Source organism: Peromyscus maniculatus, chromosome 17, assembly GCF_049852395.1.
Source record: "Peromyscus maniculatus bairdii isolate BWxNUB_F1_BW_parent chromosome 17, HU_Pman_BW_mat_3.1, whole genome shotgun sequence".
Taxonomy (NCBI): Eukaryota; Metazoa; Chordata; class Mammalia; order Rodentia; family Cricetidae; genus Peromyscus; species Peromyscus maniculatus.
Genome location: NC_134868.1, coordinates 4,256,481 through 4,326,520, shown reverse-complemented (window position 1 = coordinate 4,326,520; position 70,040 = coordinate 4,256,481). Strand labels below are relative to the sequence as shown.

At 50.9% G+C, this 70,040-nt stretch overlaps 3 protein-coding genes across 4 annotated transcripts in view; all 3 read left to right on the top strand.

Moving 5' to 3' along the window:
* The first annotated feature begins 4,623 nt into the window (after positions 1–4,623).
* Positions 4,624–10,395, top strand: LOC102924166 (olfactory receptor 1f45-like). Its single transcript, XM_076553811.1, has 2 exons — positions 4,624–4,739; positions 7,385–10,395. The coding sequence occupies exon 2, from the start codon at positions 7,392–7,394 to the stop codon at positions 8,331–8,333; it is 942 nt and encodes a 313-aa protein (XP_076409926.1). The 5' UTR covers positions 4,624–4,739; positions 7,385–7,391; the 3' UTR covers positions 8,334–10,395.
* A 16,678-nt stretch (positions 10,396–27,073) lies between these two features.
* On the top strand, positions 27,074–52,482 carry Tpm4 (tropomyosin 4). Of its 2 annotated transcripts, XM_016008193.3 has the most exons (9): positions 27,074–27,224; positions 33,428–33,553; positions 38,009–38,142; positions 42,460–42,577; positions 43,566–43,636; positions 45,368–45,443; positions 45,939–46,001; positions 46,082–46,151; positions 50,948–52,482. In XM_016008193.3, the coding sequence occupies exons 1-9, from the start codon at positions 27,111–27,113 to the stop codon at positions 51,028–51,030; spliced, it is 855 nt and encodes a 284-aa protein (XP_015863679.1). In that variant the 5' UTR covers positions 27,074–27,110; the 3' UTR covers positions 51,031–52,482. The 2 variants fall into 2 exon arrangements, with proteins under 2 accessions (XP_015863679.1, XP_076409350.1); XM_076553235.1 differs by lacking the exons at positions 27,074–27,224; positions 33,428–33,553 and adding an exon at positions 33,753–33,975.
* Positions 52,483–59,191: 6,709 nt separating this feature from the next.
* Rab8a (RAB8A, member RAS oncogene family) overlaps positions 59,192–70,040 on the top strand; it is a 20,481-nt gene continuing 9,632 nt past the window's right edge. Inside the window, exons 1-2 of the mRNA XM_006989881.4 lie at positions 59,192–60,014; positions 68,032–68,092. Of these exons, the coding sequence (XP_006989943.1) occupies positions 59,891–60,014; positions 68,032–68,092 (185 nt within the window). The 5' untranslated portion in view covers positions 59,192–59,890. The remainder of the gene's footprint in view (positions 60,015–68,031; positions 68,093–70,040) is intronic.

The following is a 70,040-nucleotide window of genomic DNA, read 5'->3' as shown; positions in this document are numbered from 1 at the left end:
ACGCACTGGTTCCCTGAGCTGGAGTGGGTAGAGTACTTTCTTTGGTCTGTGGTCAGTGCCTGTCCAGAGTCAACAAGCCTTTATTCACTTCTCTCCAGGATTAGTCACAGGGCACGAAGGGCATGGTGGCTCATGACTTTGATCCAGCCATCTAGAGATTGAGGCAATTGTGTCTTTGTAAGTTCGAGGCCAGTCTGGTCTACATTGTGAGTTCCAGGCCAGCCAGGGCTACACAGTGAGACCCTGTCTCAAAAGAAGAAGAGGGGGGGATCACAGGCCAGGACTCTAGGATCCAACCTCTGAAATCCACAGAGAAAGAACCGCCAACAAGGCTCTGAAACTTCCAGCTCCTGCTGACCTTGGCAGTGACTTTGCTTGGGTCACATCCTCAAGTTTTACCTAAGTAGAAGAACAGCGACTCAGGGTGACCCTCTCTGGCCAGTCAACACATGAGTTATTGTGCTGTTTTGATAGTTACAGAGCTGAGTGGTGGAATGGGAACCCACCAATGACTACCAACTCTGTCACTGATTGATGCTGCAATTTTTTTTTTTTTGTTTTGTTTTTCAAGACAGGGATTCTGTGTAGCCCTAGGTGTCCTAGAACATACTCTGTAGACCAGGCTGGCCTTGAACTGCCTGCCTCTGCATCCTGAGTGCTGGGATTAAAAGTGTGTGCCACCACTACCTGGTGATACTGCCATGTTTAAGCCTCTGTTGTCACTGACAGTGGACCCAAGGCTTAATGAAGATTGCTCACTCAGAGTTTAAAGTGGACAGTGTCTGCACTGCGGTTAGTGGTTTAGACAGGGGCTTGATTTATGATCCACGCCCCCAGCCCCTCATTGGGAGATTCTAGGCAGGGGCTCCACCCCTGAGCCATGCCCTCAGCCCCTCACTGGAGGAATTTAGACAGGGCTCCACCCCTGAGCTACATTCCCCCCTCCCAGTTCTTTTTCTCTTTATTGTGGGACAGGACCTATCCTTGAATTCACTGTTTGTAATTCTTTCGCCTCAGCCTCCAGCCAAAGTAACTGGAATGGTAATGTCTGCATCACCATGCCTAGAAAATGTCAAAGTGAGCTGGGCGGTGGTGGCGCGTGCCTTTAATCCCAGCACTTGGGAGGCAGAGCCAGGCGGATCTCTGTGAGTTCTAGGCCAGCCTGGGCTACAGAGTGAGTTCCAGGAAAGGTGCCAAAGCTACACAGAGAAACCCTGTCTCGAAAAACCAAAAAGAAAAAAAAAGAAAGAAAGAAAAAAAGAAGAAAGTGTCAAAGTGTTTTGATCTTCAGTGATGGAGTGCTTGTATCCATTAGCAAATCTTTTTTTTTTTTTTTTTTTTTTTTTTGGTTTTTTTGAGACAGGGTTTCTCTGCGTAGCTTTGCGCCTTTCCTGGAGCTCACTTGGTAGCCCAGGCTGGCCTCGAACTCACAGAGATCCGCCTGGCTCTGCCTCCCGAGTGCTGGGATTAAAGGCGTGCGCCACCACCGCCCGGCCATTAGCAAATCTTAACAATCAAAATCTAAATAGGTTTGTTTTTAAATGACTTATTTATTACTTGTTTTTTATTTATTTGGTGTGTGGTCGGAGAACAACTTGTGGCAGTCAGTTGTTCCACCATATTGAACCCAGGGATCAAAATCAAGTCAGCCTTGATGGCAAGCACCTTTGCCCAGTGAGCCCTTGAGCCAGCCCTAAATATGTTCTTAAATAGTCAGTGTCATGAAAGATCAAAGAAAGCTGAGGAGTTCCTCAGATGAGCATACACAAGACACACGGTGTCCTGGTTAGAGCTGAGGAGTTCCTCAGATGAGCGTACACAAGACACACGGTGTCCTGCTTAGTTTTGTCAACTTGACCCGAGTGTCAGTCATCTGAGAAGAGGGAACCACAACTGAGAAAACACCTCTGTAAGACAAGCCTATGGGCAAGCGTGTAGGGGATTTCCTTGACTAATGATTGATGTGGAAGGACCATGACAATCCTGGCCTGGTGGTCCTGGGTTCTATGAGAAAGCAGGCTGAGCAAGCCAGGGGAAGCAAGCCAGCAAGCAGTACCCCCGCATGGCCTCTGCATCAGCTCCTGCCTCCAGGTTCCTCTTACCCAGTTTGGTTTCCCTCAATGACTGTGATTCAGGACATGTAAATCAAATGAACTCTTTCCTCCCCAAGTTCCTTTTGGTCATGGTGTTCTAATGACCACAGCAGTAGAAAGCAAACTAAGACACACAGCAACTGAATGGACCCAACCAGACAGAAAAAGAAAACACTAACTATGGACACTGAAGCCAGAAGTGATGGTCCACACCAGCCATCCAAGCACCGAAGAGGCAGGAGGCAGGGATATGGAGAGTTCTAAGCCAGCCTGATCTACATAGCTAGACTCTATCTACAACAAGATAAAACCCCAAAGTATAATCAAGCAACTCCTGTCATGATGGTACACCTGTCATCCCACAATAAAGGAGGTTGAGGCAGGAGAATAGTCAGGCCAGGCCAGCCAGGGCTACATGGTGAGATCCTGTGGTGGGGGTGTGGGGTAGTCTACAGTATGACATTTACACACTAAACATCCGCCTTGAACCACGACTCCATAAAAATCTCAACTAATTTGGAAACACTGTAGCTGTGTGTGGTTCAATGGAAGAGCGCTTGCCTGGCATGGGTTCATCTGCTACACAGGAAAAGGGGAGGGGAGGGGAGAGAAGAGAGAGAGGAGAGAAGATGGAGGATGGAGAAATAAGGAGAAGACTGAGAAGGGAAGAAGGAAAGACAGAGGGAGGAAGAGAAGGGAGGAGGAAGAGGGACCCGGGAGGAGGCACCTCTGGGGTTAAAGCTGCTAAGCTCTGTGCTGTGATTCTCACTGTGGCCACTAGGGGACGAGGTGCCTCCTCCAATCCGCACAGCCTCGCTGCTGCTCACTCCCAGAGTTAGGGTGATGCCTGAAGGTGCTGCAGAGTCCCCCAAAACGCGGGAGAACCACAGGAAAAGGTTTAAAATCATGCAATCCAGTGTTTCACAACATCAAAGCATGCAGCAAAATAAAAATTCATGAAGATACTGGAAGGCCAGGTCCGGTCTCCACGCGATGAGGACCGGCCTCCGGATCCCACCCAGTGCTGGTGGACTGGTGTGCATCTTCATCCTGAATGCTCTAATCCTTTTCTTTGTTTTGCCTTTTAAGAAGAGTTGTTTTGTTGGGCAGTGGTGGTGCACACCTTTAATCTCAGCACTTGGGAGGCAGAGGCAGGCAGATCTCTGATTCAAGGCCAGCCTGGTCCAGGGCTACACAGAGAAACCCTGCTTCGAAAAAGCAAACAAACAAAAGAACAAAAAGAAGTTGTTTTATTTTTTACGTATGTGTGTTTGTCTGGGGAGGGGGCGTTGAGCTTGTACATGTGTGTGCAGTGCCCTCAGAACCAGAGCAGAAGCTATAATTACAGGCAGTTGTGAACTGGGAGCTAGGAACTGAACTAGTGTCCTTGGCAAGAGCAGAAAATGCTCTTGCCTACTGAGCTGTCTCCAATCTCTCCGCCTCCCATGATCAGGACGCACGGTGTTCAAGCCGCAGCACATCCAGCTGGAAGCTCCTGTGGTCCCCTGGGAAGACGTGAGTGCGCCCTCACAGCACCTCTCCCAAAGACTAGCTTGTTCATCCCAGCAATGGCTTCTCTCCTGCCAGCCCCTGACACCCAGTCCCAGCTGAGCAGCTCCCGGACAGCAGAGAAAAGCTCGGCCCCAAGCCCTGTGCCTGAGAAACTCCACGGTGGGAGAGCAAGCAGCAACAACAAAAACCGCAGGTCAAGGGTAAGGGGAGCCCAGAGCCAGGTCTCGGGCCGGAAGCGGTGCCGGGAAGTGTGTCCTGCAGAACGGGCTTGGGATAAACAGAGTTCAGCTTGAGGAACAAACCCGCAGGAGATGTGGGGAAATTCCTGTCAGAGGACCCAAATATGCAATTTGGCGCCCCAGAAAGCCTAGTTTAGAAGGGAATGGGAGATGGGGAGTGATAATAGAAAAAACTAGTGAGGTCAGTGGGAAGCTGACCCCTCGTGAGGTTGGGGAGCCACCCCTCAGCAAGGGGACAGAGCCAGTTGCTGCTGCTGTCAAAGTGAGGCAGGGGAGCCATTCCTGGAAGAACAGGACCAGGCTGAGAGGAATGGTAGGGCATTAATTCCGGGGACTCCATTCCCACTGGAGGATATGAGAGTGTTACATGCCTGAACACATATGGACAAAACAGGAATTGCGCCTGCCGTAGACAATTGTGTCCCTCGTCCCCCAAAGAGATAACAAAATAATAGGCATGATTGGGGGCTACTGCTCCCAGCAGCAGGAAGCCACAAACCTACCCCGGGGTTTGGGCAGGACTAACAGTGCCAGGGGAATTCTACTGAACCATGCTCTTCAGGGAGTCCCCCAAAGAATCCCAGAGACACGGGCGCCACAGGTGTGGAGGGAAAACCTGGGAAGGAGCTCCTGTGCCCTCGGCCCCTGAGAAGCTGGCCCGATAGGAACCGATCACAGAACAGACAATTAGCCAGTGTCCTAACAAGACCCTAGGGACCACGCCCAGGCTATGAGGATGGAGGGTAAATAGTGCTCTACCAAGGCCTTGCCTTGTCCTTGGTAGGGACAAAGAGCTTCGTCCACGGGTCACACACCTGTCCAAAAGACCCTTTCCCAAGAAAAGCTGGCTCACCTCCCACCAGGAATCCCAGAGTCGGAGGGATACTTCCCATAGGTGAGTGGAGATAGATGAGCTGGGCAGAAGGAGAAAGGGGCCACACCAGGCAGTGAGCTGTGGAGGGTTCAGAGGAGCCCACTCTGTGACCCTTTCTAGACCTCATTAAGTCATGGGTATAAAAAAAGACACAACAAAATGGCAGTTCTGCTGAGTGGTCACCGTGCCTGGGTCCTGCGTGGCAATGTTTTGAGACAAGATCTTATGTGGCCCAGGCTACCTGGAGCTTGTAATCCTCCTTCAACCTCTTGAGTGTTGGGGTGACAGATGAGCCTACCATGCTCAGGCTGCATAGTATGGTATTAAGAGCTTTGGAGAAAGACAGACTGACATGGGACAATTGCTAATTTCCTGAGTCCCCTCAGTGCATGAATGGTGATAAGGGACCTTAGCTGGAGTGGTCTTCTGTATACAGCAAGTGTCTCATGAGTGGAAGCTGCCAGCTATCAGCAGCAGGTCAGCAGGAAGCCAGTGCAAGATTTTACAGAGGAGAGGCAGGTCCCCTCACCCTGATCAGGTGCCATTGTAGAGAGTGGTCCAGATCAAGCCTGGTGCCAAAGAAACCAGCGAATGGGTAAAGTTGAGAGTCAACAGGATGAGCTGAGAATCAGCAGGGGCAGGGAGGCTGGGTGTGGTGACCCTCACCTGTCATCCCAGCATGCAGGAGGCTGAGGCAGGAGGATGATGAATTCCAGATCAGATTGGGCTAGAGTGAGACCCTGTGTCAACAGACCAAAGGTGGGGCATGTGGCACAGTGGAAGAGTGCCAGCGAGCAGAGTCCCCGGATCCATCTCCAGCACCACAAATAATAATGAAAACTGAAAAAGAGGGCAGAAGGGAAGAAAGAGGAGAGGGGGGGGGAGGAAGAGGAGGAAGAAAGGATGAGAAGGGAGAGGAGGAAGTAGAGGGTGAAGAGGATGTGATATATAAGACGGTCAGCACCCTTGGACAATCAACGGCCACCATTGTCCACCCCGAGCCCTGCCTGGGCAGCTCTGACTTTAATGGAAGTGAAGCTAAGCCAGGGGGTCCAGAATCAGGCCAGACACTGAGAGAGGGTGGACACAGCCTCTGGGGTCTGAGCAAGCCCAGCAAGGATGAGGTCACCCGAGAGGAGTGAAGGGTCCTTGGGTGACGGCTCACAGGAGCGGTGGCCTTTGAGCATAGAACGGTGTTGGGGTCTGAAATTAACTAACCAACTCAGGCAGGGCTGAAAAGTGGGAATAGTGTGTGTGCGCGCGCGCGCGCGCGTGTGTGTATGTGTGTGTGTGTGTGTGTGTGTGTGTAGGTATGGAGGTCAGAGGAAAATTTGTAAGATTCTTTTTTCTCCCTCCATCATGTGAGAACTGGGGATCGAACTCAGGTTGTCAGACTTGGCAGCAAGCTCCCTTACCCACTGAGCCATCTTGCCAGCCTGAATTTCCTCCTTTTTTAAGCAGACCTACTTCTGGTCACACATCCAGGAAATGATCAGCAGAGCATAGAAGCACTCAGCTGTCATCCACGCACTGGGAGGTGGAGACAGGAGAATCAGGAGTCCAAAGTCAGCCTTGGTCCATCAAACCTTGGGTCTGGAACTCCCTGTACAGGCCCATAAGATAAGAAGCTCAGTGGATAAGAATCTGTGCTGCTCTTACAGAAAGCCCTAAGTTCCCAGTGCCCATGTTGGGCGACTCAAAACCACCTGTAACTCCAGCTGCAGGGGACCCCATGCCCTCTTCTGACCTCCTAAGGCTCTATACTCATACATGCATAGTTATAAAAACACTAGAGCCATGCATGGTGGTCAGTGCCTATAATCCCAACACTGTGAGCTCAAGGCCATCCTGAACTACATAGTGAGATAATTTCTCAAAAAAAAATAAAAATAAACCAGGTGGTGGTGACACGCAACTTTAATCCCAGCACTCAGGAGGCAGAGGCAATTGGATCTCCAAGTTCGAGGCCAGCCTGGTCTACAGAGTGAGTTCCAGGATAGCCAGGACTACACAGAAAAGCCCTGTCTTGAAAAACCAAAATAATAATAATGGTGATAATAATAATAAGAGCAGTAGTAGTAATGGTAAAAAGACTGGGTCATCAGCCTGTGTCACTATTGGGAAATAGTGACACATTTAGGAGGCAGAGCCTGGTGGGAAGAGGCACTGGGGTACTGGCCCCCTCCTTCTCTCTCTTCTGCCACACCCACCGCAGCGTACTGTCTCCCACTGACCCAGGCTCAGGGCAGGGACTGAAGCCTCTGAAGCTGTGAGCCAAGACAAGCCTGTCCTGCTGTGCACTGACTGTCTCAAGCATTTCGTGACAGTGTTGGAAATCTGATAAACGTTCTATCTCAGACAGATACACCCACTCCCACACAGCATTGTTTTTACCTCTTCCCCTTTCAGGAGCCTTGTGCATGCTAGGTGAGCACTCTGAGACTGAGTCATCCCCACCCTATCACTGTGGGATTCTAGTCAGAGACTCTGCTGCAGAGGTGGATCCCCTGCCTAGAGTCTCCCAGTGAGGGCCTCAGGGGGTTCTGAGCAAGGAAAGGGGATACAATCCAGGTGCAGGGCTGAGGGGTTGGGAGGGGCACTGATGGACAGACGGACAGACCTCAGTCAGCACCGTGGACAGATCCAGTTTCTTCCTCTCATTCTAGGCCTGCCATGGAAGGTGCCAACCTCAGCGGGGTCTCTGAGTTCCTGCTGCTGGGCCTGTCACAGGACTCCAGCCAGCAGGAGCTGCTCTTTTCTCTCTTCCTAAGCATGTACCTTCTCACAGGCCTGGGGAACCTGCTCATCATCCTGGCTATTGCCACCGATCCCAGGCTCCACACGCCCATGTACTTCTTCCTGGCCAACCTGGCCTTTGTAGACATCTGCTTCACCTCCACCACCATCCCCAAGATGCTGGCCAACCACATGTCAGGACACAAAAGCATCTCTTACTCTGGTTGTCTCACACAGATGTTCTTCTTCATCTGGTTTGCCGGCATCGACAGCTTCCTGCTGACCGCCATGGCCTATGACCGATACGTGGCCATCTGTCACCCTCTGCATTACACTACATCCATCACACCCTGCCTCTGTGGCCTCCTGGTCGCTGCCTCCTGGACCTCGGCCTTTGCAAATGCCCTGACCCACACAGTCTTGCTGCCTCGCCTCTCATTCTGTGCCCGCAACCAGATCCCCCACTTCTTCTGTGACCTCAGCTCACTGCTGAAGCTGGCCTGTTCAGACACGTCTCTCAACGACACCATGGTGTACACTGTGGGTGCACTGCCCATCATCCCCACCTTCGTGGGCATCCTCATCTCCTACATGCGCATCTTCGCAGCAGTGCTGAAGATCCCATCTGCGGGAGGGAAGCGGAAGGCATTCTCCACCTGTGGCTCCCATCTGTCTGTGGTGTCACTGTTCTATGGGACACTCATCGGGGTGTACTTCAACCCCACATCCTCCCACACAGCCCAGAAGGATACGGCAGCTGCGGTGATGTACACTGTGGTCACCCCCATGCTGAACCCCTTCATCTATACCCTGAGGAACAAGGACATGAAAGGTGCCCTGGGGACCCTTATCGGAAGGAAGACAGTCTTTGTTGGGTAACCACAAGGTTGGGAGTTCTTCAGAAGGGTGGAAGTTAAGCCCCTTTGGCTTGAATTGCCCAGACATTCATCTCATGGCTTTAATTCACCAATTATTTTATTCTCCCAAAGTTGTTTACAAAACAGTCATTTGCTTTTCTCTCTCTCTCTCTCTCTCTCTCTCTCTCTCTCTCTCTCTCTCTCTCTCTCTCTCTCTCTCTCTCTCTCTGTGTGTGTGTGAGTGTGTGCAGTGCCCATGGAGGCCAGAACTAGGCACTGGATCCTTATAGCTGGAGTTACAGGCGACTGTGAGCCACCTGACATGGTGCTGGAACGCAATTTTGAACCCTCTGGAAGAGCAGTGAGCGCTCTTAACTACTGAGCCATCATTCCAGAATGGCCCGAATCCTGTGGCAGACAGGAAAGAGCAGAGGGGGGACAGAGGAAGGAAGGAGGGAGGGACAGACAGCTTTACAGCCCACCCCACCCCCATTATAACAACCACACTTTCACAGAGATTGGATCACTCCGATAATTCTAATTCTGGAATTAATCATTTCTTCCCCGGCTCTGCATCCTATCCTGGACCCACCAGATCTTGTCCAGTCTTGGAGCCCAGTCCTGTGACCTGGTCACCTCTCGTTGGCCACAGCTCTGGTGCTGACGTACTGGGGGGGTTCTTCCTTCTTGTTCCCCTACCAGTCCTAAGTCCTGCCCTGGCTGGGCCCTGGCTCTGCCTGTACTGTACACTGGGTAGGTGCCACCCTCTGGTCCACCATCACAACCCTGCACCCTGTAGCTTCAGTCAGTCACAAGCGACCATGGCCCAAAACAGTGTCCAGTGGAACGTTCCAGACTCTAGGGTGTCCACCAAGCTTGGTCACCCGACTTTGATCCCCGGGACTCACATGGTGACAGGAGCAAACGGACTCTCACGTGGCGTGCTCTGACCCCACACGCCTGTCACAGCGAGCACGCCCATGTATGTACACCAAATAAATTCATTAAAACGTAAAAGAAAAACAAATAGTTCAAAAAACAAAGAAATCCAAAGTTTTGAATTTTTTATTTTATCTTATTTTTTATGTGTATGAGTGCTTGCCCACATGTGTGCCTGTGCACCGTGCGTGTGCAGTGCCCGGAAGAGGGCGTTGGATCCCCTGGAGCTGGAGTCACAGATGCTTGTGAACCTCCGTGTGGGTGCTGGGAACGGAACCTGGGTCCTCTGCGAGAGCAGCCAGTGCTCTTCTTAACCATGGAGCCGTCTCTCTAACACCCAAATTCCCAATCATTTGGCATTCTTCCCACGTGATGATAGCTTATGCTGCTCCACTCCATCCCTCCCAGAGTGGGAGTACTCCTCTATTCAGCGTGTCCATGCTGTACCTACCTGCCCATGACTCGAGCTAAACGTCTCGGCACTGGGTGCCCATTTTCCAATGGCATCCCCACACCCCATCTCAGCGCCCGCGTCATTGGCTCCTGCGGCCGCACAAGCATCCTATCGTCTCCTGGTACCCCAAGATGCACAAGAACGATACGGTAACACAGTCGGAAGCTAAGCATGGTGGTGCATCTGGGGGGCTGGGGTGGGAGAGTGTGGAGTTTAAGGCCAGCCTGGGATACAGACTGAGACCTCGGAGAGACAGGGGAGCAGAAGAGAGGTAGAGAGAGAAGGGGAAAGGAAGGGAGGGAGAGAGAAGGAGATGATGAGGGGGAAGAGAGAGAGGAGACCATGTTCACATAATTTTATCACCGTTTGTTACTAGTTGTTTATTGTTAGGGTGCTGTTGTGCCTAACTTATAAATTCATCTATAACATTTCTTACATGTGTGTATGTATGGAAGTGCACCTTTGTCATGACATCTGTGTGGAGGTCAGAGGACAACTTGTGGGTGTTGATTCTCTCCTTCCAAGTCAGGTCATCAGGCTTGGCCGCAAGCACCTCTACCCACTGATCCATCTCGAGTATAGTCCCTGGCTGTCCTGGAACTCGCTCTGTAGTCCGGGCTGGCTTCAAACTCACAGAGATCTGCCTGCCTCTGCCTCCCAAGTGCTGGGATTAAAGGCGTGCGCCACCACCAAGCTTAGATTAATTTTTTTGAAAATATTTGTTTATTCTCTCTCTCTCTCTCTCTCTCTCTCTCTCTCTCTCTCTCTCTCTCTCTCTCTGTGTGTGTGTGTGTGTGTGTGTGTGTGTGTGTGTGTCCACAGAGGTCACAGAAGGCATCGGGAGGGCATTGGGACCTTTGGAGCTGGGGTCATAGGTGATTGTGAGCTGCCAGATATGAATGCCGGGATCTGAACTCTGGCCCATGGTGAAACAGCAATCACTCTGGCCACTGAGCCATATCTCTGGTCTCACTAATGAATTATTGGTGAAATTATTACGGCCACTCCACGTAGTTAAAAGGAGATTTATTTAATAGCGTAACTTACAAATGAAGGAATAGGTAGGTTGAGGGTTCTGGGAAAGACGCAGCAGTAGTCCGGCGATGTTCTCTGGAGAACTCTCCTCCGTCCACCTTTAGCATCCAGGCTCCCAGCAGCAAGAGAGCGCACCATGTCCCGATCTCGGGTCTTCAGGGCCTCCCTTGGCTCCACCTTGTGGGCGTGATAGTTACCAAAGCCTCAGTGGCGGTTGGAACTTCCAGACCAAAGCTGGAATGGCTACCCACTACAATGAATCTTTACCACAGATGTTTAACCGTGGTTAACCTGGTTAATTGTGACTGCCAGATTGGTTATATTAGGAAATGGCTAAGGGGTCATTGCAAGCTCTTGATAAATGCAGCTCCCACCTGTTATCACAGGGGCTTCTTTTTGCAGCAGATGGAGGCTGTTACAGAGACCCACAACTGATCAAATGCAGAGAACAAGTGGCCATGGGCGTGCAGTCCCAAAAGGGACATCTATACCACGACCCATCCCAAAGCTCAGCGGACATCATGGGAAGGGGCGGAAAGGATTACTGCAAGATAGTTGTAGACATGACAGGAAAGCTGTAGCCGCAATCCCAACACCACGTCACCCACACAAGACACGCACTGTGATGCTCTGCCCACAGAGGTGGAGCCCAGCAAGCATGGACAGAGCCCTCTGCAACCTTGAGTCAAAGTTGATCCTTCCTCACCCTCCTCACCACAAAAGCCAACACGGCTGGATACATGGCTCCGCAGACAAAGGCATTTGCCACCAAGTTGGATCCCCAGAACTCACGTGGTAGAAGAGAACCTATTCACACAAGTGGTCCTTTGGGCGCCATATGTATGCCACGGCAATACACCCCCAGATATATGTACACTCAGGAGAAATAATGCAATTTTAAACCAGGCGGCGGTGATATATGTCTTTAATCCTGGCACACAGGAGGCAGAGGCAGGCAGATCTCTGTGAGTTTCAGGCCAGCCTGGTCTACAGAGCTGTTTCAAGGACAGCCAGAGCTACACAGAGAAACCCTGTCGCAAAACAAAAACAAAAACAAAAAAAGGAAAGAAAATAAATTTAAATTTTTTTAAGATTGTGTGTGTGTGTGTGTGTGTGTGTGTGTGTGTGTGTGTGTGTGTGTGTGTTCCCCCTAGAGCTACAGGCAGTTGTGAGCTGCCTGATGTGGGTGCCGGGAATCTTCTGGAAGAACAGCAAGTGTTCTTTTTTTTTTTTTTTTTTTTTTTTTAAGATTTATGTATTTATTATGTGTAGTGTTCTGCCTGCATTTGTCCATGTGGGCCAGAAGAGGGCACCAGATCTCACTATAGATGGCTGTGAGCCACCATGTGGTTGCTGGGAATTAAACTCAGGTCCTCTGGAAGAGGAGCCAACGCCCTTAGCCTCTGAGCCATCTCTCCACAGCAAGTGTTCTTAACCACTGAGCCATCTTTCTAGCCTTCCCACCATTATTTTGTTTTGTTCTTGAGGGAAAAAAATCATTATATAGCCTTGGCTAATCTGGAACTCTCTATCTAGCCCAGGCTAATCTCAGACTGCAGCTGTCAGGTTCCAAAGAACCTGAGACAAGTCTCCCTCGGTACCTGTGGCTCCTCCCAGCACTTCTCACCCTGCCCCCTACCCTAAGCCTCCCCGGTTCCCCCAGCCTCCCTTCCCCTTCTCACTCAGCCACTTTGGTTCTCTCTGCCTTTCTTTGTCTCCCTCTGTCTTCTCTTCTCTCGCTCTCCCCCACCCCTCCTCTCCTGGACCCTTCCAGACGTCTCTGGCTGTGTTCTCCCCGACCCCTCATCTAAAATAAACCTCTCCTCAAGCATACCTGAGAGCCATCGTGCCCTCCCCTGAAAGGACCAAGCAGATGCCATAACAGGCTGCTCAGTCTTAGAGGCAGGCAGGAAATTCAAAGAGAGAGACAGGAAGAAGGCTGGGGGAGACACCAGCGAGCCGCCCAAGAAGCAACATGTAATGGGATGCAGGTAAAGCCATGGAACATGAGGTAATACGTAGATTAATAGCTATGGGCTAATTAAACCTCTGTGTGTTTACTTGGGGGATGCTAGTGGGAGAGATTTGTCCCAACCACCAGCAGGCCGGGACACAGGAAATCTTCCGGTTACAAATGGCACCCAATGTGGGGCGTAAAACCTAAAAAAGCTTTTTTTAAAAAATTTCTAAAATGAAACTAAAAACAGCTTCCTGGTTATATCTCTCAGGCCAGCCATGAGCTACAGTATGGTGGGTTCACAGTGGTGTGTGGGCTTGAGTGCAACATGCCAGGTTTCTGCCATGGTACACAGTGGCATCTCCAAGCCACACAGTGCACTGCGTCATGACAGATTTAGCTTTTGCTGATACAAAAAAAAATTAATAATAATAATAAAAATAAAAAGCTTCTGGGGTTCACGCTGCTAGATGGAAACATAGACCCACTGCTTCCCATAGTCAGTGGTGCGCCAGGTTCCCAGAGCTAGCGGTAAACATAGTTCTGCCATGTTGGGAAGCTGAGGTGGGTGGAGCCAGCAGCCAAAGCTGCCATTTCAATCCTAGTCATACTACAGTTTAAAGCAATAGATTCACAATACGACAGATTCAGATGGAAGAAGACTTTAAATGGTTTACAGTGTGTGTAAAAATGTATGTAGGCTTGAAAGAGAGAAGAAAATGAATAAAGACAGTTATATAAAGAAATAGTTTTAAAAAATAAAGTCTTTAAAGAGATAGTAAAAGTAATATAAAAATAAGCCATGTAAAGATGGATATTACACATACAATCTGGATTGTGTTGTCTTTGATTTTGTTTTTTGTTTTTTGTTTTTTCGAGACAGGGTTTCTCTGTGTAGCTTTGCGCCTTTCCTGGGACTCACTTGGTAGCCCAGGCTAGCCTGGAACTCACAGAGATCCGCCTGGCTCTGCCTCCCGAGTGCTGGGATTAAAGGCATGCGCCACCACCGCCCAGCTTGTCTTTGATATTTTTAACTGCAGAAAGACATTTGATTGTAAAGGCTGCTCAGTTAAACCAATATGTATATTTTAAAGGTATCTTGACTTCAAAATTTGGATCTAAGGATATGTTGCTTTGAAAAGGAGGCTCTGCTTTTTTTCCCACAGGAAGCAAGAGGCTATGGATTTGTTCCAGATTAAGATGGATCAGATTTGATCAAGCCAGACCTCCTGAACCTTAACAAATGGTACCTATCAACAATGATTATAGCCGGTCTTCCCAGGACTTGACCATTATCTCAAATTTTCTCAGGATCCCCATAAGACTATCAGCAGGAAGTAGCCTAGAAACACTATGTCCACATTCCCAAAAAATGGATTACAGATGTTTGTCTTTGTTTAAGTTGTTGGTTACAAATTGTTATTGATCATAGTCAATCTCTTTCTAAAAGAAGAAAGGAGGATATGATATAGAAAGATAGGATATAGATATGGTAGAATGAAAGAGTAGATTATTAAATCTACTTTTAAAGAACAACTTGTGTAAAATTTTTTAAATTGATATAGATTTTAGTTTATTACAAATTTAAAGTTAATTTTGTTATACTGTATGTATATTTCTACTCTTGTTTAAAGTATTTTGTTTGTGCAACTCATTTGAAATTATAGTGTATAATTGAGAAATACAGATTAATAATTAGTCATCCATGATAATCAAACTTATAGTCATATTAGTTAAGTTTTCTAGGTATATATAGATATAATTCAGTTAGGTAGGTAATCTTCAAACACTTCAAAGACCTACAGAATATGGCATTTAAAATGTTTTAAAAACTTAGACTTTCTGGACAATGAGACACATCTGCTCTTGGCAGTACTGATTTACTTCAAAGAGAAAGATGGACATTGAAGACACTCCATATGGAATTATCTTCTTCTTGGCAAAAGTAGCCATTTGGGCAAGAAACTGTTCTTGCCTGGACTGCTTGACAAAATGTTGTATCGACTGGACATGCAGGACCCATAGGAAGGTGACTCCTGAACTTTGAAGGCAAAATGGTCATTCAAGTTCCTGCTTTGGAGAAGAAATTGCCAGACATTCTACAGGAGACAGGAAGAAACAACTGAGAAACTGTAGGCCTGTAGGCTGAAGAATGGATGCCCCAACATTGCAAAAGAACTTTGAGTGACTGTTCAGGCAGGCAGCTGTCTCTATCATTCTAGATTCATGGAAGTTGTTTATAACGCTCTTCCTCTTTACTTAGGTACTATAGTATCCTTCTGAGGTCTTTGATGTAGCTGAAGACTAGATAGTTATAATTATGGTTTTCCTTGGTTATGATAAGAGATAAATTAGATATAAAACCTTAGACTCACAAATATAGGATAAATAAAATATTTTCTTTAATTTTACAAAATACAAATAGACTAGATATTGTAGCTATAATTTTTGCTTGACAACTGTTTTTTATATGTAATTTTAATAGGTTAAAGTTAAAACCTTCCTTTTGTTTAGACAGAAAAGGGGAAGTGATGGGGAGAAATGTCTTTCTGTACACTACGAATATGTGTTGCTCTGATTGGTTGATAAATAAAGCCGTTTGGCCTATGGCAAGGCATCTCAGAGGCAGGTGAGAAATTCAAAGAGAGAAATAGGAAGAAGGCTGGGGAAGACACCAGCGAGCTGCCCAAAGAGCAGCATGGAATGGGACACAGGTAAAGCCACAAATCATGTGGCAATACACAGATTAATAGTTATGGGCTAATTTAAGATACAAGAGCTAGCTAACAAAAGACTTGAGTTGCCGGGCGGTGGTGGCGCACGCCTTTAATCCCAGCACTCGGGAGGCAGAGCCAGGCGGATCGCTGTGAGTTCGAGGCCAGCCTGGGCTACCAAGTGGGCTCCAGGAAAGGCGCAAAACTACGCAGAGAAACCCTGTCTCGAAAAACCAAAAAAAAAAAAAAAAAAAAAAAAAAAAAAAAAAAAAAAAAAAAAAAAAGACTTGAGTCATGGCCATGCAGTTATAATTAATATAAGCCTCTGTGTGTATACTTGAGGGACACGAGTGGGAGAGATTTGTCCCAACCGCAGGCAGGCCAGGACACAGGAAATCTTCCTGTTACACCTCTCCCCGTCCCTTCCTTCCTAAGCCAAGTTCTTCACTGTGATAACTTCAAGGTCTCTTCTGCTGGCCAGCAACTTCTCTTGTTAACCCTTCTCCTGACATTGCTTGAAAAGAAAAATGTTGAAATAACAGTCAAAGATACTCGGGTTTGGGTCATTTGAGTTCAATGGGTTATAAATACTTGCCATCATTTAAGAGAATTGGTTACAAATTATTGTTGGTTGAGATAAGGAGAAAAAAACTGTATCAAATTCCAAGTAGAGGATAGTTCAATGAATTGAATAGAAAAAAGACGTTTTAAGATGTAATGCTTTTATAAGAATATAAAGGCTTGAGATATGAGGATGAAAGTTTGAATAAATGATTTTTTGGTTTGAGGAAACAGTTTAAGATGTGAAAATTTGAGGGCTTAAGCAAGTTTTGAGGGTTTGAGTATGTGATATTTTGGGTCTGAGGAAGTAGTTTGAGGTTTAAAAATGTGGAACTTTAAGGTTAACTTTAAAGTTTAAGTAAGTCGTGAGGTTGGAGTATAAGTAAAGTTTATGCCTAAGATGTAAAGGTTTTAGGTATGGGAATATAAAAAAAAACATTTGGGGAAGAAAGAAAGTAACTTAAGATTGTGAAATGCAAGTTATTGGGATATGTAAAAGCAAGTTATGAAGGTCTGGGGATAAAAAGGCGTAAGTAATGATAAAAGAAAATGATTTAAAATGTATAAAAGAATGCAACATGTTTCAGATTTCTTTCTCTTGCTATTCTACTGTTACACTGAGACTCCAAAAGGTTCATAGTTTTAAAAATGTCTGTCTATTCAGCAGGTATAAATGAAAATGTGGCCACATGTATGTTTGGTTTTGAGTGTGTGAGTTTTGCGTGTCCTCTGTGTTAAGGAATACAGGTTAATACTAATAATCCAGCTATCCAGATACTAGTTTAAAGCATACTGTTAGCTCTTATTTAAATTATAAGCTATTTAAAGAAAAAGAAAAAAACAGAACTTGAGAGCTGTTTGACTAATATATCTATAAGATAACAAGTTGGCCTGGTTATTATTACCAAACTTAGAGATGTTTTCAAGATTAGGCCTAGATTTGTTTGGCTCAGATATATTTAATAATGACCTCAAACCCGTCAAAGATCTGATGAATATGGCATTTAAATTATTTGATAAAAAGCTTACTATAGCGAACAGAGACTCCCAGCTCCTAGCAATGACTCCCAAGGTCTCCAAAGAAGATATGGAACAACAACAAGATGATGCCAACTGAATTGCAGACAACACCGACCACTGGGCAAGATGCCCCAACTCAACACCTGCTGCCAAGGATCCGCCCAGGATGGACAAATGAGACACTGACAAGATAAGGTCAGTTTTTACCAAGTTGTTCCTCCTCCACAGAGAGCAATTCACATCAAGGGCCTGGAAGCCAAGGCTGATGCTGTCCTGACATCTGTCCTGCCAATGTTATGAAGACTACAGGAGCCTGGGATGATGGCGGTCTAGGCAAATGAATAGTCTCTGTCATTTTTTAATAGATTTGGAAGTCTGCACTCAGGTACAATTTATCCTTCTCAGATCTCTGATGACACTGATGACTGGGCTAGCTATGGCTCTGTCAGCTTAGCAACATGAGACAGCCAGAGTCTTCCACAAGGTTGCAGCCACCTTATTAATTAGTTGATCAATGCATTAATCAATTAAAGCTACTAAGTCTCTTAAAAGAGAGAGAGAGTGAGTGAGAGAGAGACAAATAGGCTCTGAATATAGACTTACAGATGCTTTTCATCGGGCCAAAGACCTTTCAGTCCAATCTATATCTGGCTCCCTAGATAGAAAACACAATATGGATTTCAATGCAAATTGATAATACTATAATTACTGAGACTATGGGTCTGAAAGTTCCAAATAAGTTCATGAATTTTAACCCCTGTTCCTAGTTTATATCTGTCTCAACAGGTTTCCACTTGGCTGACAGACACATCCAAGCATTATTTGCTGATGAGCCTTGAACTTGCTGAAAGCTGATATGGACCAATATAGCTGATATAAATGCCATCTGTTCAGTTGGTCAATAAAATATTCCCTCCTTGCCTTTGATTAACATTCTGGCTTTCCAGGGCCCTGACAACAATGTCCCAACATCAGGAAGAAGTAATTACAGCAGCAAAAATGTCACCCTTCCCTCCCCCCAATGTTAGATCAAAAGGGAATTTATGTCACGGGGAACCTGAGATAAAGTAATAACTGGTCCCCATTCTCATTTCTGAGTTCCTTCAGGATAAGGAACTGTCAGCCATCACAGGGCTTTTGGCCCTTGTGCTTCTGCTAATTACTGTTGGCTCTTATGTCACCGATGTCTTAACTAAATGAAGATTCCTGTCTGGGTACCACTAAACTGAGGATGCTAAGATCCCAATATCCACCCCTGAACCCATGACACACTTGCAGATGGCAAAACCCGAATAAGGGGAAGCTCACTTTGCCATTGATAATGGGAAAACTCTTAAGTCCTGATCCAATTAGTATCCAAAATAATCTACTACCCTGGTGATGAAGTCTTTTACCAAAAGAAACATCTCCAAGATTAGAGATGATATACAACTCAAGGGGGGAGTGAAAGGACCAAGCAGATGCCATAACAGGCTGTCAGTCTTCTCTCAGAGATCAAACCTCAATTTCAGTGTCCTGAGACTTGAGCAAGCACAAGGAGGGCCATGAACAAAAGACATAGTCCTTGCAGTAGCTCCCTTTCTACACGTACTCTGACTGCTCAAGGTTCAGCTAGATGTTTACTGTCTGGGACTCCTCACCAACTTAGAGCTACGTGCATGAGTCAATGTGAGCGTGCGAGGCCAGCCAGCCTCCATGACGGCTCAAGGACAGAGCCTGGGCCACTGAGTCAGCCCCCACAGTCAGTATGTGCTAGGCCACCCAGCCCCCATGGCAGCTCAAGGACAAAGCCTGGGACTTGTCCAGGCCTGCCAAAAAAATGATAACTGTAACCCCCAACCAGTAAATTCAAAGGTCACACACCTTCACCCAATCATATGATGCCCAGGCTTGTACTACCCTGCTTGCCGTTTTTCCCTTTAAAAACTCCTCACCCTGAGAGCTCAGGGCCGTCCTCCTCCACCTGCTGTGTCGAGTGTTGGACATGGACCAAGCCCGGGCTTGCTTGTTATCAATAAACCCCTGCGTGTTTTGCATTGGATATCGGCTCTGTGGTGGTCTGGTTCGGGGGTCTTGAGACACGGGCCACAATAGCCCCATCTACGCTTCCCAGGAGCTGAGATTACAGGTGTGTGTCACCGTACCTGGTGACGTTGTTGAGAAGGGGGCTGGTGGCGTAGATTTTGCTGTGGTTTGGATGTGAGATATTCCCCACAGGTTTGTGTGTCTGAATTCTTGGTCCCCAGCAGGTGGCACTGTTTGGAGAGCTTTTGGATCTTCGGGTAATGAGGCCTAGGTAGAAGTGGTCACTGGTGTGGGTCTTGACGGTAACACCCACTTCCTACCCAAGCCTCTGCTTCCCCGTCTACCCATGTGTAATAAACAGCAGCTGCAAGCTCACACCGCCCGGACCAAGACACTTCTCCATCCACGCCTTCCCTGTCACGTAGACTGTATCCCCCAAACTGAGTCGAAAGGAATGCTTCCTCCTCTCTATCTCAGTAACAGAACAGTAACTACACATGTTCAAAGACGTGTTCAAGCCCGGCGGCGGCGGCGGCGGCAGCATATGCCTTTACTCAGGAGGCTAAATGAAGTATGTCATCACAGGATATGGTTTTTGTGCTTCAAGCTCACCCTGAGAAAGGCTCAGGGCTACACTGGGATCCTGACCACCCAGGATAGTCTCTGGCTGGCTAATAAAGACATTCTATTGGCTTAAAGTGGTGTCCAAATAGTCTCTGGTGGATACCCCAGGACACATACATAATTTTATTCATAGAAATAATTTTATGTGTTTTGCTTGTATGTATGTCTGTGTGAGGGTGTCAGATCCTTTGGGTTCTGGAAATTGAACCCAGAGCCTCTGGAAAAGCAGCCAGTGCTCTCAACTTCTGAACCATCTCTTCAGCCCAGAAAAGAATTGGACAACTGAGTCCGGAGCAGTGTCTTACTGCTCTATCAGAGACCTGATTCGCATCCGGTAACACACATCAGAAGGCTCACCAATACCTTTACTCCAGATCCAAGGGATTCGACACCCACTTCTGGCCTTCCTGGGGACCCACACGTACACACAGAGCGACACAGAGGTACATTAAATAAATAAAATAGTAACTGAGTGACTTTTGGGCTCCTAACCTGAGATATCTGTTTTTGCTTAGGAAGATTGAAAGGGAAGTTGAGTCCCAGTGACTTCTTGGTCCCTTCTCTGCCCTGGCAGGCTTCTGGGGCCGCCTCCCACACACCCCGAATTGGGGCAACACACACAAATGTATAACAGTAAAATAAATCCTGAGGGGGGGGGAGAGAGAGAGAGAGAGAGAGAGAGAGAGAGAGAGAGAGAGAGAGAGAGAGAGAGAGAGAGAGAGAACACAGTGAGACCTCTCTCTGCACACACAAGGTGGGGCCGCGAGGCGGCCTTCTGAACGCAGCTGCCAGGAGCCGGCCAAGCACTGTAAGGGAAGGGCTGCTCCACACACCGTGGGTCCGAGGGAACCACCAGGAAATGCCAGCCCCTCCCACACGTGCCAGGACCCCGGGAACCCTGAGGCTGCAGAAACCAGCAGCCCTCGCTTGCCCTCCCTCCACACAGCACAGAACTTGCTGGAGCTGGAGGGACCGGAGGACCTCAGCTTTAATTCAGGCAGCCGAGGCAACAATTATCTCCGCAAACGAGTGAAGCGCTCAGCCTTGGGGGGCGGCGGGGGGGGGGGGAGGCGGGACGGGGACGACAGGACACCTTTCCACAGTGGGCAGCAGTTCATGCACAGACTCATATCTGGCCAGAGGTCTGAGATTAAAGTGACTGTTAAGTACTCAGCCAGAAATGGGCCGACTCCATCACCACCCCTCGCCCAGAGCTCAAAGAACACCTCAGAGGAGGGGGGCAGAGAGAATGTAAGAGCTGGAGACTGGGAGGAGCGACATGATAGGGCGTCTTCTGGACACAACAGGGCCATTGCCATCAGGAACTCACTGTAGCCGTGGGGACTTCACTGGAGCAAGCCAAGAGGTGGGTCAACATTTCAACAGGCAGTGTTAATTGTACTATGGATTATAGACATACATACACACATACATACACACATACATACATACACACATACAAACATACACACATATATACACACATACATACAAACATACACACATACATACATACAAACATACACACATACATACACACACATACATACATACACACATACATGCAAACATACACACATACATACATACACACATACATACATACACACATACAAACACACACATACATACACACATACATGCAAACATACACACATACATACATACACACATACATACATACACACATACATACAAACATACACACATACATACACACATACAGACACACATACATATACACGTACATACATACAAACACACACATACATACATACACATACAAACATACATACACACATACATATAAACATACACACATACAAACATACATACACACATACATACAAACATACACACATACATGCAAACATACACACATACATACATACACATACATACAAGCATACACACACACATACATACAAACATACACACATACATACATACACACAAACATACACAGAGAGAGAGAGACAAGAGAGAAAGAAAGCGGGAAGTAGGAGAGAGATCTACTGTGGTGACCTGCCTGCATGAAATGCATGCGCAGTAGTGGCACAAAAGTTGTGGGAGTAACCAACCGCTCGCTGGTTGGATTTAAGGCCCATTGTGTGAGATGGAATCCATTCCTGACACTGCTCCCGTGGCCAAGAACCTGAGACCAGACAGACCATGAGCCGAGAGGGAAACCAAATACTGCCAAGAAACACCGCAATAAAATGCCTCCTAAGGACATTCTACTACAGCCTCAGATCAGAAAACCTTTCTCTTGCTGTAGGTGGGAACTAAGACAGAGACCCACAACTGGACAGTGTGTGGAGAGTGAGACACCTTGGGACAACTCAGTCCTCAGTGGAATGTCTTCATTAAACCCTTCTCCTCAGGGTTCAGCTAACCCTGCAGAAGAGGAGACAGAAGAGATGGAGGGCACCGAGGAAACAGGCCTTTTAGAGACAACGGGACCCACAGAGACTGTGGCAGCATGCACAGGGCCTGCATGGGTCTCAGCCAATGGGGTTCCAGAGCTGAAGGGGGGAAGTGGACATAAACCCCCATTCCTAACCCAGGAACTGTCTCCAATTGACAGCTGCTTGCAAAGGACAAGTTAGTTTCCTCCAGTGCAGCCCCCCTGGGCACACAAACCACGGGAAGGGAAGCCCTGTGCCCAGCCGGATGACCAACACGAAACCAGCTCAGTAGTGTTCTTTCTAGAACTTTTTACTCACATTGCTTTGTTTGGGCATTTTTTGTTTTGTTTTACTGGTCTTTTGCTTGTAAATTATGGTTTTCAATTTTGTGTTTTCATGGGGCTGAGTGTGTGTGTGTGTGTGTGTGTGTGTGTGTGTGTACAAGCACATGTCTATGTGTTTCTTGTGCTCTTTGTTTTTTTTTTATTCTGGCTTGTTTGCTTTTTTTGTTTGCCTATTTGTTTGGGTTTTTTTTTTCTCTACTAAAAAAGAGAGAGAAAGAAGGAATGGAGTTGGGTGAGTGGAGAGGTGGAGAGGCTCTGAGAGGAGTTGAGAGAGGGGAAACAGTGATCAGAATATATTGTATGAAAAAATATTTTCAATCAAAATTTTCAAAGAAAGAAATAAAAGCTGTTCTTTAAAAGAAAAAAATCCATCTTTTATTTTGGAAGCAAACATTCCTGCCCCACCCTCAGGTCCAAGAGGAATATTATTATCTCTACAGAAACCAAACAAACCTGCCCTCTGCTCGCAGGGGGAGGCTATGCCCCATAGGCAAACATCCTTGGAGGTAGCTGGAACCCAGGCTGCCACACCCCTGGAGCCAGATATTTTAGTCATGAGTGGAACTGTCCCCTGATAGCAGCAATGACACCCCTTGGCTGACCACTGTAAATAACCTGAGCTGGCCCTGGACCAGAAGAGGCTAGCCATGGCATTGGCTAGTGGCTCTTTGTGTGGACTCTGGAGTTAAGAATCTATGTTCAAATCCCAGCTCTGACACTTGAGTAAGGTACTAGCTGTGAAAAGCATTGGCTGCTCCTGCAGAGAACCTGGGTTCAGTTCCAACACCTACATCAGGTTCTCTGGTTCTAGAGATCTGATGCCCTCTTCTGGCCTCCAAAGGCACTGCATGCTTGTGGTGCACAAACTCACACACAGACACATAAAATAAAAATAAGTAAACCTTTTTTTTCTTTTTTAAAGTAAAACACAGTGTCTGTCTCTTGGGAGAATCGTAAAACTGCGTGCAATCCAATTGAAGGCACTTGACAGACAGCCCCAGGCACAATGGGGCCAATCAGTGTTAACCGTAATTATTATTAATTACCCCACCATGCTGCCGAGCCTGTGGCTCTGCCTGTTTCGTAGCTCTCTAAACCACACAGTGCTGCTCATTATCGCAAAGAGGGCATCAGGCCACACCCACACCACTTACGTCAGTCATCCCAACAGTGCTGGAAATCAGAAGCTGGGGTTCACACGTTAGGCCCGTGCTCTACCACAGATCCATCTTGCCAGTCCCTCAGGTCTTTCTTAATAAATGGGGGCATCAGGGCTTCCGAACCAGACATTCCTGCTCAAATCCCGCCTTGTGACAGCCGGTCGACTGGCCCTGGGTGAGCAGTTTGCAGATAGAGGGGCATGCCAGATGTGGAAGTTAGGGAGAGCCCGGGAGGTGGCAGCCCTGGGTACAGAGTGAAGCCCAGAGGCCAGGGCCGATGAAGGGGCTGGCCAACAGCTTTAGTGAGAAAGGGCAGTGCTGGGCCCCTGTTTCACCGTGGGTGGCAGCGAAGGAGGGTGGGGACATCGCTCTGGATGCCATGGGGAAAGGTTGATACAGTTAGCTTGTTGCCTTTCATGAATATGAAGGAGGTAGGACAAGGTGGGTAACTATGGGGTCAAATCACATAAGAGAGTCTTTCCCCCACCCCAAAAGTCTCCAGGAATCTGTGGCATGTAGAGACCCAGGGAACCAACTGGCCTGATGGTTCACACCTATGTTATCATCCCAGCACTCAGGACTGAGGCAGGAAGGATGCATGGAGGCTAGCTTGGGCTACATAGCAATATCCTGTCTCAAAAAAACAAAAAAAAAAAAAAAAAAAAAAAAACACTAAAACACGGGCCAGGCGTGGTGGCCCTGGCCTTTAATCTCAGCACTTAAGGCAGAAGCAGGCGGATTTCTGTGAGTTCAGGCCAGCCTGGTCTACATAGTGAGTTCCAGGTCAGCCTGGGCTACATAGTCAACTGGGGGTCTCAAAAACAAAAACAGAAAAGCACTGGTCACAGAATCACTGGCCAATCAGCACCCTCCTGGCACAGACCACAAGGGTCAGGGATTGGTGGAGAAGGCCTGTATTCTCTGGCGCCCCCAATAGGCTGGCTGTGGTACTGCAACCCTATTGAATCTGGTGGTAACCAATTTCTTTGAAGGTTGGGGTCTCCTGGTCTCACTGCTCCTGTGTATTGAGATCACCTCCCTAATAAACTATTCACCCTGAGATCTTGTGTGAGGATCTGCTTCTGCAACACCCAAACCGAGACACTTGTTTGTGCTGTTGAAATGGTCAGCCTCACCCCAAAGGGCTGAGTCACATCTCTGCTGTGTCACGCAAAACAAACCCTCATATGGGGCAGGAGATGGCTCAGTGGGTAAAGGAGCTAGCCACCAACCTGACGCCCTGAGTCGGGGTCTCCAGACCCACATGGTGGAAGGAAGGAGAGGACGGAATCCACAAGCTGACCTTTGAATCCCACAAGTTAACATTACACACACACACACACACACACACACACACACACACACGAGAGAGAGAGAGAGAGAGAGAGAGAGAGAGAGAGAGAGAGAGAGAGAGAGACAGAGACAGAGACAGAGACAGAGAGAAACAGAGAGAAAGAGACAGAGAGAAAGAGACAGAGAGAGACAGAGAAACCAGCACAGTAGCCTGGATCATAATTCTGTTCCATGAATGACTCTGAGTCTCACGTCCAAGATATCTTTCCTCAAGTGGAATAAAGGGGACCACACTCTTTTTCAGCTGTGAATGTCATCTGCTAACGGCCCTGCCTCCAGCGCTCACAGACTGGACAGTCATGCCGGACCTCCCCTCAGGGGCCAGGAACTCCAAATGTCCCTCCGCCCTTAGCCAGAACTTCCCAAAGGTCCCTGGGGCAGGGACACAGGAAGACAGCAGGTCCATCCCTCAGGCTACAGGGCAGAGGACAAGAGGACATGTCTGGGGACAGGGAACAGCCCCCTAGTCCTCTCCAGACATCAGACTTCACCCCAGAGCTCCCTGAGCAAGGGGCAGGTCCAGACACCAGCGCCTGCCCCGTGAGAGGCCAGGCCGTACCCAGGAGAACGGGTTCTGTGGGAAGGAGCCTCTTCCTGGGCCGCTGCTGTCAGACCTGGAATTAGCCACAGCACCAGCGGTGGGCAGGCGCCAGGGGCAGTGGGGACGGAGCCGGGTGACCTGGGATGACTCAGCTCTAGGTGGTTGATTCAGCCACATGGGGCGGGGCCTAAAGACCTCATACCCGCTCAGCACCAGAGTCCGCTGAGTCATTGACAAGGCGGGAGGCCAGGAGTGAGCTCCCCTGGGCCTCAGTTTCCTATCTGTGAATTGGGAAGGGGGTAGGCTGCTATGTTGCCCACAGGTGGAACCCCTGCCTGGAATCCCCCAGTGAGGTCATGAGTGGGCAGAGAAACACTTACTGAGCTTGGGGTGAGACTGAGTTTCACACACAGTACTGCAAAAATATGATAGCACAGTGCTGTGGTAAAGGCCTGTGACCCCAGTACTCTCCTAGACTGAGATGAGAGATTCGTAAGTTCTAGGCTAGCCTGGGCTGCATTGGAAGATCCTGTCTCAAACAAAGGGAAAGTGTCTACCTGTTAGGCTGGTGACAGGCTTGACTCGGGAGCCTTTGTGACCTGCCCCGGAGTTTTTTTCATTGACACTCTGAAGATACATTTAATCCGGTCTGCTTCTGTCACAAATGGAAACCGAGTCTGCATGGTGAGAACACAGATCAAATTAGGGAAGGGGTAGAGAAAGGACTCAGGGGAAGGTCTAGGCGAGGCCTAGATCCCAGACCAAGAAGGTCTTGCTGCTGGGCTGAAAGTCCAGGGTCTGGCTTTCCAGGGGCATTGGCAGGGGTGGGGAGTGCGGGAGTCTACGGGCATTTGCTGTTTTTGTGGGTCCTAGGGAGCTAAGGCAGGTTCTGAACAAGGAAGACAGAGTATGGGGTCTAAGAACCCCGGGCCTGCCTACAGCTGCAAGTTTGCAGGAGATAACCCCCGGCAGCTGATGGGCCAGGCTTCTCAGTTTGGTGAGCTGCATGTGAGAGAAACCACAGAAGAGACAGGGATGTAAGAGAGACAGACAGAAAGATGGAAAAGAGACAGAGAGTTATAGAATAAGAGATAGGGGGAGAGATGACAGGAGCAGAAGAGAGGCGAGACTGTGCCGGGTGTGAGCAGGGGACCTAAGGAAGACGCCTGGCCCTGAGACCCACAGGCAGCACTCGACGGGACAGGGATGCAGGCAAGCATCTCTCCACAGCTGAGGCAAAGACTCCGGGCCCACTCACAGACCGTCATTCTTCCCTGGAGCCAGGGAAACTGAGGTGTAGCCCTGCCCCAGGCCTGCCCACAGGAATCTCAGGAGACCCGCCTGTTGCCCGCAGTCTCACGTGGGTCCCATACCTGCGTCGCCAGGTTATAGATGGAACCGGATCTGGCCTTTTTTTTTTTTTTTTTTTTTTTTTTTCTCTAAGAAAAGCCTAGACCCAAATAAGGCAAGGTCTTCGGGCAGGTGAGCTGGCCAAGTCCTCCCGAGTGCGAGCCTGCGAGCGAGTGGCGGCTGGCCCGGCAGGCAGCAGACTTGGGCCTCCTCCAAGACTCGCCCGCAGGGGGGCGGGCACGCAAGGCCTATAAGGCCTGGTCCTCCACCCTGGGCTGCTCACACAGTCCCGGTGCCCACACCCCGCAGGAGCCATGGAGGCCATCAAGAAGAAGATGCAGATGCTGAAGCTGGACAAGGAGAATGCCATCGACCGCGCCGAACAGGCCGAGGCGGACAAGAAGACAGCTGAGGACAAGTGCAAGCAAGTAAGAGCCTTGGGCCACGCTGGGCCGCTTCCGGGCTGCCGAGCATCCTCTCTGCGCTGACTCCTTCTGCTGTCTCAGGCTGGGCCTGAGGGTGAGCATCCCAGGAACTCTGGGGCCTGGGCACTGCCGGGGGGGGGGGGCGGGGGGGCGGCTAATGCCCTGTATTAGAATAGGCAAGGGTACCAGCTGGGGAGATGGCTCAGTGGTTAAGGGGCCTGCCTCCAAGACAGACGACCTGCCTTCAGTCCCTGGGGTCCACACGCTGGGAGAAGAGAAACGCCTCCAGCCAGCTGCCCGCTGACACCCCCCCCCCCACGCTTGCACCACCACACTGGGGTGTGTGGTTTGCTAACAAAGAAAAACCGAGGGGAGCCCTGTTCTTCCCAGGAGGCTGTGGTCTCCAGAGCCCCTGGGTGCCAGAGCAGAGCGACACTGGCCCGTACGTAGCATGGTCAGAGGGAGTCAGAGAAAGTGAGAAGGAAGCGGACCTGGCCGTCAGGGTGTGAGTCAGGGCGGCTGTGTGTGGAGGCTCCTCTCCCTGGGCCTACCTCCAGCGTGCGTGTGTGCTCACACCTGTGTGGTGTGTGAACGTCGTACAGGATCCGGGGTGAGGAAGATAAGACGTCTGTCCGTCTGTCTGTCTGTCTGTCTGTGTGCTTCCGTCACAGCCGCAGGATGGTCGTATCTTGTTGGGGCTGTAGTGTCTGGACTTGCATCCATGGGGTGTTACCAGGATGGCTATTGTCCTGTGTGCCTGCCTGTGTGTCTGGGTTAAGTGTGTCAGTGTGTCCCCATCTGTGACAGCATCTTACACAGAGTGGCCGTGTGTGGAGAGAGGTGACCTGTGACCTGCTACAGAGTGGCCAGGAGGAGTCTGGGTTCCGGGAAGAGGAACCTTGAGTACTCTGGGAGCGGATGCCCAGGAGGCCTTGGCGTGGGGGACCCCCCCCCCCCGAGAGCTGGCGTGGGGGTGGGGGCAGTGGACACTGAGCAGGCTCAGCACTCACGGTCACTGCAGTGACCCGGGCAGAGCAAATCCACTTGTTTCAATGTTGCATCCAGAGCCCCAGTGGGAGGGAGGGAGGCAACCCTGTCCCTCACTCCGGCACCGTCCCACTCTGCCCTCAGTGCATACCCCACCACAGGAGCATCTGCAGCCTCAGATAAGCCCAGGGGTCCCCCAGGAGGGTGACCCCAAACTCGACTCCCTGCGCAGGCCAGGGATTTAGTTGGTTTAGACAGAAGACTTGTCACTGTGTGCCCAGGGACAAGCACCTCCAGTTCTCTGTGCCTTTGTGACCTCCCCGTAAGGTGGGGAAGTCACAGAGCCACCTCCCCAGCTCACACGGAGGCCCATGGGTGACTGTGCAGGTGAAACCCTTGGCCCAGTGCCTGGCTGGGCGTAAGCACTCAATAAATGTGGGGTTATATCCTGCCCCGCCTGACTTCCCCTTTGGGCCTCCCCATCCCCCACCGTCCCAGGACTGCCCGGAGAGCCTGTGTGGCACATCTGTGTAGGCTGACTCCACCCCTCCTCCTTCCCCGGAGTCCCTCCCTGGCAAACCTAGTCTAGACAGACTGCCTGCCCGTATCTGTGTGGTGAGTGAACATTGTTGCTTCGCCCAGCCCTCGAAGCCCTCGGCATGAAGCGCTTGGATTGGGAAAGAGAAAAGTGAGTCTGTGGCTCCACGTCTCACTAACTGTGGCTGGCTGGTCTGGCGAATCTCCCAAGGGAACCCAGTGCTCAAAAGAGAAGAGTGTCATAGTCCCCAGCCAGCTGTGACCAAAATAGTGACAATCTGTCCTGCTTCTCGCCGGATTTGTCTCTGTGTGTGTGTGTGGGGGGGGGTGGTGTACATACGTCTGCCCCAGATGGCAGAGGAAGACGCCTGTGTATGAGGTAGCACCCTCTGCCTTATCCCCTTCAGGCAGGGTGTCTCACTGGCCCTGGAGCTAGCCCGGCGGATGGTAAGAGCCAGTGCTCCTCCATATGAGGCGGGGGTGGGGGGGGTGGGGGAGTGTTATATGGGTGTTGGGGATTTGAACTCAGATCATCATGTGCTGTAAGTGTTCTTACCCACTGAGCCATCTCCCCAGCCCAGATTTTTCTTTTTCTTTCTATATTTTCCAAGTCTTTTTCTCAAGCAACCTGCTAGGGGTGACTTGGGTTCGAATCCAAGTCTTCCTCATTTTATTTGTCTGTTTTGTGTTTGGGGGGGGGCGCACACACGTGAGGACAACTTTTAGGACTTGGTTCTTTCCTTCACCTGGTCCTGGGGCTGAACTCAGGTTCTCAGGCTTGGCTTGGGCACCTTTATTCACTGCGTCATCTCCCTGGTATGGTTTTTTTGACACGTGATCCAACTAGGCAGCACAGACTGGCCTGAAACCCACAGTGATCCTCCTGCCAGGTGTCCACCACTGCACCTGGCTGCAGACCACCGTCTCTGAGCCCTTAGTGAAATCTTGGGGTGCTGGGTCAGAAGGTTGAGTCCTGCCTGGTGATAGAGGCTGCAGGGTGGGTATGGATACCAACATGGACTCCCCTTCCCAAGAAGGCCTAACACTGTGGGAGGACAGAGGGAGCCAGTCAGGACCCATCTGAACCAACCCCTGCCCCTGTGCCCCCAGAGACCTCCAGCCAGATCCGGTTCCTGGCTGTGCCTGCCCAGTGTGGATGTAGGATGGAAAACTGGCCCTGCTGTTTCCTGCCCACTCCCAGCTCAGGGCAGCAACATCCGTTACTGCTGCCCTTTGACCCCACATCCTGCCTCCACCTCACTAAACTGTGTATCCTATGACCACTTTACTGGAAGGGAAACTGAGGCCCAAAGCACAGTGGCTGGCCAGGGAAGGCTGCACACCCACACACTTCGTGCATGAAGTTTGGACAAAAGGAAAACGACCCAGTTCCGGTCGGATCTGTTTATTTTTCATACCCTCCTCCTACCGCTGGCTTTGGAGTGTGTCACCGATCCAGCCAACGAACTCCTGGCGGCTGGGGAGATGGCAGAGTGGGTAGTGCTCGCCACACAGCATGAGGAAGGACCTGAGTTTGGATCCCAGATCCCACGTAAAAGCCCAGCACAGCAGGGCACGCCTGTAACCCCAGCACTGGGGACCCGGGGCTCCCTGCCCTGCGAGGCTAACCGAATGAACTAGAGGACTCCAGTTCCAGTGAGAGACCCCACCTCAAAAAACATAGAGTGGAGAGGGACAGAAGCAGATGCCTGGTGTTAACCTGCCTTCCACATAGGCAAGCACACAAGCACACACCTCCACACACCTCCACACACATCCGTACACACACATACACCATACTCATACCAAAGATCACCTCCTGCTGTGCTCTGCTGCTGGGGCCCGTGGTGACTTCAGCTGCAAACCTGGCCCTCAGTGACATCCCCAGCCTCGGAATGCCAGAGGGAGGAGGCTGAGGGCAGTGGGGACAGGTGGGCTGAGAGCGGAAGGTGTCCACAGCAGAGCCTTGCAGTCACACCAGCACTGACTGATGTCCAAGTTCTACTTGTGTGAGCCTGGAGTCCCTTCCCCTTTCGGGGACTCAGTTTGCTGTAACACAAGGCTTCCATGAGCCTGTAAGTCTGTCTACATTGTTTCCGACAGTCTATCTACTGTCTCCCAAAACATCAGGAACTCAGTCGGGCACCCAGTCAGGTGAGGGGACGCATGCCTGTCACCCCAGCACTCTGGAGGTGAAGGCAGAAGGGGCAGGAATTCAAGCTCATCCCTGGCTGCTGGAGGATACCCTGGGCTACACGAGACCCTGCCTCAAAAAAACAGACGGGCTGGAGCAGCGGGTATGTGGTTAACAGCACTGGCCGCTCTTACAGAGGACCTGAATTCAGTTGCCAGCACCTGGGTCAGACAACTCACAACTGCAGGCATCTGCCCTCATGTGAACACACACAATCTCTCTCTCTCTCTCTCTCTCTCTCTCTCTCTCTCTCTCTCTCTCTCTCTCTCTCTCCATACAAAAACCCCTAAAACTCTCTCTATAGCCTCAGAATCCAGTGGGGTCAAATCTGTTTCACACTGAGAGTACTCATGTTTGGCATACAGTAGTTGCTCAATAAATACTCCACTCCACAGGTCCAGAAAGAAGACAGGGGGGTGAGGGCCAGCCCAGCTCTGGGCGGCGTCTTTAAGGAAAATGACTCACTCTCTTAGTCAAAGACAGCTTCCTGCCCTAGAGTGTTCAGAGTCCACCAGACCAAGTTTTCCATTCTGCAGATGGGGAAATTAAGGCCAGAAAAGTCTGGGGCTGGGAGCCTGACTTCAGGCTTTCTGCACAGAGGTCAAGTGCTAGGGAAGATGGGATGGCCCAGTCAAATCCATCATAGTGGCAGACGGGGACTGTGTCAGGGTGGCCTTGGGATGTCACACAAGCCAGCTGGGCCTGCACTCTGCTGTGCCTCATCTGGGACTCGTGGGTGACTTCAGCTGAACCCCTATGTCAGGCCTGCCTCCCGCCCCCCAGGGTGGGCTTTCTTCCTACCCACTGAGGAGTGCCTCGGGACCTCCCAGGTGGCCCCTCTTCCATCTCACTGCCTCTGGGAGAGAAGAGAACAGAGCATTAACCCCTGGGTCAGGACGCAGAGGCAGCAGATCTCTGAGAGCTCGGAACCAGCCTGACCCACACAGTGAGACCCTGTCTCCAAAGATAAAAATTAAAACGAGTGGACAGCAGCCAGGCACGGGGGTGCACGTCTTTAATCCCAGCACTCAGGAGGCAGCATCTTTGTGAATTCAAGGCCAGCCTGGTCTACAAAGTGAGTCCCAGTACAGCCAGGGCTACAGAGTGAAATCCTGTCTTGAAAAACCAAAAAAAGGGGGAAAAAAAAAAGTAGACAGCATTTAATGTTCTCCTGGCTGCTTTGCGGGCTCTCTTTCTGTCTCTGTCTCTGTCTCTGTCTCTCTCTCTCACACATACACGCACACACACACACACACACACACACACACACACACACACGCGCGCAGCCCCAGCTGGTTATCATCTTAGTTAACTTACTGTCCACAGTGATGAACCTTCCTGTGTCCCCAACAAGTTTACCTTGAGAACTGGGTTCCAGTCCTGTGCTGGTAACCCAGGGAAAGGCACCACCCTCTGTGATTCCTGCTGAGGGAGTCAGAACAGTGAGTGCTGGCTGCTTGGGGCCACAGACAGCATTGGGGTGACACAGTTGGCCACACCAGTCGATCCACTGGAGCAGACACAGGAGTGGCCCTGGCAGCTGGGAGATGTCATGGAGGCTGGGTGGGTGGCTTCCTGAGCCGACTCTGAAGAGCTGGGTGACTGTGAGAGAGAACGGGAAGTCGGGGACAGACCCTCAGGACTAACAGGACTAGGGTCTAGAGAAAGTTAAGGGGCGTGTAAATTAAAACAGTCACAGCAAATGTGCAAAAATCGGAGAACTTGAGTTTGTAAGGGAATCGGTCTCTGAGGGGTGTGACCAGCAGAGCCCTCAAAGCCAGGCACTGGAACAGGTTCAGGGCTCTCCAGAGCAAGGGGGAGCCACAGAAGGTTCTCGGCCGGGAGACAGGCCTGCACATGACCAGAAACTTCATCTCTCTGACTGTAAAGTTCGGTGAGAGACCCAGAGGCTCGACGATCCCTTGCAGGCCGAATTCCGAAAATGGGGATGTAAAATCGGATTTGTAGTGAGGCCCTTCCTCAAGAGAGTGGGGACGCTGGTGAGTCTAAGAATTCAGTAGTGCACACTCTGCAATGTGTGTCTGATTTATTTTTATTTTATGTGTATGGATGTTCTGCCTGCATGCAATGGTGTCATGGAGGTCAGAGGAGGGTGTTGGATCCCCTGGAACAGGAGCTGGGAATCAAACCTGTGCCCTCTGAAAGAGACCTATCTCTATCTACTTTTTACTTTCTGCATTAACAGGGGGGCGCGTGTGTGAGGTCGGCTTGGGGCAGTGGGTTCTGTGGATGGGCTCCTGGTGGTGTCAGGCTTGGCGGCAAGCTCCTTTGCCCGCTGAGCCAATCCACCAGCTCATAAAGGCTTTATGTTTCTTGGCCTCAAACTCCGCATCCCCCTGCCTCAGCCTCCCAAACGCTGGGCGACAGGCGTGCACCACCACGTCCGTACTTTACAGATAAGGAAACTGAGGCCCAGAGAGCTGGGACCCGCACCCTTAGGCTGACTCGTTCTCCTCTGTGTCCCCAGGTCGAAGAGGAGCTGACGCACCTCCAGAAGAAACTGAAGGGCACGGAAGACGAGCTGGACAGGCACTCGGAGGACCTGAAGGACGCGCAGGAGAAGCTAGAGCTGGCGGAGAAGAAAGCCTCCGATGTAAGCGCGGCTGCGGGCGCCCGCTCGGGCAAGGCGGGGCGGGCGGCGCGGGAGGACGAGGAGCCCTGCTCAGGGCAGCGGCGGCCAGCGGTGCCGACGTCAGCTCTCCCCCCCCCCCCCCGCGCGCGCCCGCCCGGTGCTGACGTCGCGGGCCGGCCGGGGTGACCTCATTGCCCGACGGCAGCGGCCGGGGGGCGGGGAGAGGCGGGGGCGGCCCCGGCGTGGCCAAGGCTCGCGGGCCCGGGCGCGGCCGCCCAGCTGTCGCCGGAGCCCAGCGGAGCGAGCGCGCCATGGCCGGCCTCAACTCGCTGGAGGCGGTGAAGCGCAAGATCCAGGCCCTGCAGCAGCAGGCGGACGACGCGGAGGACCGCGCGCAGGGCCTGCAGCGCGAGCTGGACGGCGAGCGCGAGCGGCGCGAGAAAGTGAGCGACCCGGGGCCCGCGCCGTCCCGAGCCCCGCGCGACCCCCAGCTTTCGTCCGGGGCTGCAGCCCCCGCGCGCTCCCGGGCCCGCGCCGCGCTCCCTCGCGCCCTCCTTTCTTCCCGGCTCCGTGCGCTTCCAGCTCTCCCTCCCTTCCTCCCTCTCTCCCTCTCTCCCCCCCTCCCTCCTTCAGTCCTCCGCCTGGGTCATCCGCACCCCGGGACCCCAGAGCGGGCGCCGTACGCCGACCGGGCGGGAAATGAGGGGGAGGGGGCGCGGAGCAGTCCGGCGTGGGGGGGCTCTCCGGGGCGGCCGGGCGAACCCCGCGCTCCCATTGTCTGCGGCCCGGCCGCCGTGGGGGCGGGGGCGGCGCGCGCTCTCGCTCCTTCGCGCCCGAACTTTCCCGGCGCGTCCCTGGGGTGCGGCCGCGACGTGTCGGCTGAGGGCGGGGTGGGAGGCAGGAGTATCAGGGCGCAGGCCTGCCGCACCCCCTCACCTCGTCTCCCCGAGCCCCCGGGAATACCCGCCGGGGGCCTCTCCACCCGCCCAGGTCGGAGCGCCCACTGTATGCGCGTCTCCGCGGGGAGTCCGGGGACCCGGGTGCATGAATAGCTCCGAAAGAGGAAGCGGCCTCCGCACCTCCTCCTCTTCATCCCTGGGTCAAGCCCGGGGCCGGAGGCGGATCTGGGTTCTAACCCAGCTCTGACACCCACAAACCACGCGATTCGCGTTTCTCTCCCCAAAAGTCCGCTAAAAGAGGTGGGTGGCCAGACCAGACTAGAGAGAGGCATTCCAGACGCTTCCGGGGCTCTGAGAGACCCCAGCCTGGGTACTAGAGCCGCGTTTGCTGGCTAAGGAGCCTCTCAGACAAGGGAAGGGTGTTGGGGGGACGTCCAGGGCCCCTGGAAGCCAGAGTGTAGGGACTCAGGGCGCGGACCCCAGAAACTGCCAGGCCAGGTGGAGTTGGCAGCGCAGGCACCGCCTGGACCCCTCCCAAGGCGGTCTGGGCGACAGCCTGGCCTGAGTGGAAACCTTGAGTCCCTCCAGGGCCTCTTTGGCTGGAGGAAGCCTCAGAACCGGGTGGAAGCTCCACACAGTAGCTGTTCTGGCCTTTCACACTCCAGTCCCACCCTAGACAGCTCCAAAATGGCCCCGAGTCTCCAGCCAAGCCAGGAATTTGGCGGCCTGGGGGGTGGGGTGCGGGGGATGCTTTTTTGCAGAACTTGGGGCTTCTTTAAAACTTCGTGTGACAAAGTGTGCTTCTCTTCCCTGTGGAAAGACGTCTCAAGTTGATTCCAGGCCAGAAGCACCCAGACCAGAAATGGGGGGCGGGGGCTGTGGCCGACTTCTGGGCCTGTGTCCCAACAGCTGGTTTCATTTAGATTTTTGTGTGATTAACCGACGTCTTCCTGTTCCTTGGCCACAAGTATCTAGCGAGCCTCTTTTACCTTATAAGGGAAACCCTTTGTAGCCCGTGGAAGGCTTTGATTGCAGGAAGAGGCGGAACTCAGGATGACTAGCCTGGGGGGCGGGGAGAAAGAGAAAGAGAGAGAGAAAGAGTGTGTGTGAGTGTGTGTGTGTGTCACACGCGGGCCCGTATGCACGGCCGTTAAGGCATGCTTATGAACGAGAGCTCTTTCGATTTTAAGCAGTTGAAAATGTGCCAAGATTCAGAATGTGCTTCATCAATCTAACTTCTTTTTCTTTGAGACAGCTCCTGAATCAAAAAACTCAGTGTGGCTGTGGAAGTTGGTTACTCCCTGGGTGTGGCCCTGCACCTCTGTGGCCCCCAGCTACTCCAGAGGCTGGGGCTGTCCCTGAGTGGTGCCGAGCTTGCTTAGCCTGCACAAAGCTCCGGGTCGGTCTCCAGGACTGGGTGAACTGGATGAGGCAGTCCCAGCACTTGAGAGGTTGAGACAGGGAAATCAGAAGTTCAAGGCCACTCTATGTAGTCAAGGCCAGCCTGGACTGCAGGAGACCATGACTGAAAGAACTATTGACTGCAGATGGGTACAAGGTTCTTTTTGGAAAAAGACAAAAGTTAACAAATTAGATAGTAGTCCTAATTGCATACTTTTGCTAAATATCCTGGAAACTGACCTGGGCGGGAACCAACCCTGCCCTGGCTTTTGGAATGTGATAGGTATTGAGGTTCAAGACTTAAAAGGAGGCACCCGTGGGCCACCGAGATGGTTCCGCTGCGTAAAGGTTCTTGCCACCAAGGCTGATGACCTGAGTTCAATCCCCAGGACCCACACAGTGGGAGGAGAAGCCTGAGACACACAGGCACACATTGATGTTGGGAGATGGGGGGTCACAGGTCACAAACTCTTTTTGTCTGTGTGTTGACAGGCAGCCTGGCCTTGTTCTGTTACTGCTCTGCGAGCTGGGTCGGGAGGACCCAGACTCTCCCTGATTTTTATAACTGCCCCCATGTAGTGGTTATCCCTGAAAGGAAGCTGATAGCCCGACTTCCTCTGTGTCTCCTTCAGCTGAATCCCATGCACCCACGCATGCATTTTTAAAATGTGTGTGATGGAATTTAAACTCAGGTCTTGATGCTGTGCAATGATAACTGTTACCCACTGAGCCAGCTCCCCAGCTCCCCAGCTCCCCAGCTCCCCCTCCTTCTGGTATTTTGGCAGAGGAACTTGCTGTATAATAATCCAGGCTAGCCTGAAATGATTTATCCTTCAGCTTCATTCGCTTGGAGCTGGGATCACAGGCATGTGTCCATGCCCTGCTAATTGGATCTTATGTGGCCAACTTTCTGTGCTCCTTCTTGAGGGTGGCCATCCCTAGGTGACTGGCCTGGCCTCCAAGCTTCTGAGGGACAGAGTGAGAAGGGACTTACCAGCCCCAAGTCACTGAACAAAACCAGTGCACTGATGGACTGTGTGTGAAGCCAGGGCCAGGAAGATGGCTCAGCTGTTAAAGGTGCTTGCCAACAGCTATCCTACCTTGAGTTTGAATCCTGGGACATGGGGGAGTGGAAGAACCAACTCCCGAAAGTTGTCCTCTGACAGCCACACGGGTCCCCACACACACACACACACACACACACACACACACACACACTCCGAATGAGTGTAATTCAGAAAAATAATGACAAAGCGTAGCAGTAAGAGCTCCCACCCTGGCCCGCAGTCTGTCCCCGTGTTGGGGATAAGCCATGCCACAGGCTTTGGTCATACCCCTTAGTCCTGTGAAGTGTTCAGTCTGAGAGATGGAGGTACAGAGAGGGACACAGCTGCCACTTGACCTCAGAGCTCATGCTCTTCTGCATGCCGTGTGCGGAAGGGCCCCTGGAAAGCCCGCTAACGGTGCTGGAGTGCAGCTCCAGGGCAGTGTGCTTGTGAGTGTGCGTGCACAGGGCCCCGGGTCCCTCTCCAGCTACGACAAGAGCAACCACAAACGGCAAAAACACCAGGAAGCCAGTGGTGCCCCTCAGAGAGTTGGGCATGTCGCACCAGGTCTAACTTTTCTTCCTTCCTTTCCTTTTTGGAGACAGGGTCTCACTGTGTAGCTCTGGCTGGCCTGGAACTCACAGAGATCCGCCTGCCTCTGCCTTCCAAGGGAGCCGCCCCTGGCTTGGTTTTTTTTTGTTTTTTTTTCTTCCTGTTGCACTTGGATTCTTATTCGGCGCATGGTAGCCGCACGGGTGGTCTCTCCTCTGCCGACTTGGTTGGCCATCAGTCACAGAGTGAATTCCTCAAAGTTTGCAGGAGACTGAAATTCCCTGTTCTCCAGGGAGGCCGGGTGCTGTGACTTGCCAATCGTGTCAGCACCTGGGAGACTGAAGCAGGAGGATTCCCTGAGTCGGAGACCAGCCTGGTCAATTCTCGAGGCCTGGTCTCACAGATCAATAATTTTTAAGAATCAAATTTAGATTCAGATGAGAGTGAATTCTGTTGAGCCTGGGCCCCTGCCTGGGTGGGCTGTGGCAGGGCATCGGGGTCACTGAGGGCAGGGGGTGGGGGCCGCCGCTCGCCAGCATGCCACTTCTCAACTGGCTGCACCTCTGACTTCTTCCCAGGCTGAAGGAGATGTGGCTGCTCTCAACCGCCGCATCCAGCTGGTGGAGGAGGAGCTGGACCGCGCTCAGGAGCGACTGGCCACAGCCCTGCAGAAGCTGGAGGAGGCAGAGAAGGCAGCAGATGAGAGCGAGAGGTAGGATGCTCCGACCTGTGGGAAACTGGGCATGGAGCTGGGTGTGGTAGTGCACCCCTGTGGGCCCAACGCTTCGGGGAGCTGGGGAAACCGGGAGTTCCAGGCAGGCCAGCCTGGGCTCCAGGAGGCCCTTGCTGACTTAAAAAGGTGTGTGTGAGGGTTGATGGCTCAGTAGATAAGTGCTTAAATCCTCAACACCCATGTGAAAAGCCGGCTGTGTTTACACAGGGGGACGATGGTGCCCGCTGGCGGCCAGCCTACCTCCAGGTTCTTTGAGAGACCCTGTCTCAAGGGAATAAGACAGAGTGATAAACAGGACACCTGACATCCTCTGGCCTCCATATTACACATAGATTTTGGATTTGAAATGGTGCTGGTGACCTCAGAGCTGAAGGAGAAGCCAGTAGGGTTTTACAGATGTGTGACAGTCCTGTAAACACCACACTCTGTGTGGTGATTTGGGGGATTTATTTTGTTGTTGTTTTTGTTTTTAATTCCCTTTTCTGTTTTATTTTGTTTGAGGCAGGGTCTACCCATGTAGCCCAGGCTGGCCTCAACTCCTAGCAACCTTCCTGCCTCAGCTACCTGAATGCTGGGGTGACAGACGGTCCCCCACGTGCCCAGCTTGGGTGTTCGTTGTTTTGTTTTGATGGTGGCCTAGGAGAACACATTCCAGCAGGCAGAGAAAAGCAGAAATGAGCAGGTGTGGGGCTGGGGCGTCGGTGTGCTGCTGCTTTCTGGGGAAGCCAGGGTGCCTTTGGTCCCCGTCTAGAGAAAACGAAGTTTCTAGATGATGTGGAGAGAAGAGGAAGTAAAGGTGGATGGTCAGTGTAGCAGCGCAGACTTTCATCCCAGGATCGGGGGACAGATCTCTGCCATGTGCCTAAGTGGCGGTTCCCATTGCTGTGGCGAGCGTTAGGCTTTCGGATGACCACAGGTGTGTTTCGGGGACAGTGCATAACCAGCCATCGCTGTGTGTACAGCTGATTGTGTTGCTCTGGTCGTGTCTGTGCCAAGAGGCTTCCGCGGGGAGCTCTGTCCCACCTCCTCTGGAGTGAGTGACTCTGGTGTGTCTCGGCTTGGAGGGCAGAGGGCAGACTACATGGTTACAGGAGCCATGGACAGGGTGGCCGGCCCAGCACTGAAGAGCTCCCAGTCTAGGCTCCTCCCAAAGACCTGACTGCAGATGGTGCTGCTGTGGACATCAGGCAGACACTGGACACCAGCGCGGAGCTGGGGTGCTGCTCAGTGGTGAGCGCCTGCCTAGCCTGTGAGAGGCCCAGGCTCTATACTCCGTGCTAGATGACTTGGACTGTCGAGGTGGTCCGGTGGGTAGAGGCCCTTGCTACCAAGTCTCATGACCTAAATTCAGTCCTGGGTCTCACGTGGTGCAAGGAGAGAACCAACCTCCTGCAAGTTGTCCGTGGCACAGATGTGCGCACCCCGAACACACACAGTGCCCATATTGGGCAGCTCACAACTGCCTATAACATGAACTCCAGGGAACATAGTACCTCTGACTTCTGTGTACACCTGCGCGCACACACACACACACACGCACACGCACACACACACAGTTAAAAATAAAATAAATATTGAAAACCAAAAACAATACGCCAGTGGGTAAAAGCACTTGCTGCCCAGTGTGACAGCCTGAGCTCAGTTGGTGCCTGGGACCCACCCTGGAAGAAGAACCAACCCTGCAGGTGTTCACAACGTCCACACTTGTGCCGGGGCAAATGCGCTCACACACAAATGAATGTGGAATTAAAATAATAAATAAATCAGGTGTTTTGTCATACTCCACAGTTTTAATAACGTGTGTGTGTGTGTGTGTGTGTGTGTGTGTGTGTGTGTGTGTGTCCGTGTCCTGGGACTTCCTGTGTAGACCAGGCTGGTCTAGAACTCACAGATACCCACATTCCTCTGCCTCCCGAGTGCCGGAATCAAAAAGAGTGCCCCGTGCCCACCACACCCAGCCCCTCCCCCCGATTGGTTATATTTCATTGTGTGTGCCACAGCACATGTGGAGGTCAGAACATCTTGCAGGAGTGGGTACTCCCCTTCGTCAGACTGGTGGTGACAAGCCCTGTTCCCACCGCGCGATCTCCACCTTGTTTTTGAGACAGGGTCTCAGTGGACAGGAGCTCCAGGGATGCTGTCCCCACCTCCCTAGCAGAGGTTTTTATGTGGTGCTGGGGAGCAGGAGCAGGTCTCAGGGAAAGCATTTGACCCACGGCCATCTCGGATCCCCATGACCGCCTCTGTTCCACGCAGCTCAGCGAGAGCAAGCTCTGCTGAGGCAGCTGAGTTGTTCTGGCTGCCCTCGGACATCATTCTTTCTGACCTGGTGTCCTTTATCTGAAATGCTTGGGACAGAAAGTACTTAGGAGTTTGGTTGTTTCTAGATTTGGGGATTTTTTGGCATGTGCATAATGAGATATCTTAAAGGTGGGATCCAAGTCCAAACAGGAAGTCCATATGCATCCCCTACCCCTTCTACCCAGGGACCGAGGGTCATTTCCGGCGTATCTAGTGTGCCCTCCTTTTGATGGTGGCGGGTGAGCCACTAAGGTAGGACTCGTGCTTAGCATTCACACTGCACTGAGTTCTAGCCCCTGCATGTCCAAAAAAAAAGTTTATCTTGAAAGCCAGGTATGGTGGAGCACGCCTTTGGAAACTAGTTTATTTTGAGCAGTTTGGCCGCCCGGGTTGTGCCTGCCTTCCCTGTGGTCTTTGCATGGCAGCTTGTTCATTGTATTTCCATTCAGCCCTGGCTTTGGAAGCTTCCAGTAATTCCCTTTCCCCCCAGCATAAACATCCCGCCCATCCTGGGCATGGACGTGTTCTTTCTCTCCTGTGACTCTGGGGTGTGTTTTTGGTTTTGGTTGGTTAGTTGATTGGTGCATGGACGTGTTCTTTCTCTCCTGTGACTCGGGGGTGTGTTTTTGGTTTTGGTTGGTTAGTTGATTGGTTTGGAGATTGTTTCTTTGTTTCTCTTTTTATGATTTTCACACAAAGTCTCACTGTATAGCTCCGACTGGCCTGGAACTCAGAGATCCCCTGGCTTCCGCCTCTTGAGAGCTGGGACTAAAGGTGTGCACCACCACACACAGTAAAACTCGGGCTTCGTTGTTTGCCTTTTGTTTTGTTGAAACAAGATCCCGCTATGGAGCCGGGCTTGCTCGCCTCGGTCTCCCAAGTGCCGAGATTGACAGACATGACCACTCACCCGCCAGGCTCCTCCAGCTCTCTTCTTCCGCTCAGCTCAGCCTCATGTGGATAAGGGCTCTAGAAGCCCTCTGTGGCTCTCCCCTCGGTTCCCACTACACCTGCGCCTCTACATTCCCGCAGGTGTGGCTGCGCACTCCGTGCTGACTGCTGATGCTCAGGCCTGTCTCGCGGAGAGGAAACAAACATGGGTGCACCCTGAGGAGAGGGGCCAGTTCTGCTGCCTGGCGGCTCCATAACCTTGAGCCTGTCTCTGCCTCAGTTTCTTTTGTCTATGAAGTGGGGATAGTAGAGCCCCTGCATGGTGTGATTTTTGAAAGCTGGAGGTCCACCAGACAGGGTGGTGATGCATGTCTGTCTTTACAGTGCTCCCAAAGGCAGAGGCGGGTGTCGCCTGGGCTAGGTACCAGAACCCCGTCTTCTAAGACCTGATGAAAGGGGTGTTGGGAGGTAGGATTGAAGCTCAGTTGATAAGAACGCTTGCCTGGCATCCACAGAGCTGGGTTCAATCCTCAACACCACATAAACCAGGTGTGGTGGTACAAGCCCGTCACCCCAACATCGAGGAGGTCGAGGCAGGGGGATCAGGAATTCAAAGCTATCCTTCACTGCACAGTGAGTTTGAGGTCAGCGTGGGGTATATGAGACCCTGATTCAAAAGAGTAAAAGTGAGTCTGGGGAGATTGTCCGTGGTCAAGGGCTTGCCGCACAAGCCTGAGAACCTGACTTAGTGTACCCACCCCCACATAAAAGCTGTTATGGGTGTGTGTGTCTAATCCTGGCACTGGAGAGGCAAAGACCGAAGGCCTTTGGCCATGGCCTGGGGTTCCATGGCAGCCAGTCTGTAGAGAGCAGCAAGCTCCAGGTTCAGCGAGAGACCTGTCTCAAAAAGATATCACGGGCTGGAGAGCTGGCTCTGCAGCTAAGAGCGCCTGCTGCCCTTGCAGCGGACCTGGCTTCAGTGCCCAGCACCAGAGGGCTTCTCAGTGAACTGAATGTGGAAGTTGACAGCAGGTCCTCATCCTTGCCTGGGCCCCGGGTGGAGGCATTTGAGGACCTGGCTCTCACACCCCACCCCGTTTGCAGAGGCATGAAGGTGATAGAGAACCGAGCCATGAAAGATGAGGAGAAGATGGAGATCCAGGAGATGCAGCTGAAAGAGGCCAAGCACATCGCTGAGGAGGCCGACCGCAAGTACGAGGAGGTGAGTGGGGCCGGCGGGGTGGCCGCAGGAAGTGGGAGGGAATGGTGCTGCCGATAGGAGCCCAGGGGAAGCCCACACGCAGGACGATTGCCTCTGTGGGAACATCTGTGTTTCCAGGCACAGCCACTTGGCTGGGAAGTTATCTTGATGGGTGCCAAAAAAAAGTCCTGCGGCCACTTGTCTGAGTCGCTGGAGACCCGCTGATCAGCTCCCTCCTCTCGTCCCTTAAGCTGGATGTGAGGCTGCTGGCAGATACGAGGGTCATGCCTGCCAGTCAGGCTCTGCCGCCAGTTTTTTATCTTTGTGGACATGGGCTTACACACTTGCTCAGGCTGCCCGGGCTAGCCATGAACTCTTGACTCGGTGTCCACTGCCTCAGCTTCCCAAGTGCTGGAACTATAGGTGTGAACCACTGTGCCTGGCTATCTCTCTCTCTCTCTCTCTTTTTTTTTTTTTTTCCCTGAGAAAGGTTCTTCTGCATTCAGGCTGTTCTCCCCATACAGAGAAGAATGTAAGGATGACCTCTGAAGTCCTAATCCTCCTGCCTCCAACTCCAAAGTGCTGGGATTATAGGCATGAACCACTAGACGTGGCTGAATTTTGTTTTTAGAGAAAGGGTCTAAGGAATCTCAGGCTGGCCTCCAACTCCCTTTATATAGCCAGGGGTGACCTTTAATTCCAGATTCTTTTGCCTCTGCCTCCCAAATGTTGGGATCGCAAGCCATCATGCCTGGATTTGTTGTGTCTTTGAAACTGGACCTCCCTAACAGGAATGACAGTGTCACCACCACACTGGGCTCTCTCTGGTCCTTCTTCCTCCATGGTCAGTGGCTCAGCTCTACCTTCCCCTTGCCTGCCTCACTTTGGAGACCTGAGATGTTTCCATCCCTTGCAGGCCCCAGAGCTCGTAGATTTGGAGGGACCAACATCTGCAAGGAAATGACCTGGTAGTGGGGATGGGTCTCAGCTGGCCCTTCTGTCTTTGTAGGTGGCGCGTAAGTTGGTCATCCTGGAGGGTGAGCTGGAGAGAGCAGAGGAGCGTGCGGAGGTGTCCGAACTGTAAGTGGCAGAACGGGGCTGAGCTGCTCATCCGGCTCCAGAGGGAGGAGGGAGGAGGGAGGAGGGAGAGCGGGCTGTGCTGGGAATTGGGAATTGCCTGCAGCTGGGGCCTCTGCTCAAGGGCTTGGGCATCCAGCGTTCAGGACTCATCCCTCCTTTTTTGCTTATCAGTTGAGAGCACATGGTTACTGATGGTTCTAACTACCAAGGGTCCTTTTCCCATCAAGAAACTGGGAAATTGGGTTGAGACCCCAGGACAGCATAGAGGGCCCAAATTTTCCTGCTCCCAGCCAAGGCTACTGTGCTTTGCTTTGATTTCTGGGTTTTTTTTTTTTGTTTGTTTTGGTTTTTGTTTGATACAGGGTCTCTTATAGCCTGGAATGCCTGATCCTCCTGCCTCTGACTCCAGACTGGTGGGATGACAGGCATGCAACCATGAGCTTTTAAATTTTTGTTCCTCGCAATTTTTATTTTATTTTATTTTTTTTATTTATTTATTTATTTAATTTTTTTTGGTTTTTCAAGACAGGGTTTGGTTTCTCTGTGTAGCTTTGCGCCTTTCCTGGATCTCGCTCTGTAGCCCAGGCTGGCCTCGGACTCGCAGAGATCCGCCTGCCTCTGCCGCCCGAGTGCTGGGATTAAAGGCGTGCGCCACCCCCGCCCGGCTCACAATTTTATTTATATATGTATGCACACACATTTTACTTTGTTTATATCACACCCCCTACACCCTCTTTTCCCACTGACCCTCTTCTCGGTGTGCCCCCTCCTAACTTTCATTCTTCTTGTGTATGACCTGCTATAGTTAGTAGACATATAGATTCACATGAGCGTGGGGAGGGTCATTGACCCCACTAAGAAATGTAGCCCCTCCTCCCCCAGAGGCCATTGACTGCTGATAGCTACGTGGGGAGGGTGGGCCTCAGAGCCCACACCTCCTCCGTGATGGAGTGTTGTCAGGCCCTCCTGTGCAGGTCCTGTGTGGGCAGCCACCTCAGCTGTGGGTTTGCAGTAACCCTGTCTTGTACAGAAGACAGCCTTTCCCAGCTCCCCTCCCCATCCTCTGGCTCTTACATCCCCTCCCCATTTCCTCAGTGTTCCTTATTAGCCGTTTTTATTCTTGAGACAAGGTTTCACTATGTAGCCAGGCTGGCCTGGAACTTGGACTTTCCTGTCTTAACTTCACACTCCCAGCCAGGCCACTGTGATCTTCAGAATGCTGTCTGTAGATGGCAGGTGCCCCACGTTTCAGGGCTTTGCTTCTGATGTTGGTATTGGTGCCTGACTCGTTCCAATTGGGGTGGCTCAGCTAGAATCCCACAGGTCCCAACAAACAAAACACCTCTCCCCTTGGCCTTGGACCAGGGATCCAGCTCCACAGAGAGCCCTGCAGGGCTGGGAGCACCCTGGCTTCACAGGTGCATTCTAGGCTTGCTTCCTGGAGTGTCCGGTATGAACTCTGAATGCCGTCTCCCACCTCCCGCCCTCATCTCCTTTGCGCACCTTCCTGAGAAAGCCCGGCCGGTCACAGATTTCACAAGTCCCTATTGCCTCATCCCTGGCAGAGTTTGCTTTGCAAACCCTCCAGGTGCCCTCCTGCCCTGCCTCTGCCTGTCCCTGGCAGGAGAGGGTTTGCTAAGCTCCCAGCATTCCCTGGGGAACGGAGGCTTCTTGGAAGGGAATTGCCTGCTGTAATGTAAGAGAAAACACACATCTTTTGTCTTGGTGCAGAAAGTGTGGCGACCTGGAAGAGGAGCTCAAGAATGTCACTAACAACCTCAAGTCACTGGAGGCTGCTTCTGAAAAGGTCAGGTGGAGGGGGACCTTGCTGCGTTTTGTCCTGTTCTTCAGTCTAGGTGACCTGGCGTGTGCCAGGGTGTCAGCATGCAGACCTCTGTTAGTGGGAGCCTTGCCGAGGCAGGGTTTCTCATCTCTTTGGCTAGGCTAGCTCGCCAGCTTGCTCCGGGGATCCCATCTCCACCGATGGGCTTTTATGTGGATGCTGGGGTCCTCACTGCCAGGCAGGGCTTCCCCCGCTGAGTCACCGCCCAGCTCGCTCTTCCTTTTTGAGAGTATTTGTTTATGTACTTAATGTGCACAAGTGTTTTTGCCTGCCTTGTGTGCCTGCACTGCAGGCTGTCAGGTTCCCTGGCACCGAAGTTACAAGTCCCTGTGAGCCTCCGTGCGGTGCAGAGAACTGAACACGGCCCTCGGTAAAAGCTTCGAGAGCTCTTAACCTCTGAGCCATCTCTCCAGCCTCCTTCCCCCCTTTATAAGAACTGCCTTTTGGTTTCTCCCACAGTATTCTGAAAAGGAGGATAAATATGAAGAAGAAATCAAGCTTCTGTCTGACAAGCTGAAGGAGGTGAGTGTGGCCACACCCAGCCATGTCCTGCTTTTTGAGGGGCTGATCTGAAACAGGGGAGTGACTCTCTTCTCCCTTAGGCTGAGACCCGAGCTGAATTTGCAGAGAGGACAGTTTCCAAACTGGAGAAGACAATCGATGACCTGGAAGGTAGGAATCGCCACCTCCCTGAGTGACACATGAAAGGTTGGGTGAGGGGGTCTGTGGAGGGACAGAGCTGGCCTTTGTTTCCACAGTGAGGTCTTCAGAATTCTCACAGAGATGCCTTGCATTTTTGAAATGCCTCTGGTTCTTGCTGGCCTCCCTCCCAGAGACCAGGCTTATTTATCTTAGTGTGAAGAAAAGGAAAAAGGGGCCGCAGGGCCTCGGTTCCCCGGGGTCACACACAACTCAGCATTTCTTGAAGTGACTTTAGTATTCTTCAAGATAGAGCACGGAAATTCCAGACACTTGGGGTTGGGATCCTCCAGGCTGTCTCATCCAGGAAGGGGAGTGAAACTCATTCTTCATATCCCTTATCCATATAAGGGAAAATGCTCCATTCCAAAGGGTGACCTGTGCAGGACGACGTCATTAGATCATCAGAAGTCACTTTGGGCCCAGTGGTGATGGGAGTGGGAGTTATTTATCTTAAAACAGGGTCTTACAGTGTAGACCAGGCTGGCCTTGCCTCTGCCTCCCAAGTGCTGGGAGTAAAGGCGTGTGCTACCAGGACTAGCTCACCATTATTTTAAGAGTTCCTCTAGGCTACTCCGGTCCAGAACCTGAGACCTCTCCGTCGTCACTCCATAGCTGTTTGTTAGACATGGGGCTCAACTTTGTCCTGGTCACTCTGTTTTCTCACTTTTCTCCTCCTGTTCGTCTACACTGTTCCATCTCAACCCTCTGTCTTCTCTCTTCGACTCCCTCCCTGGGGACACCACCATGTAGACAGCGCCCAAAAGCTCAAGGAAATGGCTATCATGAAGGATCTGAACCAGCCCTCAATGACCAAACCTCTCTCTGAGGGCAACTTGGGTCTTAGCCATCTCCAGGTGACCTCCTGCCTTGGCACTCCAGGGACCCACCTCCTGGCCTTTTCCCATGTGTCAGACTGACTGGAGTGACAACAGGCCATCTTCATCTTGTCCTTGCCACCTCATCTTTGAGCTGGAACAAGGTGCCTTTGACCGTGGCTGGGATGAGAGGTAGAGGCTCTCTTTACCCAGAGAAAAATGATGCCCACGTGGTCCTTTTCTGAAAATAATTCCAAAAGCCAATCTGGCAGGAGTCCTGAAACACAGCAGTGGCTAATCAGAGTGGCAACCCAGTCAATGTTTCTTAATAGAGAGTGTCTGATGAGTCCGCGAATAAAAGGAGGCTACCTTTGATTGGGGTTCGGCTATGAATTCAAGTGGTTGCAATTCAACTCTTGTTCTGTCTGTTACACTGAGGATGATGACCGGAGTCCCCACGTCTCCACTGTCTCTGGAACAGTCAGCCAATGCCCTGTCCCTGGGGGGAGGGAGCCACACAAGGGATATAACACCCATTAGCAGTAGAAGGAAGGTGAACCTGATGTATTGACAAAGAAACAAAGGTACTGGGCATCTGGAGGCTGGCATGAGGATTTGAATTTGAAGTCTGAGCAACATAGCCATATCCTGTCTCACACCTACCCTCCCAAAGAGAGGTTGGGGGAGGGAGATGACTCTGTAACAGAGTGCTTGCTGAGCAAGCAGGAAGATCCAAGTTCAGATCCCCAGCTCCCACATGAAAACTGGACATCGACCCCCATAATATAACTCCAGCACTCAGGGGTGGAAAGTGGTGGAGACAGGATCACCAGGGCCCCCTGGCTGCCTACCTAGCTCCAGGTTTGGTATGAAACCCTGTCTCAGTATAAGGTTGAGTGATAGAGCCTCTGTACTCTGCACAAGGGGTGTGAACATATATGCACATACACAGAAGTGTGTGGGAGGGGAGAGACAAGCAATAAAGCGGGGTTTTCCCCAGTTCCAACATTACCTAAGGTGAACATGTTTCCATAGCACTTGGGATAACCAGGGGAACCGCAGGCACTGAAAGTTCATGCTTAACTCAAATTTCAAAGTCTACTTTTTCCTAATCTTATCACCACCAGTACCTCATATCACCCCTAAAACATGTACGTTTGTTTGTTTGTTTGTTTGTTTGTTTGTTTGTTTGTTTGTTTGTTTCAAGCATGAGGACCTGAATTCAGTCCCCGTAACTAAAGTAAAAAGGCTAGGATGTGACTTGGGCTTGTAGAGTCAGCACTGGGGAGAGAAGAAATAAGATCCCTGGGGCTTGTTGGCCATCTAGTCTAGCCTACTGAGTGAGTTTCTGGCAGTGACAGACCATGTCTCAAAAAAGCAAGGTAAGGAGGCTGGAGACATGGTTAAGACCACTTGCTCTTTCGAAGGACCTAAGTACATTTCCCAGCATCCAGATCAAGTAGTTCACAACTACATGTAACCCCAGCTCCAGGGGACCTGGCACCCTCTTCTGACCTCTGCAGGCACCTGCACACAGATACACACACACACACACAAAAGATAGATGACTTCTGAGGAAGAGCAGCCAAGGTTGACCTCTGACCGACCTTGGAAAGATTCATTTTGCCAACTCTAACCTCTCTACCACCAGCCTCCCCATTCCTGTGTGCCATTTACATTAACCTATTTTGTAAACAGGATGGTGGTGGTGAACACCTTTAATCCCAGCACTCAGGAAGGAGAAACAGGCAGATCTCTGAGTTTGAGACCAGCCTGGTCTACAGAACAACTTCTAGGACAGCCAGGGCTACACAGAAACCCTGTTTGAGGGGTGGGGTGGGCGTTTTTTAAACCGTGCCCTGTATACCTTGTCTTGCATGGGCCCTGGGATAGATTACAGACCATGCTTTTGTTGTTTGCTCTGTATTTCCCTGACAGTTTTCCAGACATGAATAGCCTCCACCCTTTGAAATAACTATCCCTTCCTGTCTGTCTAATCATTCTAGAGCCCTACAAGAGCTTCTACAGACTGATGCCATAGAGCTCAGCCCCTTCCTGTTGTCTGTCTGAACGGTGTTGAGGGTCTCAAGGATAGGGAGCACTTTGGGAGTGGGCCACGGGGGCCTCTTTCCTCTCAGACCTAATTAACAAAACATGCTGGAATGGGGGACCAGGGTTGATGGTAGAAGACCTGGGTTATATCCCACCTTCATTACTGAGCTGTGCAACGCTGAACAAAGGTGCAGTCTGGATTACCAGGAGGTGTCTAAGAACAGGGAGCAGCTGGCTCCCAAGAGCATCCAGTTGACAAGTCTTCACCCAGCCTGGGTGGGCCAGTCACAGTAGTTTGTCACATAAAAGCTTCTGTGGCTTTAGAGAGGCTGCAGTCTGAGGTGTTTTTCTTTCTGAAAATTTCCAGGTTGATCCTATCACAGTTTAGGAGGTCTTTCACTTTCTTCCAGTATTTTAATGACTCCTGGCCTGGTCCTTATCGACCATCATTCACACAAACCAGTTTTCTCTCGTGCTTGGTCATGCAGAGCTTTTACAAATTATTGTATTTATTTATTTATTTAGGGTTGAAGGGAGCACACAGAAGGGATCAAGTTTCTCCTACCGTTTGGGTCCTGGGGATGGAACATAGGTCTTGCGGGTTGGCAGCAGGAACCTTGGCCATCTCACAAGCCACCCCTGTCTTTTTTAAAATGTATTTAGCCAGTTCAGCTATTGAGTAGTTTGCCTGCTGTCTGACTTAGGTTTCAGTCCTGTGTCATTTACCTGGCATCTGACTCCAGTGCCAGAGGCACACAGACAGTGAACATGGTATGTCTGGGATTACAACAGTCATCTCCAGACACTGCAAAGAAAAATGGGTTATAGGATTTTATATTTTCCTAACAAGTCACCTGTATCTAGGACCAAAATCTTTTATGTGTATAGCACCTCCTGAGTTCTGAAGCATGTCCTAGTTAGTTCTCCTAAGGCCTATATTACACACATTGGTGTAATACATCACAGATGGGAAAACTGAGGCCTGGAAAGATTAAATGGCTCACTCTAATGGTACATCATAGGGCTTCAGTCCAAGTGCTCTGGCTCAAAGATTGCTGGGTTTAGCAAAGGAAAATACAGGGCAGTTGGCCAATTGAGTTTTCATCTCATGAAACATTTGGGATGTTAAATTTTTATTTGTAGTTTGTGTTTGTGGGGGAGGTGCTCACGTGCCACAGTGCATGTGTGGAGGTCAGAAAACAGGTTGTAGGAGTCGCTTCTCTTCTTTCCATTGTGTGAGTCCCAGAGGTAAAACTGATTATGGAAGGGGAGGTGCACACCTTTAAATCCAGCAAGTGGATCTCTGTGAGTTCAAGGCCAGCCTGGTCTACACAGTGAGTTCCAGGACAGCTAGGGCTATATAGAAAAACCCTGTCTCAGGAGAAACCCTGTCTCAAATAAGTAAATAAATAAAACCTTGATGATCAGGCCTGGCAACAAGTGCCTTTTCTTTTCTTGATGAGGAATCCTACCAACCCAGGGTTTTTCTTTGGGTTGGGGGTAGGAGTGAGACGAGGTCATGTGTGCTGGAGTGTCAGGTACACATCACAAAGCCAGGCTGTAGACATTTTTGTTGTTTTTGTTTTTGAGACAGGATCTAACTATACAGTTCTGGCTAGCCTGGAACTTACTGTGTAGATCAGGCTAGTCTCAAACTAAGATCTACCTGCCTCCTGAGTGCTAGGATTCAAATAATGCATTATCACGCCCAGCCTAATATTCCATATTTTATCTTGTTTGGTCCTTGATCCCTATTACTCCATGGTATTCTGTGTGATTAGAGCATAAAGTACTTTCTTAGCCGTGACTTTCACTGACAATTCAAGGTGCCCCCCTTTTCCTTCCTTTAACAAAGATGCTTATTAATTCATTTTTCCTTCTTGTCTTAATCCTTAACAGAAAAACTTGCCCAGGCCAAAGAAGAGAATGTGGGCTTACATCAGACACTGGATCAGACACTAAACGAACTTAACTGTATATAACCCAAACCAGAAGAGTCCTGTTCCACCACCAACTCGACTCCAGAGAGTGTGCCATGTCTTCCTCTCTTGTAAGAAGTTCCTCTTGTTACTGTGTCTCCACCTTGCTGGAAATGCCAAGCAGATAATGAATTCATGACCAAATATTTTGTATCAGACAAGCTTTGAGCACCACTTAAGTTTCTTTCCTTTTCCTTTCAAATGGCACCAGCTTCTTCAGCTAGTCTTGTTCTTAAATTGCATTTATTCCTAAAATAGGCAGGGAATTTCACACTGAGTGTAGTTGCTTAAGGCTGAGGGCATTTGGTTCCTGGGAATTAGTCAGCCCCACACTTTTAAGCACAGGCTCAAGTATCTGTATCTGATAGTATCTGGTCACTGTTGGGGAAGTTATGGGAGGCTGGGGGTTGTCACAAGAAAAAGTGTAGGAATTTTCCACCTAGAGCAAAAATTAAAAAACGGGCTGCTATGGGAAGTCAAGCCTGATCATGCTGAGCCGGCTCCACACTCCACTGTGCAGAACAAACTTCCTTTAAGCATTCCAAGTGAGGATGCTGGGGTGATTGCCCGTGTATCTTCAGACAGATCCTTGATGCTGTTCCGTGCACATTTTCCTTTCACTCCAAAAGTGTCCTCTGAGGAGCAAGTGTCTTATTCCGGGACTTGTCTGCTGTGGTCTAATGACATGCTCAGCAAGGAATATGGCAGAGTCCAGTCCTTTTCAGATCAGTCATGTCAAAGATTGCTAGCAAAGCCAGGCGGCAGTGACACACGCCTTTAGTCCCAGCACTCGGGAGGCAGAGGCAGGCGGATCTCTGTGAGTTTGAGGCCAGCCTGGGCTACAGAGTGAGTTTTAAGCCAGCCAGGGCTACATGGTGAGATCCTGTCTCAAATAACAAACAAAAAGACTGTTAGCCATCAATACATTGAGGAGACTGTTCTAATAACAAATGCTGGGCAACAAAAGTCCTCTCCAGCAGCAAGGTGATAGAAAAAGGAAGTGGTTAAACTTCATCTCCATTGTTCAGGGAACAACAAATGGAGGCTTGACTTTGCCGAGACTTGAATTCCCTCGGGAATGACACTAGTAAAGACCAAGAAACTCCTGATGGAACTGGATGTGGAGTATTCCGTAGGCTGCACTTTTTTTTTTTTTTTTTTTTTTGTAGTTTTGCTTTCTCAGTTAACATCTCAGACTGAAACATTCCACATTCCCTAGCAGCGTGGGAACAACTCGAGTTTACAATTCCGACTGAACATCACCCTGCTTCTAGCCTATCTGAACCCCTGCCCCTCACTCCTATTTATTACGCATCACACTACCAGGGAGGTGAACTTGTAGCAAACTGTGCAGTTGAATAAAACCTACTCTGTTCTCTAGATTCTTGCAATTGTATCATATGTGATAATATCACTTTTTCTACATTTTGGTCAAATAAATTTTTACATAAACAATGTGTATGCGTTTATTTTTCAGTTCCTTGACCATTTTGTGGTTATATATATAATACATTATGGTTATTCCACACACACCCTTTATTTCCTTCCCACTCCTTTACACCCCATCTCCATCCCTACTGGCCTCATTTTGGTTTTGCTTTGCGATATATTGAGTTAAACCAAGGCTATCTGTGATTGTAGGTTTGCAACTTTGTGCTGGAACCTGGTGGGATCATCAGTGGGTTCACAACTATTCCTCCCCTTTCTGACTCTATCATCAAACTAGTTCTACACTGAGGGATGGGGCTCCCAGGCCCCTCCTCCATCAACACCTGGGCTGTTGACTGTCCCATTCTTGTGCAGACCTAGTGTGGACTTTATAGTAATTCAGTGTTAGGATTCTGATGGCGCTAGCTGGCCCAGATGATGTCATTTCCCAGCCCTTTCCCATTCTAGCTCTTACCTTGTCTCCACCTCTTCTGCAGCGTTTCCCGAGCTGCAGAAGGGATGGTATGAATGTCTTCAGGGTTAAGTTGTGTAGATTTCTTTTTAATGTTTGGTGTATGTGCGCTTGTGCATTTAAATGCACACAGTGGTGAGTATATGGAGGCTAGGGGACGACCTGGAGGAGCTGGTTCTCTACTTTCACCATCTGGGTTCTGGAATCTTCAGGCTTGGCAGCAATCCTTTCCCCACAGATCCCAGCTGTGTTTTAGAATGTGCAGGCACACAGACCATTTTGCTTCAACAAATGTTAGCAGAATGTAAAGTGAAGGAGACGGTGCCAAGAGCTCGGCAAGCAGCTCCTTTGCCTTACACCGTGACTTCACAGTACAAAGATGATAATCTCCATACTTCAGGTGACAGCACGTGGCTTCTGTCACTCAGGATGGCCTGTCCTTTGTGATTCCTAACCGTGCCTAAACTGGGTTGAGCAGAGTGGGACGGATGTTAATAGATGGTGAGAGAAAGGTTTCTACTGTCCTATTTAGGAAAACGTACGGCCTGTTGGGACCAGGCTTCCCGTGGTACACACAAAGCCAAGCAGAAAACAGAAGAGTGAAAGGTAGACTGATCCATAAAAACTGCAATTTGGTTGGTCAGAAATAGAAATAAACAGCAGTATTAGGAAACCTGCTTAGCATTTAGTTTCAGAAATACTGTGGCTGGTTTTACAGGAGGAAGGCAGGGTGGGAAAATGTCATTGACCCAGGATAGAGGCTGGCAGGACTGCTCAGGGTAAAAGTGTCTTCTGTGCAAGAGTGACCACCTGAACTGGATTCCTGGATGCCACCGTGGAGGGTGAGAACCAACTCCCAAAAGATGGTCTTCAGGGCTGGAAAAATGGCTCAGCTCTTGAAGAGACCTGAGTTCAGTTCCCAGCACCCACACTGGGCAGCTCACAACTATCTGTAACTCCAGTTTCAGGGGACCCAACAACCACTTCTGGCCTTAAAAGGACACTTGTACTTAGGTGGTACACACATAGATAAGCAGGCATACACACATAAAACAGAAATAAAAGTTGTCCTCTGAGCCAGGTGGTGGTGGCGTCGTCGTCGTACGCCTTTAATCCCAGTACTTGAGAGGCAGAGGCAGGTGGATCTCTGTGAGTTCAAGGATAGCCTGGTCTACAAAGTATGTTCCAGGATAGCCAGGACTGTTAGACAAAGAAACCCTCTCTCAAAAAAAAAAAAAAAAAAAAAAAACCGGGCGGTGGTGGCACACGCCTTTAATCCCAGCACTTGGGAGGCAGAGGCAGGCGGATCTCTGTGAGTTCGAGGCCAGCCTGGGCTACAGAGTGAGTTCCAGGAAAGGCGCAAAGCTACACAGGGAAACCCTGTCTCAAAAAAAAAAAAAAAAAAAAAAAAAAAAAAAAAAAACTTTTGAAGGAGACTATCTGGGACAGCAGTTGCAGTCACTATAAGGGAGAAGTGACCTTCCTGTTTGACTGGGTGGCAGGGACATGGGGTAAGCCTGTCAGTCACTACAGTTTCATTACCGCAATTGTTCTCACGTGTTTGCATTGAAATCTTACCTTCAAGGGGGTGAAGGAAGTGAAGAAAGTGGGGAGTTTTTGTTGGGTGTAGTGCTACAGGCTAGCCTAGGCTAGAGTGAGAACCTGGTGTAGTGCTACAGGCTAGCCTAGGCTAGAGTGAGAACCTGGCTCCAAAAGAGTCAGGTAAGGTGGTGCACACCTTTAGTCCCCACACTCAGGAGGCAGAGGCAGGCGGATCTCAGTGAGTTCCGGGCCAGCCTGGGATATTTGAGACCCTGTCTCAAGAAAGAGAAATGAAGGCTTTCATAATATTAGCACAAAATGCAAACTATTTTCTTAACCAAATACAATCAAGAGCTTCCCTATTCAGTGTGGACCATGAGTTCAGATGGTACAGATGTCTTTAAATAGCACAACCCTCCCCTGAGCGCCATACTATCATCGTAAAATCAAAGTCCTTACTTTACACAGGTCTCTTCTCCTTCCTCATCCCACTGGGTTGGAGTCTAAACTCAGGATGGTTTTAGTCACTTTTGTGCCTCAGCACTTAAATAAGTGTTCAGCTTTGCTTACCACCACAATGGGAGAATTGGAGCCAGTGAGGGTAATCTCCAGTGTGACTGTAACTGAAAAATTTCCCAGTATCTCTGGTGTTGACTTAGGATATAGTCAGGTTTGGCAAGTTTTGAGACTCTAAGAAGGCTAAACTAACAACAAAAAGGGCCCAGTGTTTGCTGACTTGTCCCAGCCTTGAGGAGAGAAGAGAGTGAGGTTAGAACCAGATTGTGTGGGATGGAGCAAGGCAAGGGTGGATATTAGGTAACCATTAAGAATGAGCACATCGGAGTGGATTCTAACATGGACAGGGAGGGGTAAGATGAGGGGACTATGGTAATGGAAATGGATTTGAACCTCTTTAAGAACCAGAATGTGGGATAGGGGGATGACTCAACCAGTAATGTGCTTGCTGAGTAAGCCTGAGAACCTGAGTTCCATCTTTAGCACTCATATGAAAAAGCCAGGCATGGAGGTCTGCACCTCTGAGCCTAGCACTGGGGAGATGGAGATGGGAGGCTCTCTGGCCAGGAAGTTGAGCCAAATTGGCAAGCTTTAGGTTCAGTGAGATCCTGTCTCAAACAGTATGGTAGAGAGTGATTAAGGAAGGCACATGACAAAGTCAACCTCTGGCCCCCACACACAGCCATACACACTGATACACACAGCAGTTATACACAAAGAATCAGGATGTGAGAGAGATTTTTAAAAGTTTCAAAAATTATTTCAGTTTCACCCACAAGGTAATTTAGAACAAGCTAGTCTGGATAATGACCAGAAAGCAATTAAATATGGGCAATGGATGAGTAATTTATTTTTTTAACACTATTTACTCATTTATTTTGTGTGTGTATGGGTCTGTGTATGTGGTACATGCCATAGCATGTTCATAGAGGTCTGAAGACAGCTTGCAGAAATTGAGTCTCTTCTTCCACCACTTGGATGTTTACTAAAAATATAGACTGATGGTCATTGTGAGCATATGCAGACTTCTGTCAGACTCTTCATAAACACACTCTGAACAGAAGAAGAGATGTAAACAGAAATGACTGCCAAGACAGCGCTATTTCAGACATAATCCCCTTACAGTTTGCTATTACTGACAATTCCGTCAGCACTCACAGAAGTAGACACCACAGGCCTAAGGACAGACTATAACCACAAGACATCTTTTTGTCTTTTCTATATTTCAGCTATGAATGTCAGTTCCCACAGCCCAACTTGTTCTTAACAGGTAGAATTTTTATGTCCATTCAATCATTCTTACCCTTTTCTGGGCCAAGTCCTCTACACACAGGAGAAACTGTCATTGGTTCTTCATGTCATGCATCCACATGTGACTCCCAATCTTCATATGCTTTAAGATATATGGAGTGACTCCCAGCAGAGCCACATGCATAGATGAGGGAGTCTGAATGGAGGAGATGACATCCTCAGGCATCTTCTGCTTCAAATCCTCCTGGTTCAGCTTCCAGAACATCAAGGCTTGACCTCCACAGCTTACAGGCGCTGCACCCTTCTCTGCCTTCCACACTGGCCACCTTGAACCCCCACCACATAGAGCTTAAGAATCTAATTCAAGTTGTCACATTTGGTGGCAAACACCATTGCCCACAAAACTATCTCACTGGCCCCTGGATGAGGAATTTAGAATTATCACCATGGAGATATTAGAAGCTACGGGAAAAATCATCCAGAAAATGACAGTCAGATGGAAAGAATTTGCAGAACACCAATATTGAAATACAAACAGGAATCTACAGATTCTGCAGTGCTTAGTGAAGGGGAGGTGGAAATGACGAGAGAGGCAACTACCATGAAGAGAGTACCAAGAAAAAGACTTTGCGGAGGTAGTCAAGAGAAGTAACTGCCACAGAGGCTGAGGCCTAGAAAGTGGGCATCAGTTCTGATGGAAACTTCCCAAGCAGAGGTGGATGAAAACAATAAGCTGAATGAGAAGGGAGAAGAGGCAGACAGAGGCCAGCTTTCTACATGTCCTTAGGTGAATCACTGCCTTTCTAATGTTCCAGAGTAACTTAAAAGCAGACTACCTCTGAGGAACAGGAAACCATAGATCAAATTCTTGCCATTATTCCATGGTGATCTGACTCAGAAACCAATTTCTAGCCTGGGAATGAGGGTCAGCATCAAAGCATTTGCCTGGCATACACAAGGCCTCCTTGTTTTTATAGGTGCGTCCCAGGAGCACCTACTCGGGTTTCCAGGCTCTTATATACCAGGACAAAGGATTGTACCGGGGACATAAAACTAGACAGTTTAGAAAGAAAGAGATAGTGCTTCTGAGAATGAGAATGGGCTTGTGAGCAGAGAACAGGCATCTCCTCAAAAGCACTGGCCTACAAGACTCATGACCTGCCTCTTCCATATGTGTATATGGTAGCCTTTTTTCTGCATATGGTTGTTACAGACAGTCCAGGTAGAAAAGAACTTCCAATCCTCTGCCAACTGGCTTTTTGTTATGTCATCCCTTTTCATATACATAGGTGTGTGTGTCTATGTGTATGAGAAGGTCAAAGGACAACCCCAGTTGTCTATGCTTGACTTTCACCTTGTTGGAGACAGGGTTTTTGTTTTGTTTTGTTTTGTTTTGTACACTGCTGACATGCTTACCTTTGAGCTTCCAGAGATTCTGTCTTCCATTTGACCTTATGAGTATTAGAATTACAGATGAAGCCGGTGGTGGTGATGGCGGTGCCGGTGGTGGTAATGGTGGTAGCGGCGGCGGCAGGCGGCGGTGGCGGTGCACACCTTTAATCCCAGCACTCCGGAGGCAGAGGCAGGTGGATCTCTGTGAGTTCGAGGCCAGACAGGTCTACAAAGTGAGTTCCAGGACATGCTTCAAAGCTACACAGAGAAACCCTGTCTTGAGAAACAAAAAAAATAAATAAATTAAAAAAAAAAAATTACAGATGAGTTCTACCACACTCAACTTTTTATGTAGGTTCTGGGGATTCAAACTCAGTCCTCATCTTACATTGTGAAAGGTTTTCGATTTGAGCTTCCAGGGGGATACTGAGACAGATTATCCTTTCAGGAAAAATATTTATTAGGAGAGTTATTAACACCTAGACAGACAAGCAGTAGCAGGGCAGGAGTTCTAAGGTTTCAGATCCTGTGGCCATAGGCAGGCAGGCAGACAGGCAAGCAGGCAGGCAGACGGCATGGTAGGAACTCAGAATTCAGGTCAATGTGGCAGAGCAGGGTGGTCTTACAGGTTTTATAGGGAGTGGTTCCATGCCATGTGGCCGAGTAGTCTACAGGAAGAGCTTGCAGTCCAGCTGTCTGATTCCCAGCTGGCAGGATGCAGGGGAAGTGGGAAGGGGCCCATTTAATTCATGTTGTTCCTCTGAGCAGGCAGCATCAGATAACCTGGTGAGTTAGCCTAGAGCCTACCTGCATCATCAGTTATGCGGGGGAAGACAGGCTTGACCTAAGCTGTGATCTAAGACCGGGCCAGTGTTTTTTCACGCACTGAGCCGTCTCCTCGCCCTCATATAAGAATACACATGTCATCTTTTAACTGTGTTTATTTACTCGGCATCTGTCTGCCTGTGAAGGCAAGAGCACAACTTGTAGAAGCTGGTTCTCTTCTACCATGTTGCCAGGCTTGGCATCTTAACCACGGGGCCATCTTGTGGGCCCCTAGTGTTAATCGTGATGCTGCTCCCCACAGATTTTTATCTTTTGGGGAGAAGAGGGAGGGTGGCACAGGACCTACGTATGTGCGGAGGTCAGAGGACAACTTACACAAGTTGGTTCTCTCGTTCCATGCCAGGAAGTGAACTAAGATCCTCAGGCTTGTTAACAAGTGCCTTTGCTGGAGGAGCTACGTTGTCCGCTCCTCATCCGTTAAACTTTTTTCTTGTTTGTTTGTTTTTGTTTTTCGAGACAGGGTTTCTCTGTGTAGCTTTGCTCCTTTCCTAGAACTTGCTCTGTAGCCCAGGCTGGCCTCGAACTCACAAAGATCTGCCTGGCTCAGCCTCCCGAGTGCTGGGATTAAAGGCGTGCGCCACCACCGCCCGGCGGATCTTGCATTTTTCTAAGTGTGTAGAGCAGCTGCAGGCACAGGACAAACGCTGCCATGACTTGGACCGGCCACCGTCCCGCCAACCCCCGGCCCGCGCTGAGGCCTCTGGGATCGCCCGCGGGGTGCGCCTCGGGGCCTCGCTCGTGGCGGCCTCGCCCCGAGTGTGTCCCGTGGTGGGTGAGCGCCAAGGCTGGGGAGCGAGCCCGGAGCCCACCCTAAGCAGCGCCACTTCACCTCCGCGGAGGGCAACACAGCCACCCGTCTGCTTCCCGCGCTCCGCCTTGGCGCCGACTGCGCCTGCGCGGGCGCTGAAGGCGGGAAGCCGGGCGTCCTCCGCGCGCGTGCGCCCTCTGCTGGAGCCAACCGTCTTCCCAGCACGCATGCGCACCCTCACCCCGCCCGCCCCTCCCACTGCCTCAGCAGCCAGCGCGCGGAATCGTTGGGGGTCCCTCCCGTCGGGGGCGGGGCGAGGCCACTGAAGGGTTGAGGGGGGATGAGAAGGCGGGGCCAGGATGTAGCCACACCCACCGCTGGTCATTTGAAGCCCTTACCCTCGCCTCTCCACCACTAGCCAATCACAAACCTCCCTACCCCAAGGGTCAGCCAATGAGCTGTGCGGCCCGGCTGCTTCCGGCTCTGCGCCGGATTCGCCTCTTTCCCTTGGGCTCCCTGCGACGGGCGGGGCTCGGGAGGGCGGGCGTCGGCTTCGGTGACGCGCGGCGGGCCGAGGGCCAATAGGGGGCGGGATCTGCGATGACCGACGGGTCTAGCGACCAGTGGCGAGGCGCCGGCCGTACTTCCCGTCGGGGAGAGAGTGTAATATGGCGAAGACCTACGATTACCTGTTCAAGCTGCTGCTGATCGGGGACTCGGGGGTGGGGAAGACCTGTGTCCTGTTCCGCTTCTCCGAGGACGCCTTCAACTCCACGTTCATCTCCACCATAGGTAGCGGGGCCTTGGGGCGGCCGGGGGCCCGAGTTGGGCGCGCCCCTGCGGGGCTGGGCTGAGGGATCGACTCAGGATCCACCCGAGCCGAGGATCCGGGAGGGTCGCGGGGCCTGACGGGGACCCGCGGTGGCCTCCAGCTCCCCGAGGGGAGCCCCGGCTGTGGCGGGACGAGGTGCAGACGGGAACACGCAGGCTGCTGCTGTCCGAGGAAGAGCCTACCCTGGGCTGGGGTCCTGGCGCCTGTCAGCTCTCCGCGTCTACGCAGCAGCCCTGGGGACTGTCCTTTGGGGGGGATCCCCGTCGTGTAGAAGTAGAAACCGAGGCACGGAGGTGACGCCTGACCTCGTGCATCATCTCCTATGTGGCAGGCTCGGCCTGGGCAGTGTCAAACACTGCCGTGTTCGCGTGTCGGGTGCTGTGTCGCTGGAGGAGGAATTGGAAACTGAGGGAGGGAGTGGCGGGCACTGAAGGTCACAGTCGACAGGTGTCAGGGACGAGATTTGAACCCAGGTGTGCCTGACCCCAACATTCAAGGCCCGGCCGTCCCCGAGAGGTGTCGGCTTATACCCTCCCAGGGCCAGCACCATCAATCCGCTTTTAAGTCAGGACTCCAAAGTCCTCCTGTCTTCTGCCTGACGAGCGGTGATAGCACCTGTCATCCCCGTGGGGATGTGAGGGCAAGAAAAGTTCCAATGAGAAACTAAGACCAGCTGTGGCCACACGCAGCCTCGACTTCCCTGTCACAGGCTCAGGACACCACCTGTCACTTTCTGAACAGCTTTCCCCCAGGGCTGCCTCACGGTACAGCTGAATAGAATTGGCTTGTGATAGCCCACGTTCTGACGTCAGAAATGGCGCAGACCTTGCTCCTTGCCATGAATAGTCATGGCCCGAATTGAGAAGGCTGGACCTGGAGGTAACTCCTGTCAATCATAGTGATCTGCGTCCTGTATGGCCCTGGAACGAGAGAATGGTCCCTAGGCCTGGTGTATCCAAGCCAAGCTGTTGTTCAGTCATTGCAACCCTGGGTTCGATCCCCAGCACCTGGAAACCAGATGTGCTAGTGAACACCTGTAATGATAGCACTAGGGAGGTGGAGGCAGGGGGGTCAGGAGTTCAAGGTCAGCCTTGGTTACATAGACTGTTTAAGGCCAGTCTGAGCTACATGAGACTCTGCCTCAGAAAGAAAAGGAAAACTTAGGGAATGAATTCTGTGTAATGTCAACTAAGCTGTATTGTCGCCCTGACCAGACCGTTGTGTGCTAATGTCATCGAAGCCATCCTTCCTGGTGGGCACTCTAAAACAGTCACGCGTCAGGTGTCAAGTACGGAGAACTAGACAGAAAAATCATCCCTGGAGTCCAGGTGCTGTTCATCCTTGAACAAGCTCTAACCCTCTCTGATCTGAGTTGGTTTAGAGTAGATGTGGCACTGTCTTGGCTGGTGCCCTGGGTGGTTGAGGATTAGATCTATACGACGAGTGAAGAGGTCCATCTGGGGGAAAGAGAGGGTTTAGGCACCCCTGGGCACAGGTGCATCTGAAGCTTCTCCCCTTCCCCACCCAGATGTCCAGCCTTGGAGTCGCCCTTAGGTGAAGACCAAGCAGGAAATGACAGTAGCTGTCCACAGGCTCTGGCTTGCTTTCCGCACAGACCTCAGTTTCCCGGCCTCAGACACTTCCCAGTCACTACCAATGTATTCATTCAGGGTGGTTTTTGTTTGCTTTAGAGTGTGTGTGTGTGTGTGTGTGTGTGTGTGTGTGTGTGTGTGCAGGAGGCTGGAGATTGTTCCTCAGCCTCTCTCCACCTTGCTTCTTTTATTAGTTTATTTATTTTTATTTTACTGAGAGGGCACATGCATGCTGGTGCACATTGGGGATCAGAGGACAACTTGTGGGAGCTTGTTCTTCCCTTCCACCGTGTAGGTCCTGGGGACTGATCTTAGGTGGCCAGGCCTGTGGCCCGGTACCTTTACCCACCAAACCGTCCTTGCTGGGTCTCTCATTGAACCTGGAGCTCACCAGGTGGCTGGGCTGGCTGGCCGGCCGGCCCCAGGACCCTTCTTTGTCCGTATCACCAGTGCTGGGAGTGCAAGCTCCTGCCACCATGCCCAGGTATTTTCACGTGGATGCCAGGGACCAAACGCAAGTCTTCATGCTTGTGTGGTAAGTGAGCACTTGGTGGACTGAGCCACGTCCTAGCCTCTGTTTGTTTGTTTATAACAAGCTAGCCTAGAACTCGCTGTGTAAACCATGCTGTCCTGGATCTCATGGAAATCTGCCTGCCCCTGTCTCCCCAATGCTGGAATTACAGATATGAGCCTCCCTGCTCTGCGGGTTTTGTTACATTTATTTAGTGTGTGCGCACATATGCCCAAGTCAAGAGACAGCTTGTGGGAGTTAGTTTTTTTCTTCCACAGAGTGGGTCCCAGGACCCAGGTGTGTACCACCACCTCTGGTTTAGGTGGTGCTAAGGGTGGAACTGAGATCTGTGTGCAGGCTAGGCAAGTCCTCTGCCAACTGAACCACAGCCCCAGCCCCCCCCCCCCATTTTAAAAAGGTTTTAGATAATATTTATTACTTTGATCGGGTGTGTGTGTGTGTGTGTGTGTGTGTGTGTGTATAGCGCGTGCATGTGTGCATGTAGACGTGTGTGCTGTGGCCAGTGTGTGGAGGTCAGAGGACAGGTCGTCAGGTTTGGTGGTGAGCTCCTTTACCCGGTGCTGAGCCCTCTTGTAGGCCAGTGATACGTATTTTACATCTCACATGTGCTTGTTCAGTTTTTTTACTGGAGATGGAGCCCATGGCCTCACACAGGTCTACCACACATCTGACCACTGACCATCTCCATCTGGATGGTTTAAAACTCTTGAGCAGAAAACCAACTTAGTCCTTCAGAGTCCCTGGGAGACGGCCCGCCCCCCTCCAGTGAGGTGGGGTAACTCAGTCAGATCACCCAGCGAGGTGGAAGTAACACTTGAACCAGGATTCCTCCCTCCCCAAATCAGCATCGCATTCCCACAGACCTCTGTCTTCTAGGAAAGTTCATCTCCTTGACCTTGAAGTTATAGCCTCATAAAGTTTACAGTTCCTAATTCAGTTCTTGTGTTAATAGAAACTAGGAGAGCTCTAGACTAAAGCAGATTCATGGCCAGGGCTGGTTACACAGTGGCCCTGGACTTTTGTGTGTCACTGGGCATGTGTGACACATTGGGTAATGTCTCGGGTAGAGTCTGCCCCAGCCTCTTAGTCCTAAAATTATGCAGGAAGGTTCGTCCTTACTGGCAGCCAGCTGTTCTCTATGTGTTCAGTGTTTTTTTCTGGAAGCTGTGCCCCTGTGGTTCTCCAGAGCCGAATAAATTATTTGGGGTGTGAACCTGGCCCTGCAGCCCCCCGAAATCAGTTCTCAAGCCAGGCTCAGAGCCCAGCCACTTCCTTGGGCTCATTCATTGTTTCAGCAGACACTGTAGCGGTGTTATCTCACCATCTTTCTGTTGTTTGAGATGAGGCTTCATGTAGCCCAGGCTGGCCTTGAAGTCCCTATGTAGCTGAGGATAACCTTAAACTCCTAATCCCCATCTCCGTCTTCTGAGTTCTGGGATTGCTGGGATACACCAGCATACCCAGTTTTTTTAGGTGCTGGGGGTAGAGTCCAAGATAGTAGGTAAGCAGTCTGCCAAGTGAGCCCCAGTCACAGCCTGATTTTTTTTTGACCACATTTATGTATTTGTGTGGGGGTGTTGACTGCATAGTGCGTATGTGGAGGGCAGAGGACAGCTTGGCAGGAGTCAGTTCTCTCCTTCCATCGTGTGGGGTCCTGGGTCAAACGCAGCCTATGTGACAAGTGTCTTTACCCACTGAGCCATCTCACCAGCGGGGTGTGTGTGTGTGTGTGTGTGTGTGTGTGTGTGAGAGAGAGAGAGAGAGAGAGAGAGAGAGAGAGAGAGAGAGAGAGAGAGAGAGAGATTGATTGCCCAGGCTGGCCTAATCTTAGGCTCAATCTTTCTTCCTACCTTAGCCTCCCAAGTAGCCTCAAACTTATTTGTAGCCAAGGCTGGCCTTGAACTCCTCACCTCCTTCTTCTACCTCCAAGCGCTGGGATGACAGGTCTGTGCCACCACCGGTTTATGTGGTGCTAAGGGTGGAACTGAGGCCTGTGTGCAGGCTAGGCAAGCCCTCTGCCGACTGAACCACAGCCCCAGCCCCCCCCCCATATTTTAAAAAGTTTTAAATTAACATTTATTAATTTGGTTGGTGGGGGGTGCGCGCGCGCTATGGCCAATGTGTGGAGGTGAAAGGACAACTCGTAGGAGTTGGTTCTCCTCTTTCACCATGTGGATTCTAGGGATTGAACTCAAGTCATGGGCTTATTGGCAAGCATCTTTAGCTACTGCCATTTGCCAGTCTGGACAGTGGGTAGTCTGTGTCTCCTCTAGAGAGGACTAAAAATCTACAGAGGACTCAGGTGCTTGTAATCCCAGCACTAGGGAGGCTGAGGCAGGAGAATCACTGTGAGTTTCCAGGTCAGCTTGGGCTACAGGGTCTGTGGTGCTGTCCTCTGAGTGTAAGAGCCACCTCCTCCCTCCCCCACCCCTCACCCCTGTCTCTCTCCCTCTCTGAGACAGGGTCTCTTTATATAGCCCTGGCTAGTCTCAGATTCACACCTTAGAGCCTTGATAACGTGACTGTTGACCTTCACTAAAGGTGGGATAGGGAGGCTCCGCAGACCTTTGCCTACAACATCTGCTGCTCCCCGCTGCATGGAGTCTCAGTGAGTGCTAGAGTACAGAGTGTGTAAGGTGAGAGTGGACTCCATCCACGAGGCGATGGAGGTCTGTCATGCACCTTTCAGTGACCTCCTTACCATGCTCCTATAACCGAGTCCACATGGTTCACCCAGCCAGGCTTGGGTGGAATTGTTCCTTTGGTCTGTTGTTAGACTTGGATAGAGGCCTGTTCATATCACCAGGAAAGTTCATGAAACAGTGAGGTCCTGTCTAAAAAAAATGTAGGCCAATGAGATGGCTCAGCAGGTAAAGGCCCTTGCAGCCAGGCCTGACAACCTGAGTTCAATTTCTGGGACCCAAATGATGGAAAGAGAAAGCTGTCTCCTGAAGTACATCCTCACCTCCCAAAACTATATATTTAAAAAAAAAAAAAAAAAAAAAAAAAAAGGTGGGTGGTGGCGGCGGCGCACGCCTTTAATCCCGGCACTCGGGAGGCAGAGGCAGGCGGATCTCTGTGAGTTCGAGGCCAGCCTGGGCTACAGAGTGAGTTCCAGGAAAGGCGCAAAACTACACAGAGAAACCCTGTCTCAAGAAAACCAGAAAAAAAAATCTATGGAATATATTCAGAGTTCCTATGTAAGCAACATGTCATAGTATGAAAATAATTTGAATATCATCAGCCATCTCTCTTGCATGCCATGGGATGGGTGTTTTGGTATGTCTACTGTTGAGTGGTAATGGTGGAGGAAGGCCCCCACAAAGCCATTTTGAACAGCTTGAGCAGGAGAGGGGCACCAGGTGACTGTGGAAGCAAAGAACATTCTGGAAGAGAGAAGAAGCACAAGTGTGAAAGCCCCTAGGGTCCTGCCAGGGGACAGCATGGCTGCAGAGGGCCGGTGCCATAGTCACTGTTCTGTTGCTGGGAGGATGCACCATGGCCACAACAACTCTTACAAAGGGAAGCGTTTAATTGGGGCTGGCTTACAGCTTTAGAGGTTTTTACCGTATTACCATCACGGCAGGGAGCATGGCAGCATGCAGGCACTGGAGCAGTAGCTGAGAGCTACACCCTGATCCAGGCCGGGAGAGATAGGCTGGGCTTTTTGTTTTGTTTTTTTGTTTGTTTTTTCTTTATTAAGAAATTTTCTACTCACTCCACATGCTATCCACAGACCCCCCTCCTCCCTCCTCCCACCCCCCAGCCCTCTTTCCCAAGCCACCCCACATCCCCAAAATCTAGGTCTCCCATGAGGAGTCAGCAGAGCCCAGCACACTGAGCCTAGGCAGGTCCAAGCCCCTTCCCACTGCACCAAGGCTGTGCAAGGTGTCACACTACAGGCACCGGATTCCCAGAAGCCTGCCCATGCACCAGGGACAGATCCTGATCCTCCTGCCTGGGTGCCCCCCAAACAGTTCGAGCCAAACAACCATCTTCCATGTCCAGAGGGACTAGTCTAGTCCTATAGGGGCTCCACAGCCACCAGTCCACAGTTCATGGGCTTCCACTAATGTGGCCAGTCATCTCTGCATGTCCTCCCATCATGATCTCGACATCCCTCGCCTGCAGTATCTCCTCTCTTCAGTTGGATTCCTGGGGCTCATAGGCTGGGCCTTTAAAACCTCAAAGCCAACCCCCAGTGACACACCGCCTCCAAGGCCACTCCTCCTAATCCTTCTAATCCATTCAAACAGTTTCACTCTGTGAATGACCAAGCATTCAAATACATGAGCCTATGGGGGCCAGTGATGTGTGGGTTCCAGAAATCAAACCCAGTCTTGAGGCTTGGCAGCAAGTCTGTTTATCTGCTAAGCCATCTTGCCAGCCCTTAAATTTAAATAAAAAAAAAAATAAATAACTTTATCATAACTGACATCTCATTGATCCACCCATTTAAAGCATACAGCTCAGCACCTTTTGGCATGCTTTGAGTTGCACATCCATCACCATAATAAATTTTACAATGTCTCCTTGTGCCAAAAAGAGAAACACCAGCACCCTCATGCCCCTCAGCCCTTTGTCTTCCCCACACTCTAGCCTGGCAGCCTCAGGCACAGTCCTCGCCTCTGGATTTGCTGCTCTGGCAGCCTAGTCGCTCCATATGTGGCCTTCCTATCTGGCTCCTCTCACTCAGCATCGTGTCTTTGAGGCTTCTCTACTGTGTATCTATCATGTGAGTCCTTCGTTCAGTTCAGTGACAGCGCAATCGCCCGTAGAGACGGTCTGTTGCTGGGCCCCCTGGAAGCTCTGGGGCCAAGGCCATCTTCAGGACATACTTACAGTTAAGGTTGTTTGGGGTTTTGGTTGATCTTGGGACCTGATATAACATAGGCTGGCCTCAAAGTCACTATGTAGGCAAAGGTAACCATGAACTCGTGATCCTCCTGCCTCCACCTCCTAGGTGTTGGTGTATCTGGCACGATCCACCACATTGCCGTCTGCCTTGCGGCTCTGGGTGGAACTGCAGGCCTTGTGAATGCTATGCAAGTGTTCTACCCCGAGCTACACCTGAAGCCCAAGGCCTGTAGTTTTGAAGGCTGGAGTGGGCAGAGCTGTAACAGTGGGCACCAGAGAGCTTCCAAGTCACTCTCAGCAGAGGGGGGTACAGAGGCAGAGAGCTGGCCCCATCAGGAAGGGGTCTTAGGAGGTGACATTGGCGCAGGTAGCTAGTAGTCCGTCTGTACAGAAGCAGCCTGTGTATACCAGGTTTGGTGACAAATATCTATAATCCCAACACTTAGGAAGTGGAGGTAGAAAAATCAGGAGGTTAAGGCAAGCTATATAGTGAGTTTGAGGCCAACCTGGGCTACATGAGATCCTGTCTCAAAAAATATAAATAAATAAGTAAGTAAGTGTACCTGTGCAGTGGCTAGGGAGAGAGGATGGGCCTGTCTACAGTGCAGTGCACTGTGGGTGGCAGATGAGCTGCTGGATGCTCTGTGCAGGACCTGGTCTGTAGAAGGCATTAGGATGCCCACTGTGAGGCTGGGCAAGGGTGGTGGGAGGGCGGGGCCAGCGTGAGATGCCCTCCAGCCCCTTCCAGTGGTCTTGCCCACCTCCCACCACCTGTCACCTTCCTTCCAGCTCCCTGAGCCCCTACAGTCTCAGGCTCTGCTTCCAGCAGGGGAGGATACTTCCAAAAGCTTCCAGTCTTATTGGGGTACAGAGAACCCTGAGGACCCAGCCCCCAGCTGCTGCTCCATGAGCCGCAGCCCCTGTCACCAGCCTAGGCTGGCAGCTCAGGAGGTGACCTGACCTTAGTAACACCTTTTCTTCTTCCTTTTCTTTCAGGAATTGATTTTAAAATTAGGACCATAGAGCTTGATGGCAAGAGGATTAAACTGCAGATATGGTGAGTTCTGTTGCCTTGTGCAGCCCTGCAACTTGGCCTGAGCAGAACCATTGGTGCCCCCTCCCCACATACAGACAGTCTCTCTGTGCAGCCCTGGCTCTCCTGTATGTAGCCCAGGCTGGCCTCAAACTCAGAGAGATCTGCCTGCCTCTGCCTCCCGAGTGCTGGGATTAAAGGCGTGCACACCACATCTAGCTCCAAAGGTGACTTTGAATTCCTGATCCTCCTGCCTCCCCTTCCTGAGTGCTGAGATGACAGTTGTGCATCACAGCTCCTGGTTTTTACACTGATGGGGATGAACCCAGAACCCCGTACATGCTAGACAAATACTCTACCAAATGAGCAAAATTCCTTGGTACCAGGCCCTGGCACACAGTCCTTTTCCTCAGAAGGTTCTCGAGTTTCATACCCAGCTCAGGCAGCCATGCTCTGCTGGCCACTGGAGCCTAACGGTTGTGTTAAGGGCATAACCTGGGGGAAGAATTACCTGTCCAGTGAGTTCAGTATCCCAGGGTGCACAGGGTTATGTTGAACCTGGAGGGAGCCCTCCATGGTTCCCAGGAGGTAGGTAGCAGAGACAGCAGAGACAGGGAAACTACTTCCGGAAGCTTTCAAATGTGGGAATGGAGGGGATCCTGAAGGCCCAATGCTCAACAGGTAGGCCAGAAGCCATGGCTCCTGTCACCATGCCAGTCTGGTGGCTCTGTCCGCCCAAGGATCTTGGGGAGTAGGCAGAGGTGGTAGCACAAGACACCTGGGCTACAACTTCCTCTTTCTCTTTTGTGGTGACAGGGTCCCACCGTGCAGCCCAAGCTGACCTGGAACTTGAGTCTTCAGCCTTGGGCTCCCAGGTCCTGGGATGACAAGTGTGTGCCACCGCACCCAGCTGGGAGTTCCCTTCTGAGCCCACAGCCTCACCCCAAATTTTAAAGGCCTCATACCACTTCCTGTTTTCTCCCCTGAGGAGAGAGCCCAGGCCTCACTTCCTGGTGTGTGGACCTGAAACCCACAAACAACCCTAAGCTAAGGCCAGGCCCGGAGGCCATGAGTGTTCACACTCCTCAGCCCTGAGGGAGGCTTCCCCACCAGAGTCAGTTAGGGAAGTGTGAGCATCTAGGTCCTCATCACTGGTGTGGACCTGGGGGTGGTCCAGCATCCGGGGAGGCTGAATCCAGCCAGCCTTGGGCAAACAGACCCAAGTCACTTCAAAGAGCATGCCCCAGTGGGACATCTGTCATCCCAGCCCTCATGGGGCAACGCAGGGGTCACAGCAAGTTCTAGGACAAGTTGGACTGCACAGTGAGAAGCTGTCAGAACCAAACAGAAGGGTGTGGTCACCCACCAGCCAGGCACCCCTGGGTGGGAACAGAGGGCCTAGGTGCCCCTCCCCCAGGACGCGCTCAGTTCTCTTTAATCTCGGCATGAGCCATCGCCTGGCTCGCCAATATCTCTGGGGGAGCCTCCTGGGTGCCCTTGTCCCTAGCCAGCCGTCAGTCCTAGCCACATGGTAAGTGGACCCATAGGAGTTCTCCACTTCCAACAGGGTGGCCATGAGGGAGCCTTTGTGCCCCAGTCCAAAGTGACACAGCCCAGCAAGCCAGGCCACCTGCCCTGGCTCCTCCCTCTCCACCTTGCCCTCAGCATTCTCAGCCGAGGGAGGGTCACTGGAAGGCTGGCCTGGGCTGCAGCTAACATTCGTCCCCATGTATGTCCCTGCAGGTGCCACCAACAGGTCATCTCAGAACTAAAAATAACATTAAAACGAGGGCTTCCAGGCCAGTGACAGAGCGTGGCCTTAGCACACACAGGGCACTGACTTCCACCCCCTAGGCCACAGTAAATAAGATCCAAAGCCAAGGGCCAGCAAGAGGGCTCAGCAGGTGAAGCAGGTGCTTGCTGCCCAGCCTGACGACCTGAGTTCGATCCCCAGGACCCACACTGTAGAAGG

What these genes read in the sequence shown, in the direction of transcription:
- LOC102924166 (XM_076553811.1), top strand. Translation starts at nt 7,392, where the DNA reads ATGGAAGGTGCCAACCTCAGCGGGGTCTCTGAGTTCCTGCTGCTGGGC.
- Tpm4 (XM_016008193.3), top strand. Translation starts at nt 27,111, where the DNA reads ATGGAGGCCATCAAGAAGAAGATGCAGATGCTGAAGCTGGACAAGGAG. An exon ending in CTGAGGACAAGTGCAAGCAA is followed by an intron (nt 27,225 to 33,427) that starts GTAAGAGCCTTG and finishes CTGTGTCCCCAG; the next exon opens with GTCGAAGAGGAGCTGACGCA. An exon ending in GACAATCGATGACCTGGAAG is followed by an intron (nt 46,152 to 50,947) that starts GTAGGAATCGCC and finishes AATCCTTAACAG; the next exon opens with AAAAACTTGCCCAGGCCAAA.